Source organism: Pseudorasbora parva, chromosome 1 (genome assembly GCF_024679245.1).
Source record: "Pseudorasbora parva isolate DD20220531a chromosome 1, ASM2467924v1, whole genome shotgun sequence".
In the NCBI taxonomy this organism is placed as follows: Eukaryota; Metazoa; Chordata; class Actinopteri; order Cypriniformes; family Gobionidae; genus Pseudorasbora; species Pseudorasbora parva.
Window position 1 is genome coordinate 1,713,479 of NC_090172.1, and position 58,934 is coordinate 1,772,412.

General features: G+C 42.2%; 2 protein-coding genes across 2 annotated transcripts in view; both read left to right on the forward strand.

Annotated features, from left to right (window-relative positions):
• LOC137082398 (polyunsaturated fatty acid 5-lipoxygenase-like) overlaps positions 1 to 4,957 on the forward strand; it is an 8,256-nt gene extending 3,299 nt beyond the window's left edge. The window contains exons 7-10 of the mRNA XM_067447713.1: positions 1 to 54; positions 1,267 to 1,367; positions 1,478 to 1,648; positions 4,739 to 4,957. The exon at positions 1 to 54 is cut by the window's left edge and continues 59 nt beyond it. Coding sequence (XP_067303814.1) covers positions 1 to 54; positions 1,267 to 1,367; positions 1,478 to 1,648; positions 4,739 to 4,918 — 506 coding nt within the window. The 3' untranslated portion in view covers positions 4,919 to 4,957. The remainder of the gene's footprint in view (positions 55 to 1,266; positions 1,368 to 1,477; positions 1,649 to 4,738) is intronic.
• A 13,252-nt stretch (positions 4,958 to 18,209) lies between these two features.
• Positions 18,210 to 44,736, forward strand: LOC137082414 (polyunsaturated fatty acid 5-lipoxygenase-like). Its single transcript, XM_067447715.1, has 14 exons — positions 18,210 to 18,458; positions 22,350 to 22,542; positions 22,698 to 22,776; positions 29,091 to 29,210; positions 29,342 to 29,451; positions 29,618 to 29,790; positions 29,963 to 30,094; positions 30,222 to 30,425; positions 33,145 to 33,231; positions 33,710 to 33,879; positions 37,112 to 37,224; positions 37,372 to 37,472; positions 37,562 to 37,732; positions 44,493 to 44,736. Exons 1-14 carry the CDS (start codon positions 18,210 to 18,212, stop codon positions 44,670 to 44,672), a joined length of 2,082 nt encoding a protein of 693 aa, XP_067303816.1. The 3' UTR covers positions 44,673 to 44,736.
• The last annotated feature ends 14,198 nt before the right edge of the window (positions 44,737 to 58,934 follow it).

Here is a 58,934-nt window from a genome sequence, read left to right on the forward strand (position 1 = left end):
TGGAGATTCAAGAATTTGTTAAGGATATTTCCTTTGGCATGAATAATTATAACAGTGAGTACAGGTTTAACTTATCAAAGGCCCTGTGTTCACCTGGCATTAAGATGTGTTTTGGTCGATCCTATCACAAGTGAACAGTGCTACATACAGATGTAAATGGGGTCTAAATGTTTTGAGCTTGTCCACTTTCGACTAATTCCAGAGGTAGTCGAAAAGGCATTTGACCGGATTGCTTTTCTGGAGGTAATAAATGTTTAAAGTCATTCAAACAGCCTCTAAAAGACCACCTACTCTCCGCCTATACTGACTGAATGGAGTTAATATGGAGTTGGCTCACCCTTTGCAGCTATAACAGCTTTAACTCTTCTGGGAAGGCTTTCCATAAGGTTTAGTAGTGTGTTTTAGGGAATATTTAACCATTCTTCAAGAAGCTCATTTGTGAGGTCAGGCACTGATGTTGGACGAGAAGGCCTGGCTTGTAGTTTCCACATATGTACAGCCCATTAATCCAACCCATCTGGGGTAGCTCCGACCAAGTTAAGAGGGAGTTAATGCCGGAAGGGAAAGACATGGGCTCGCTGTCAGGGAAGCTCTAGCATTGAAGAATACACATATGAGATTAACGTAGGGATCACACCCTTTGGGCCCCTAGTCTACCACAGGGGTCAACCAGTGGGTGTACTTACGAGTGTTAGACCTGGTGTTGGACACTCAGCCATGAATGACTGCTGAAGGTGGTGGTGGAGAAACTCAAAAGTGTTCACCTAGTGGGGAACACTACTAAAGCAAAATAGGGCACAATATTGTTGCATGAACATTGACGGATATTCTTCCGGTGTTCTTCTTGTTCTACAATATTTTTCAATCAAATTAACATTTCTGCAGGCCTGGTTAATTGTGCTAAGCAAAGGCAAGCATTTCAAGACTAACCGGTCACCACCCCTTTTAAATCTACTCTTAAAAGTACCAAAAAAAAATGTGAAAGTAAAGTAAATGTACTCAAGTAAATGTACTTTGAGACTTTCACTTCTGCACACACTATCAGAGCAGAAACAAAAGCTGCTATTCTCTGTGTTTCTCCGCCACCTCTAGTCACATTCGTATGTAAATCAAGCAAGATCTGAAAAAGCTCAAACATTTACCTGCCCATAGACCCTCGCCTAAAAGAAATCATGATTGTTTGTATTCATGTATATGCATCTTTGTGTGTATCAAGTCACCTTTAAATGTGTCAACAAGGTTAATGTATACCGCCACTGTTTGCAGAGTTTCCAAAGTCTCTGAAGACTCGAGCACACTTGGCTGAGTACCTGACTGTTGTGATATTCACATCTTCAGCACAACATGCTGCAGTCAACTTTGGACAGGTGAGATTACAGACTTTCATCTGTTGGAGGGTTAAAAATTGCTAGGCAAAATTCTGGACAAAATATACATAATCTAATATTTTTGAGTAAATGTTACTTTTATGTTCCAGTTTGACTGGTATGCCTGGATCCCCAACAGTCCTTCGTTCATGCGCAAGCCACCTCCCAAACAGAAGGGCAAAGTGGATTTGGAGTACATTATGGAGAGTCTGCCTGACCGTGGATGTTCCAGCGAGGTTCTAGCAACAGCTTGGGCCCTCAGTCGGTTCCAGAAGAATGAGGTTTGATGTTTGAGTTGGATATGCTTTCCACTTGAAATAGTAGAGAACATGTTAGCAGTCTTCACTGTAAAATATAATTAGTTAGACTTACTTTAAAAAGCATGCAAACCAATTGCCTTAAAAAACCAAGAAGAAGTGAAATGGGAATAGTATGTTAATATACAAATTACAATAATTTAATGTAGTTCCAAGTGCCAAACAAATCAACATCAAATTTATGAAGTCAGCTTATGTGGTTCTTTCACATTTTGCAGATGTATTGACAATTCAACATTCAAAATGACTTTGGGATATTAATGCAACTAGAGAAAGATAACTGCAGAAGTCAAGCAAATTAGTGAAAAGTCTAGTAAGAATTGCCCTGCCTCAAAAACAAACTTTTCCTTAACAGCTTAAACCAATCAATTAATCTTAACTTGAGTTTTAAACAAGGCATAGTATGTTAATAGTATAAGATTGCTAGATTTTTTACAATTAAGTGACCATCTAGCTCCAGCCAAGATTCCACAGAATAAAACACTTTAAAAGATAATTGGGTAACGCTTTAGATTACGGCCCGGAAAGTACTGCATAATTAAAGTGAATTTACAGCATAAATTTCGGTAATTATAGTGTAACTATAAAGTAAGTATGTGTAGGTATAAGGGAACAATATGTAATATTCGGGGAATAAAGGGGTACTATCAGGAAAAATAACAAATTATTTATACTGTTAGTATTTTTTAATTAAGGGGTAATTATATTGTAAGTATTTTTTAATCAAGGGGTAATTATCTGTGTAGTTACGGGGTAAGTATGGATGTGCGGGCTGTAAATTAAAGTGGCTCTTGTTCCCCTCTTGTTTCATGTAGTTATAGGGTAAGTACAATAAAAACATACACAATCTGACATCACTCATAAACATTTATGTGAAAAACAACTTAATTCAAAACAGATTTTAATATATATATATTTGCGTGTGTGTGTGTGTGTGTGTGTGTGTTACCAGCGCGTGCATGAGACGCTTCAAGCTTTCTTGACGTTCTCATGCACGTTTCCTCCGGAACACATCGAGAACTGGCATCTCTTGTATTTTATTTTACAAGTTTGTTTCTAATTGCTATTATCATATATTATGTTATTGTTTGTATACTGTTGTGAGCATTAAAAAAAAAAAAACACCGCCTAAGACATCCACATGACCAGAGTTGTTCGGCGCGCGCACGTCAGGCTTGACGCTTCAAGTTACGTCCAGCGTGAAACCAACCCTCACGTGCACACGCAGATGACTGCTGGTCGGATGCGATATATTGTTATTTTTCTTACAAACACTTATCGTTTAACTTCAGAAGACATTGACTCATCCATTGGGATCGTATGGGTTACTGTAGTTTGATACTAACCTAGAAATCTAGACGCCCCCTAGCGGCAGCAAATCTAATCTGCCGCGTGTGTCGTCTAGCAACTCTCAATACCCTTCTGAGCTGTAATCGCCAAACTCTTGCCGGGCCAATAACATCGTGTATAGAGTCGGTGGGCGGGGCCATAACGACGACGACCAAGTTGCGTTTGCGTGCTTCTAGTAAACACAGAAACTGGCAAATGGCGGTCTTTCGAATTAGCTTTGACCGCGACTCTAGAAGACTTGGAGTTAAGCTTTTCTCTGAGAAAAGAACAAAGAACGGCACTGAAGTCATTCTTAAAAAGGGAAGATGTGTTCAGAGTTTTGCCGATTGGATATGGCAAATGTTTAATCTGTCAGCTAGCTCTGCTTCACCTTCGTTGCTCTGGTTGGTTGTAGCGCTATCCTATCGCGTGCAGAGGGAGTTTGAAAGTTTATCCCGCTCCTTGGATTGAGCTGTCAATGGTGAGTTTCCAGACCAAACATCTTGATGTGGGTCTGGCTTGTCAGGCTAGTTTGATGCCTTAACTCTTAGAAACCCAAATGAGTTTTAATTAGCAGAGATGATTTAATTTATTTTATTTTAGAACATTTATTATGTTCATCTGAGGAAATAAAATTGTATACATCTCGGATGGCATGAGGGTAAAAGATGAGTAAACGGTGAGGACATTTCTGCGCGCACTGTATTTTCAGTGTAACAGTTAAATACTAGCTAGAGACATCTGGGATCCTTCTTAAGATTCATCTGTGGCAAGTAAGAAAAAACGGACAAAAAGAGGATGAAGCCAAGCAAGAGAAATGAATGTTCTAAATCTGTTTAAAAATAAAAATAATTAAAAAAATATATGTATATATTTTATTTTTAATTTTTTTAAATAAAGGTTTCCGAGTGATATCAGATTGTATTTGTGTTTTTATTGTACTTACCCCGTTACTACATGCAACAAGAGGGGAACAAGAGCCACTTTAATTTACAGCCAGCACATTCATACTTACCCCCTAACTACACGGATAATTACCCCTTACTTAAAAAATACTTAGAGTATTATTTGTTAATTTTCCTGATAGTACCCCTTTTTTCCCTGAATATTACATATACTAACTTTATAGTTACAATATAATTATCCAACGTTATGCTGTAAATTCACTTTAATTATGCAGTACTTTCCGGGCCGTAATCTAAAGCGTTACAGATAATTGTTACTTGTTATCTCACAAATGTGAGTTTACATCTGGCAATTCTGACTTTATATCACGCAATTCTGAAACAAACAAAAAAAGTCAGAATTGTGATAAACAATTCTCTTTATTTTTTATTCTGTGGCGGAAAAATGCTTTCATAGTAAAGAGCATCAAGGTGTGTGTTACAAATAGACCAAAGATGATGTCTTGAAATCTATGTAGGCTCAAATATTATTAATAATATCCAAACATTTTCAAATAGGAAGAGTTAAGTTAACTCAGAATAATTTTATTAGCTCACTGTAACAAATTCTGTCCTACTTCACCTCTAAAATGTACATTAAAATTGGCTATAGAAGTCATATCAACACTTAAATCCCCAATTCTTTCCTGGGATGTTTTATAAGCTTGTCTGAGTAAATGACAGTAACCAAGAGGGTGGAGCTTAGAGAAGGGCCAGCTTACCTTGTAAAAAGAAAGAAAGATGTTGTTCTGCTTTCTGAAGAACTTACTTTTTTTTCCAGCTTTACTTAGGCATGTATCCAGATATGTTCTTCACAGAGCAACCAGTGAGGGAAGCCATAAAGACTTTCCGCAAGAAGCTAGATGAGGTGACCAACATCATCAAGAGCCGGAATGAAGGATTAACAATGGAGTATTGTTATTTGTCCCCAGACAAAATCCCCAACAGCGTTGCAATTTGAGAAAATACTTGTAGTGTTCCTGGCCAATGTGTGCTTGACATAGAAAGACAGAAGAACAGCTCTACTTTAAATATATAGTATTGTAAAACACAGAGCATTCTGCCTTTTGAGGCAATCATCAGAAATTATGTTTGATTAACGTATATTGTATTTGACTCTGTTGCTGGGAAAGAAGGGAAATTACGTTGTAAAGGCATTTGTGGACGTATGTGTCTTATCTGAGGGAAAGAAGAAAAAATGTTTTGGCTATGCTTTCAAAAAGTTTTCGTATATCCATACTGTGGTATTAATTTACTCATTTTTTGATTAACTTATTTATATTCTTTATTACTCATGATATATTGTTTAAGTAATAGACATACAATTTTAATTTATTGAATTTTAATTTATTTTTACCATAGTTATATTGAACTCTTACATCTATATTGATTTTGCTCTGATTATCTTGTACACACGTTTTTCTGTTGCTGTGTGACTTACAGTAGTTTAATTTCTTTTGGTATGATAGAGGGTTTTCTGATAGAGGTCAGATGATAAAGAATTGCTGTTATGGACGTGAAATATTTGTTTAATTAATGCTGTGAAGGAGTTGTTTTTAGATTGTGAACATCTCTGACTGCGGTTCAAATTGTTGATACTTTTGTTTTTGTTACATTTTGTTGTTCTTTTCTTTTTTTCTCTGAAAGAAAGCTGTAGTAAAATAGATAAATAAAGATAAATAATGTTTTCATTACATCCTAACGAGATATTGTTTTCTTTGTGATCTCATGACAACTGTTTTCTTTTTTCATCATCATAAAAGGATTTTTTCCCCTTATCTTTAACATCTTACACTGTAAATGTTTATGCGTATTGTCTGTAGCTTTAACAGTGAATCAGGCTAGGCCTTATATTAATTCTTTTTTTTTCTTTCTGTTCAGCTATACCTGCCATGTTTGAAACTGCTATAAGAACTTTTCTGTGAACAAATACAATAACTGAATTTACGGCTGAATGAGTATGTAACGTCTCGGTTACGTACAGGAAAGCGTGCCCCTGGAGGCCGCTGCGGAAGCCACACTCCCCCGAAGGACACAAGTTCAACAATGCATACGAGTGTTAGAACTGGCGTCAGCCGCTCCGCCACGTCTGACTGCCGCGGGTTGCGGAGGACTCGACAGGGTTCGCCATGCTTGGGAATTTGACTGGAGTATAGAAGCGCACGCATCCGTTCCATGAGGAAGGGAGTGGAGCAGCAAGGCGACACTAGAACGGGCGTTCCGGTGCTACCGACTATGAGAAATGAGTACACGAGAAGATACCGGTTCTACACGTAGGCTATAAAATCTAGCGAACGTGTTGAGTGTCGCCCAGCCCGCAGCTCTACAAATATTTGTCAGTGAGGCGCCACGAGCCAGCGCCCAGGAAGAGGCTACACCCCTGGTGGAGTGGGCCCTAATCCAGAGCGGGCAGGGCACTTCTTGGGATTCATACGCCAAGACAATGGCATCCACCATCCAGTGGGCCATCCTCTGCTTGGAGACAGCCTTTCCCTTCTGCTGTCCTCCGTAACAGACGAAGAGCTGCTCTGAGGTCCTTAAGCTTTGCGTTCTGTCCACATAAGTCCGAAGAGCTCGGACAGGACAGAGAAAAGCCAGGGCTGGGTCTGCCTTCACCGAAGGCAGCGCTTGCAGGCTCACCACCTGGTCCCGGAAGGGAGTGGTGGGAACCTTTGGCACGTGTCCAGGCCGGGGTCTCAGGATTACGTGAGAGTAGTCCGGCCCGAATTCCAGGCACGATTCGTCGACCGAAATGCCTTCAGGTCCCCTACCCTCTTGATAGAGGCCAATGCAGTCAGGAGTACTGTCTTTAGAGACAGAATTTTTAACTCCACTGACTGCAAAGGCTCAAAAGGAGGTCTCTGAAGTGCACTGAGCACCAGAGACAGGTCCCAAGAGGGTATAGAGGGAGCTCTAGTGGAAGTGATGGTGTCTACCACAGCCTGTGGCAGGTCACCTAGAACCTCCGCGTCCCGTCCAGGGACCAGACATTGGGTTTCCAGAGGTCTGGACGCGGGCGCCAGAGGGTGCCCCGTCTCTAAGTCAGGAGGCCCTTCCTCAGAGGAATGGGCCAAGGAGGTGCTGTCGCAAGGAGCACTAGTTCCGGGAACCACGTCCTGTTGGGCCAGTATGGCGCCACCAACAGGACCTGCTCCTCGTCCTCCCTGACCTTGCACAGTGTCTGTGCAAGAAGGCTCACTGGGGGAAATGCATACTTGCATTTACAAGCCCTTACAGGCCCTTGCGCCCGCTGTGTGCCAGCGCATCCATGCCGAGGGTCCCCTTGGTCAGGGAATAAAACAACTGGCAATGGGCCGTGTCCGGGGCGGCAAACAGGTCTACCTGTGCGGCCCCAAAGCGATCCCAATTCAGCTGGACCACCTCGGAATGGAGTCTCCACTCTCCCGGAAGCACTGGCTGTCGTGAGAGCTCGTCAGCCGCACGATTGAGCAGGTCCCGAATGTGAGTGGCACAAAGTGACCTTAGATACTTCTGACTCCATAATAGGAGGTGGCGGGCGAGTTGTGACATGCGAGGGGAGCGTAGACTACCCTGTTTGTTGATGTACGCTACGACAGCAGTGCTGTCCGTACGGACAAAAACGTGCTTGCCCTGGAGCGGCATCTTGAAGCGGCTCAGGGCAAGACGAACTGCTAACAACTCTAGGCAGTTGATGTGCCATTGCAGTTGAGGCCGCGTCCAGAGACCCCAAACTGCAAGCCGTTGGATGAGGCATCCGTGGAGACAATCACATGCCTGGATACCTATTCTAGGGGCACCCCTGCACGTAGAAACACAGGGTCCGACCACGGGCTGAAGGTTTGGTGGCACCTCGGTGTAACTAAGACACAGAGGGACCTGCTGTGCCACGTCCACCTCGGGACTTGGTCGTGTAGCCAGCTTTGGAGCGGACTCATATACGGTGAGGCGCGCTGTCAGGGCGACCCAATCCAGCTCCATACCGAGAAAAGAGATCCTCTGCATCGGGCAGAGTTTGCTCTTCGAGGTAGTTGAGGATGCAAGCACCACGCTCTCTCATGGGAGCAATGGCATGGGAAAAACGGTCTGTGTCGAGGGAGAATTGAAACATGAAAGTACGCATCCTTCAGGTTGATCGCTGCAAACCAATCTTGGGGACGGATGCACCTGAAGATGCGTTTCTGCGTTAGCATTCTGAACGGTAGCCTGTGAAGGGACCAGTTCAAGAACCGCAGATCCAAGATCGGCCGTAACCCGCCGCTTTTCTTGGTTACAATGAAGTATGGCCGTAAAAGCCGGTCTTCATATCAGCTGGAGGGACCGGCTTGATCGCGTCCTTCGCCAGTAGGACTGCGATCTCCGCCTGAAGCACCGGAGGTGCCCTCCTTCGACACAAAGGTGAAGTGAACGCCCCTGAACTTGGGGGGCGCTGGGCGAACTGAATCGCATAGCCGAGTCTGATGGTGCGGATGAGCCAGCGGGACGGGCTGGGGAGCGCTAGCCAGGCCCCCAGCGACTGCACCAGCGGGATTAAAGGCACCACAGACGTACCCGCAGCGGGGCAGCGCAGGGGCATGCAGGGACCCGACCCGGACGGCGCGGAGGCGGCCCGTGGTGGGGTCTGCATGCGCGTGGCAAAACTTACTGCTTCCGCTAAGGGGGCGTGGTACAGTGGGGAGGCCACCTGTGGGGACTGAAACTCCCCTCCGATTCAGCGATCGACATCTGCTCATCCGCAGGTGCCCCAAAGGAAACCGTCGGCCGCGCATGTGGGGGGCCGACAGGATCCTCCGGAAGCACCACCGATTGCGGCGCTTGTGAGAGATTAGGGTCCCAAGGAGGCTCACTCGACGGGATTGCCCTAGCCGTGATCCTCAGGTCACCCCGGCCATCCATCAAAGTAGGTCTATTCTGCTGTGCAGGAATAGACCAAAATCGAGCTATGGGTAGGGAGACTCCACCCTCCCGAAGGTAGGCGAGTTTTGACCTAAGCGGCAATATAGTCATGTTCCCGCAGTGAGAACACGAACTATCCAGAAACGCTGCCTCAGCGTGCTCTAAGCCCAGGCACGTGATACAGCGCTTGTGACCATCAGCGGGCGACAGGGAAGCATCCAGACAGACCGCATCCAGAAACGCATGGGTGGAAAGACATCCTGAAAAGGACGGCACGTCACCCATGTAGCTCTTTTTGTAAGGAAAATTTGCTCTTTTAGTGCTGAAGCACCCAGGGATCGACCGCGGCAGAATAACAGGTTTTGTGTGCTGCCTGTTTCTGCTCTCACCAGAAAAGGAACACGCCCACCGAACCAACTGTGTGTGGTGTGTGTGTGTGTAGTGTAGTTGCTCAGTTTCTCAGTTCGCTGTGAAAACAGCAGCTCTCTCAGCAGCAGTGAGATCGCGGTCACGCTGTCTTGTGCTGTCTGGACAACACGAGCAATTTCCCCCGGCACACGCTTTCTCTCTCTCTCTCGCAGATAGAAGGCAGTCAGATGCTTCATCAATGGCGTTCAGCTCCGAAGTGAATGACAACAGTGTGTGGCGATCGCTTCCGCTTTATACCCGCGCAGCGGGGCGCGATATGCAAAGCACGCACACTATATTGTACACTATATAATGGCCCATTTTCTAGATCTCGAAGCTGATAGGGGCTCCCAGAAGTGATCCCAATTTGTCTGTACGACGTACATCATAGTGAGTGACTGAAAGGGAACCCCCATTCCCTGAAGGAGGGAACGGAGACATAACGTTAGTGACTGACAAAATGGGGGTCAACGACGGAGATGAATCAGACACAATTATTTATTCATTATATTTAACCCCATCCCTTTCAAAGATCGTGTACGGCCTCAGATTACTATTGTTCAACATTCACTGCTCGTTCAACACCAAACTATTACTTTATCTGGACAAACTCAGTATCATCAGAAATATTAAAGACTCCAGCTTCGATATTTGAACACTGTTTATGATAAAACTGGGTTGCAGTGTGTGGTAGTTGAGGCCAAGAACAGGCGGGACAGATAGTAGAAAAGAAGTGGAAGTTTATTGCTTCCAACACAAAAATTATATACAGGGGCGGATTCCAACATAAGTCATACAAAATCAAAAAACCGTAAGATTTATGCTAACTGAAATTAACAAAAATCAAACAGGCCTAAAAATAAATCTCCCCTGTAAACAAATCAAAATCTAATTCAAAACCAAAGGTCAGAGGGCTAAGGTGGCTGGACAATACTGACTCACTCTACTTCTCCCATAATGCTATATATACCCATTTAGCCTCTACCAAACAAAAATAAGGTAAATATCAAAATAATACAATTACCAAATAAACTCAAAACAATTAACCTTTACAACACAATATCATTATCACACCTAACCTTAATACAATCATATAACAATATATATGAAAAGAAAATACTCAAATCAAACCAAGATATAACTGAATGAAACAAAAGGTGTGTTCGACATCGGCTGCGGCTGGATGGATGCGATCGGCGAGAGTAGCCGAGTGCAGGCGGGGAGGAGCTGCAAACGGAGATGTGAAGTCGGACACTTTCTGCTTCCCGTGGTGACGCTTGCACTGCGTTTGCAAACTTTATCACAGCTGAAGTTAAATAAATGCAGCATTTCTCAAATACACAGATGTTTCAAATGATATTTTCATCCAATACTTTATGTACTGTTTAATAAAGCGTCTATTTGGACAAGATTAATGTTCAACATATAAACATACACTATCAATGAAGTGTTATCAACGGTTTTTATCAGTTTTAGTTTGATAAACATGATGATATAACATCGCGGCTACATGAAAAGAGGTTTTACTGTTATAAATAAATGATTTGTGAGCATTAGCATAAAGTAAGGTTTTAGAATAAACACAAAACGCACGTGTTCGCTGTCATGCGGTGAATCGGCCAATCGTGGATCAGCTGTGTCGTCATCAGAGCTCTTGCATCCACCTGCAGCCCCCCTTGAGAATCTGCACCGGCTGCATCAGCCGGCTGCTCTCGAATCGCTCTCGCGGTACTTTGTTGACATACGTCACAGTCACGTGCTGTCGGCGCTGTCTCAAGTCGGACAACATTTCTAACCGGCATGCACTGCTTCAAGTCAGCCGCCGATCGCTCTGCGCATCGCTAGGGGAAGTCGAACAAGCCTAATGTCAAAAGATCCCCTCTAAATCAAAATGGAATGGTACAGTCCAATTTCCTCTGGAACAGCATAAGTTTGCAGGCTGATGCCCCGCCTCTTCCTTTGTCTGCTGCCACATGGAATGCGGCCGTCACTCCATGGACCAGAAGAATCTAGGGCTCAGGTATAGTCAAACAGCACAGGAAAATATAAGAAGTGTGCACCCTTCTGTATATTTAAGCTTTGAATAAACTGTTAACTCATGTTCTTGTCGTGTGGGTTTTTGTATATGAGGGGATAAATAAACATTAAATTAAACTACAAATGTTTGGTAAAAGCCAAAATATGTGAGGTAGGCTACGCACCCGTCACACAGTGACATTAATTTCTTAATTTATGTCAGGAGTACATTATAATCGTTCCGTTATGAACGATATTTTGAATAGATTATCACATGAACGTTAACTTTCTCTCATCTTGAGCAGCTCATTTGTGTTCACACAGATCGCAAAGAACAGCTTTCAGTTTAGCTCTTAATTCAAAAGTGCTCATATTTGGAGAAATACTGACATATCACATGTTTGCAAAATAATTTGTCATACAGAATACCTATTCATTTCCTCACTGAATTATTTGATCTAAAAGAACTAAAACATGCACATAGCTCTCTCTGGGTCTCTTCTTAATGATATGCATCAATTATTATCATCAGGCATTCATTTGCTTAATGAGCTGTCAATAATATGACATGCTTAACACTGTCCTCCGCATGACGCGCTCTTCTCTATGTTTACTTCCTCATTCTGTCTTTGTGAAGAACGAGCCTATTCTACATTTCTACGCGTGAACTAAGAAGCCAATAAACACACGATAACTGTGGACTAAGGTTTTTGTGTGATTTTTCATGTGATTTTGGCTATTTTATATCAATAATGGATGTTTACATTATGACTGCTAACAGGTGTAGCAATTAGCTCCATATAAAATGATAAATATAACATGTTTTAACATCATCATATGAATTAAATACCCTTTATATCACGGCAGGAAACTAATAAAAACACTTGATGGTGGTCTAAAGTGAATTTAATTTTATAGTGATTCAATTTAATAGTGATTCATGAATATAATCTAGCCACAGGAGGTCAAACGCCTGTGTACCTTCTGTGCCGGTCCCAAGCCCAGATAAAAAGAGAGGGTTGTGTCAGGAAGGGCATCCGACATACATTTTTAGCCTAATTCATTATGGGAATCACAAATATGACTTCCATACCGGATCGGTTGGGTCCCGGGTTAACAACAACCACCATCAGTGCCGTTGACCTACAGGGCACTGGTGGAAATTGGGCTACTGTTTTATAATGGTGTGGACAGGAAGAAAAATGGAGTTGGAGTGATCCTGAAGGAGGAGTTTGGGAAGAATGTTCTGGAGGTAAAGAGAGTGTCAGATAGGTTGATGAGTGAAGTTGGATATTGAAGGTGTGATGTTGAATGTTGTTAGTGCCTATGCTCCACACAAAGGTTGTAAGCAAGATGAGAAAGACAGATTCTGGAGCGATTTGGAGGAAGTGATGCAGACTGTTCCCAGAGGTGATAGGGGCAGATTTGAATAGACATGTTGGGGAAGGGAATAGTGGGGACGAGGAAGTGATAGGCATGTTTGGTCTTCAGGAAAGGAACCCAGAAGGACAGAGGTTGGTAGACTTTGCTAAAAGTTTGGAGATGGCTGTGGTGAACACATACTTTCAGAAGAGGCAGGAACACAGGGTGACATATAAGAGTGGTGGCAGGAGCACACAAGTGGACTATATCTTATGTAGACGCTGTAATCTGATGGAAATTAATGATTGTAAAGTAGTGGTAGGTGAGAGTGTAGCTAGACAGCATAGGATGGTGGTTTGTAAGATGACTCTGGTGGGGAGGAAGATGAAGAGAGTAAAGGCAGAGCATGAGACAAAGTGGTGGAAGTTGGAAAAGGAAGAGTGCTGTGGGGTTTCAGGAAGGAGTTGAGACAAGCTTTAGGTGGTCAGGATGGGCTTCCGAATGACTGGACTACTACAGCCAAAGTGAACAGGGAGACAGGTAGAAAGGTGCTAGGTGTGTCATCTGGAAGGAGGAAAGAAGACAAGGAGACTTGGTGGTGGAATGAGGAAGTCCAGGAGAGTATCCAGAGGAAGAGGTTATTTAGGAAGAAGTGGGACAGTGAGCGGACGGAGGAAAATAGACAGGAATATAGGGTAATGCAGCGTGAGGTTAAGATAGAGGTGGCAAAGGCCAAACAGAAAGCGTATGAGGACATGTATGCAAGGTTAGATAGTAAAGAAGGTGAGAGGAATGTGTATAATTTGGCGAGGCAGAGGGATAGAGATGGAAAGGATGTGCAGCAGGTTAGAGTGATTAAAGATAGAGATGGAAATGTGTTGACAGGTGACAGGAGGGTGAGGGAAAGATGGAAGGAGTACTTTGAGGAACTGATGAATGAGGAAATTGGCAGGGAGAGAAGAGTTGTAGAGGAAAATATTGTTGAGCAGGAAGTAGAAAGTATTGGCAAGGGTGAAGTTAGGCGAGCTTTGAAGAGGATGAAGAGAGGAAAGACATTTGGTCCTGATGATATACCAGTGGAGGTATGGAAGTGTCTATGAGAGATGGCAGTAGAGTTTTTAACTAGGCTGTTCAACAAGGTTTTAGAGAGTGAGAGGATGCCTGAGGAATGGAGGAGAAGTGTTTTGGTGCTGATTTTTAAGAACCAGGGAGATGTGCAGAGTTGTGGAAACTACAAAGGTATTAAGCTGATGAGCCATACAATGAAGTTGTGGGTAAGAGTAGTGGAAGCAAGGCTAAGGGGAGAAGTGGACATTTGTGAGCAGCAGTATGGTTTCATGCCAAGAAAGAACACTACAGATGCATTATTTGCTTTGAGAATGTTAATGGAGAAGTACCGAGAGGGTCAGAAAGAGCTGCATTGTGTCTTTGTAGATTTAGAGAAAGCATATGACAGAGTGCCAAGAGAGGAGCTGTGGTATTGTATGAGGAAGTCTGGAGTGGCGGAGAAGTATGTTAGAGTGGTACAGCATATGTATGAGAGCAGTAGGACGAGGGTAAGGTGTGCCGTAGGTGAGACAGAGGACTTCACGGTGAAGGTGGGACTGCATCAAGGATCGGCTCTAAACCCCTTCTTGTTTGCGGTGGTGATGGACAGGCGGACAGATGAGGTCAGACAGGAATCTCCATGGACTATGATGTTTGCTGATGAATAAAGTGGAGGAATAAAGTGGAGCGCGGCTCGACAGAAGTGTTGCATGGACAAGTGGATCTGCACCTTGAGAAGTACATATGCTAAACAAAAATGGCTTTCTACCAATCAGTGGCCAATTTCAAACTACAATAGATAGTTTTTCAACCATTTATCAACAGTCTTGCTAAACTCACAAATGCACATCCCTAAACCAAGCCCCCAGGGGATTAGAGCAAATCAGGGAAAGCGATTAAAATGCTCATTGTGGTTTGAAAACGCCCCACTGATTGGGAAAACCCATTAGGGTTCTGCAGATATACACACTTGCATGATCTTGTGCTCATCAACTAAACATCACTGTTAGTTCAATGTCACTGTCTCCACCCATGTGTGCTGTTGGCTTTCATCAAAGTTTCAATGCTGACACAATATACTTTCAATATTGAAATGTCAATCTCAACCAAAATGATGGTTTGGATCAAAACGCAACATGGTATTAACATGTTGCGTTTTTACATTAACATGTAAATTACCAGTACATAGAATACAATTATTGACAATGAAAAACATAATATTTTTCAAAATGTTTAATACAAATAAATACAGGATCGTGTTCATCAGATGTCAACACACTCCAGCATCGCGGCACTAGTAAGACGATAGGCTTGTTCGACTTCACCTAGCGATGCACAGACCGATCTGCGGCTGACTACCAAGGGTACAAAAGTGATGTTGAAAAAATATTCTGTAATGTTGAATCAATGCTATTATCATTGATTTGTGGTTGAAATCCCAACATTGTTTCAACATTATCTGAGGGTGCAAGAGTGATGTTAAAAAAATATCACTTTGTAATGTTGAATCAATATTATTACCATTGATTTGTGGTTAAAATATCAGTATTGTTTCAACATTAACTGAGGGTGCAAGAGTGATGCTAAAGCAACATCACTTTGTACTGTTAACTCAAGCTAATTAGCATTGACGCATCAACCCTGAATAAACATTGTTTCAATGGTTACATGCTATCTGGGCCTGCCACTGGTCTAACCTCATTTCCGTGTGCGTGCAGCTTCCACTGCCCCCACCCTCTCCCCGTGGTCCGGGGAACCTTTGGAGATTTCAGCGGTTGACTACTGGTTCTAGGAGACTGAACCACAGAGAGTGTGGGTTTCAGCTCATTACCATCTCCAATGAGCAGTTCAATGGAGATGTAGGATGTTGAATATAGGCTGAATCTCTTTTTTTTATTTTATTAAATCATAGGTGTGTTGTCCTCTGACTTTTGTACATGCCAAGGCATCTGATTTCCTCTCCAGTATTTCCTGTTCTATCCTATAGCAGTTCTTCCCGAGATGAGGGAAAACCCCTTACTCATTCTCTGATTAAGCTTGCGGAAGTAAGCATTCTCCACTAATGAGAAGGGTTGCATATTTTCAGTTAAGTCAAAAATCGCTGCATTCACTTTTGTGGGAGTAGTAATGGCTGCTACATCAAGTTTTGCTTGTTTTACAGAAAGACAGCTTGGTTCAATGTGGAGCGCAGCCATTTTCAGATCTCTCCATCTGTTTTTCCTGTGTCCACTGTATCTCCAGTGTTCTCCGAGTCTCAAGCTTAATGGAAGAGAACCTCAGCTTGAACCTCAGTATCTCCTGAGGTTCAGAAATTCCCCCCCAGCCTCCCTCTCCCACATCCTCAGTTGGTCCATTCCTCAGTGCTTCCTTCACTGCTGCTCTTCCGCCCCTCTGCGCCACCCACACGCCCCCTGCTCCGCCTCAGCCCGTCGACTCTTCGGCGGCCCCTCCCTCCCTCGGCTCCACCGGAAACCAGCGGTCATACGGCTTCTCCGGGCTCCCTCGTCTCTCTGGCTCTACCTTGGTCAGACGTTGACCTGCCTTCGCCTGCGGCTTTGTATGTCTCTGCCCTCCCTTCCGCTCTGCCTTTGTCCTCGGTCTCTCTGGATCAACCTCTGCCCTCTGGTTCCACCTTGGGTGCTCGTCGCTGCGGTGTCACCAAAGGTCTCCAGGAACATCTGCATTGTGGGGGCTCCTCGGGTCCATCTGAGGCTCCTTCTCCGTTAGTCATCTCCAGGGTATCATCCTCCTCCCAGTCATCTCCTCCATGGCTCCTCCCACCATCATCTCCGCCCTGGGGCCTCGTCCTGGCTGGTCTCTGTGCCATCTGGCTCCTGCTCCAGGCTTCCCATTGGCTTGTCCCATCTTTCATGCCCCCATGGACTTCCTCTTTCTGTTGGACTGATTTTCTTTTGGTTTCCACCATTTTGTTTCCACGACATCCTCCTGAGCCCCCGCCCTCCCTCCTCAGATGTTCTCATTACATTCCGTTAGGAAGCGCCTATTTGGAGGGGGCGTAATGTTACATGTATGCCCTTTCTGCTGTGTTCTTTGTGTTTGAGTTCATTCCCCTGTGACCTAGTTTCTCCCTAGTTTGTCTAATTAGTTATGCCTATCACCTGTGTCTTGTCAATTACCTCATTTGGCCCTGTGTATTTAGTTCTCAGTTTCCCCTCAGTGGTTGTCCATCGACAGTCATGGCTGGGGGTGTTTGTATGTTCCTGAGTTGACTATCCATTAAATATTCCTGTTCCAAATTCTTCTGCGCCTTCGTGAGTTTGACATTTACACCACGTTTGTAACAGCTGCATTCATTTCCCCCCTAAACCTGACCAGTCTTCCAGTTCCTGCTGCTTAAAACATCCCCACAGAATGATGCTGGCCCCACCTTGCTTCACTGCAGGGATGGTATTGGCCAGGTGATGAGCAGTGCCTGTTTTTTTCCAGACACTGACGCCAGCCATTCAGGCCAAATAGTTCAATCTTTGTTCCATCAGACCTACAAATTTTATTTCTTTCAGGTGCTTTATGGCAAACTCCAGATGGGCTGTCGTGTGCTTTTACTGAGGAGTGGCTTCCATCTGGCCATTCTACCACACAGGCATGATTGGTGGAGCGCTGCAGAGATTGTTGTTCTTCAGGAAGCCTGGTGGTTCCAAGGGAATGGAGACATACGTCCCGTCGCCACAGTTGCTGTGCCATCGCTGAACAGCCAAGTCACTAGCTCAGCTCCTCAGTGTAAAACAATGTGTACTGCATCTGCTTTCTGATTTATACTTTTATTCCACCACACACACACACACACACACACACAAAATAAATTTAAACTGATTTAACAGGTATTTGAGTTTGCACACTACTCACAGGTCCGGTATGCTGCGTATGCGGAATAGGGAAATGCTAGGGGGTGCCTCTACCATAAAAGTATGATTGACACACTGTGACAGAAGCTGAAAAATTGATTATTTCTCCAAACGTAAATGTAAAAAATGCATGGAATGAACTGTCGTAACTATCCTTTTGCAGTTCCGGTTTCCTTTGTCATGAGATTTAACATTTATAGATGCAACTAGATGAGGAGACAAACTATATCTCATGTCCCCTGAAACAGGGCTATGTTTCATGTGTCCCATTGTGTTTGGAAATGCGAGGCCTTCTGCTACTGATTTCATATCCATTTAGACATTTGAAAATTCAAAGTTTTTCACTCCGGGATCACAACAGGTATAAAACCACACAAACACTACTGTAAATATTTTCAATCTTTCATATATGTTTAACATTACAAGAAATCCTTAAAGAATCTGCTAAATATAAATTATACATGTTCTTCATTTGTTCTTGGGTAGTGCATGCTTTGACTAATTAAGTATTATTAATTAAGTTATTAGTACATGATTATTCAAAGACTGTTATTATAATAATGTTACCCGTGGGCAGGGTATTTTAACGTATTATATCTACAAAAGATGGGTCCCATAAAGATCACTTATGCAGGTGTGCACATGACATTTTTGATTAGTAGACCACACCCACACATTATAATGTCAAAGGAGGTGGAGAGTAGAGCCAGAAGTGAACTTCATATAAAGTTGCCTAAGAATAAACTGAGGAAACAGAGATTGTACATCTTTCAAGCAGGAACAATGCCGACCTACAAGGCAGTACCTGCTGGTAGACAGATGATTGCTGAGACAACGAACAGCATTTCCCTGACACTGATAGACTCAGAGAATCAAAGCAGTGGAAAAACCCTGGTGAACGACCCTGGTGATTTTGAGGGTTCTGAAAGGGTAAGAACTTTAAAGAATTAAATATGTTTATTTTGAGTTATTTTTAATGTTATTTTTATTATATATAATGGAATTGGAATGTCCAATCAATGGTTGTACATTTGAGAAAAGGTTTTTCCCAATGACTAAAAATTTGGCACGAATGTTCATCTTGACCCCAATATTTGCAGGACTTCCAGAAGTCTCTGCCCCCAAAAGGTAAAATGAGATATGTTCACTGTCTATAAACTAGGACAGTCCTAAGTTATCTCTATGGTTTACCATCCACAACTTGCGGATTTATTATAGGACAATATGTAGGATCTGTTTTACAACATATGTATGTAACTGAAAAATCCAATCACAAAGGGTAAATTAAGTTTTTCAGGGTTTTTCTCTTTCTGTTTGTGCACCCATATAAGAGAACAGAAAATAGGTGATAGTCAACTATTCAGAACCATTTTATTTCTGTAGCTCTGAACTAATTGAAAGGTGTTTAATGTGGGGAAAACAAATACCTTTTACAGATACAAATGTACTTCTATTAGGATTACATTTAATTTAAAATAAAATACATTCAAATTAAAGGTTTGGCTCAAATATCACTTACTCCACCTTTAAGTAAGCAAGACAAGGTTGTTAGAAAGTAAGCCAACAATAAAACAGTGCAACAGCATCTGTAAAGATATCAGTTAAAGATTCCCCTTTCTGTGTCATCTGCTGCAATTTTGATTCTGATGTAATACTTCCTTATGCCAGCTAGAAGCCAAACACAAGGGGTGGAGGGTGTGTTTACAGCGTTGTATGATACAGGGCAATATCAATTACAGTTGCAACTTTGCTAGGTATGAAATAAAATAAAAATGTTAGTGAGTCAAGATATCTAAGGTTTGTCTTGCAAAGCTCAGTCTCTCCTTAAAAACCCCATATGTAAATTTATTAATGAGGTTATTATAAACGTATTATGGAAAAACAAATCTCTTTATACTATATAAAGACTATATATAATGTTATATTATATTATATAAAGATACTATATAAAGATATATATTTGTTTTACTATATATATATATATATATATATATATATATATATATATATATATATATAATCCGTAATATTGATCTTTTATATATAATGGTGGTTATTGATTTTGATTCCCTAAAAAATACTTTCAAAATTAGTTGGCTCTTTGAATACTTATCAAAACCAGATTCTATATGGAATGTCTTTCCTCAACTTTGTTTTTTTCTACATATTGGTGGCATTCATTTTCTTTTAATGTATGACATATCCAAACTCCCCATGAAACATCCCAACTTTCATTGATAGACTGTCTTAACTTGAGCTCTAATTTACTAACACACTTTTCATCAGAGAAATGTTTTATTTGGAACAAAAATATTTTATTCAAGAACAAATTTTTTATTTCTGACAACTGGCTCAGTTTGGTGGGTGGAATGATAGATTACATAAACCAAGCCAAGAACAGCGGCAGAACAATAAAAAAAACTACTTTTTTAAACTTCTCCTAGACCATTGATTTTCACCATGACCGAATCAGATCATCTTCAGACCATGCTGAAAAAAAAAACCATGGGAGTTGATTACTAAAACTGTTCTCGAATAACACATGAATGAAGTTGTTGAGTATATATCTCAGTAACGATTTAGCATGTTCAGACCAAAATTAGTTTGTATCATAGCCATCATGACTTGAGGGTTAATTGCTTTTGATTACTTTTGCCTATTATCATGAGATTGCTCTTGATAGATTCCTTAGGACATGCCTAGATTAGAACAATCATACCAATGACGCCATGGTCAAAAGCCAAACGCCGAGGCCAAACTTGCTTTAATCCATTTTGAGTTTTCTTGAAAATTTTTATTTTCCCTATCATAGGAACTCGAGCTGCGTCACCGGTTTGGGAACGATGCTGCGTGATTGCGTCGTGAAGCACGTATGTAATCAGTCCAATAGGAAGACGGAATGTCATAGGCGGGTAACGTCATTGACCCGAAAACTATAAAGCCTGCCGGCTAACACACGCCCCCAGTTTCTGTAGCCTTCAGTAAGTGCTCTGTGTATTCATTGTCATTCTGTGTTTGTGTCTAAATTCAGACTTTGTTATTTTCTCCCACAAATACACACACACACTGACAGAACGAGAGAGATTATGGCGAGCGAACACTCGTTCAGAAAGTGTGTTCCTCCCTGCTCGCGCTTCATTTCGAGCGGGGATACACACTCGATGTGCGTTGTTTGTTTGGGTGAGCAGTTTATAAAAAAGGGGTGCGCCATTCATTTCAGATGTCATCCACCTTATTTCAACGGGGTTCTGCCCACGGTGGGGGGCCCCGAGCAGGCTCTGGTGATGACTCACGAAGTGCAGACTCTCCTACGGAAAGAGGCTATAGAGAGGGTTCCTCTACCTACCCTATTTGTTTTTTTTAACCATTTAACATAATTTTGCCATTGGTTTGGTGTGCCCAACCATACTTGTTTATCTTCTCATTTTGCCTCTGTTGTGATTGGGCCCTTAATCACTGTTTGCCACTATGTGTATATATATATATTAGGGCCGGGACTTTAACGCGTTAATTAAGATTAATTAATTACGTGACTTTAACGCGTTAATTAATTACGCAAAAAAAAAAAAACACTTTTTACCACACTTATTTTTGCACCGCGGAACGTTTTTCAATGAATGAGTTTCGACGGACCAATTATACTGGAACACCAACTAGCGCTCCGGAGTCACGACAACAACGAACCATGTGAACATGAACGAAGCTATGGAACGAAGAAGCTGATGAGACCGCTTTGCTTGGCCCCGTGGATGGGAAATTTTGTTTTAAAAAACGAAAGAATGGAAGCGTCGTCAAGAGCATGGTTGTGTGCAAGCTATACAACAAGGAATTCGCGTATCACAGCAGCACATCGAGCCTCAAATATCACAAAAATGCTTTTGCTAAACTGGCAAACATGCACTGGTCTGCTGGACTGAAATAAATAAACAAACAATATTTTGTTGATTAAGCTTATGTATTCAGTCATTATTCAATGGTATACTAAAAATACATGTGAAAAATTACTTCTCATTGTTCTCAGGTCAAATATTTATATGCAATTAAAATGCGATTAATTAATTACAAAGCCTCTAATTAATTAGATTTTTTTTTTTAATCGAGTCGCGGCCCTAATATATATATATAAGTATGTGGGCCATAGGCGATTAATCCTGAAGAATTATTATTAGGGCACCACCAACTGGCAGCAGAATGTGTTACTTAAATCAGACTTTGAAATAGTCTCACCCAAATTGTTTCATGCTTTGTCAGAATAATGTCAAAACATGGCTGAAGTTTTGTAAAAATTGTGGGATTTTGGATTATTGCAGGCTCTAAACTTAAAATACTCCTCCAAGGGAATTCATGCGATTCTCACCATTATCAATCAATCAATCAACTTTATTTTATACAGTGCATTTACACCGACGATTGTTTCAAAGCAGCTTCACAGTGTTAAACAGGACAATATTGCAACAACATTTTATTTGGCTGTACAGTCGTTCCAGAGGAAACAGTGATGTTATCAGCTTATTTTAATTTATCATGTAGATCAGTATTATAAGTTTATAGAATTAAATAAGTCCTATTATGCCAACACATTGAGGATGCTAAATTGCTAAATGATTTTTGATACATGGAACAGTGTTGCCATGGTGCAATCATGGTAAATTAATGACAAAAAAGGAAAAACGTTAATTTTGTTTCCTTATGGGCACCTGGGCAGCAAGGTGGTACAATTCTTAATAATCCCTCTTCACCAAAGTCTGTGGAAAGATGTTTTTTTTTTTTTTTTTTTTTTTTCCATTTTACATGCATGTCTAATAAAAGTTGTTGTTAAAGGAGATCTCCTTCGAGATTTGTGTGAAGGACCTTGAAGACATTGTCCGCGTGAAACTAGAAAAGGAGAAACCACTCAATTTCCCGTGGTTTTGTGAGAATATTACATTGAAAACACCCTCTGGAAAATGCTTTGAGTTCCCCTGTCATCGCTGGATAGAAGACGAAAATGAAGTGATTATCCGAGAAGGCACTGGTATGTGCAGAATCACTTTGTTTATTATCCAGTTATTCAACATTAATATTATTATTATAAAAATTATTTGTTCAGTTGTTACTGAATCATGTCTTAAATGCTGTCCTTTCTCTGTGTAAAATGTGTGCTGTGTATTTCTCTGTGTGTTTATTTAGCTCGATTGCCTCATGATGGCACTGAATTGTTTAAAGAGCAAAGACGAAATGAACTGGAATCTAGACGGAAAATATTCAGGTTTGAAGAAACAATTACAGTCTTGAACAGTATAATTTGTTCCATATTCCTCTCCAGATACAGTTCTTTTTGCTTGACACACTAATATTATAACTATATTGTCACAAATGTATTATATTTTTCATATACACAGGTCCATAGCAGCGAATGTAAAAGTGTGTGTTTATGTGTCTGTGTGTGTGTTATATTATAACGACATATTGAACCAGAAACATACTGTATGAAAACTTTTTGATTAGGCATTTGGACTATTTTTTTAGAGTAAAAAAAAAAAGAAACTTTTTTGTTGTTAAATCTGACAAACTGCATCGTTTTTAGTAACAAAACAAAGACAATTATCAATCAACGGCAAAACACATTTAGGTTGATGTGACGGTACTAGGATACTTGAGGCATCATGAAAACGGTGCGGCAGGTTTGCATATATTGGTTAAGCACTACATCATCCTGGTGATGATCAGGCAGTCACTGGAAGAAGAGTCCCTCGTGCAGATGAAGAGCCGAGGAAGCGATAAGACGCAGATGACCTAGGTGGCGGTAATGGAGCCGCAGCAACAGCAACGACCCCGAGAAGGAATTGAGGATCCTGAGGTCTGAGGACGAGCTGGTGTGACTGAGGGTGGATGTGACGACTGAGGAAAGGCTAAGTTCTCCAGACCTGAAGGGGTGAAGGGCAGCGGACAGTTCCGCAAGTCTACAGCGGAGGCAGGGCAAGGTCTGACCCACAATTTGGCCCTTGTCAAACTCGCTCATATCCTTACGGCCGTTTCACACCACAAACGTGAGCAGTCTGCGAGTTGCGTGTCAGTGTAACATCTTGGTTACGTATGTATCCCTCGTTCCCTGAAGGAGGGAACGGAGACACCACGTCGGAGTACCAACGAATAGGAATCTTGCTAGCGAGAGCCAGTCTACTTCGAGTGTAACTAAACGAGCCAATGCACATTGGCATGCAATGATTGCACCAGCTGCTCATGCCATGCAGCGCGGGTATAAATGAAGCACAGGTGCTTGCATCAAATTAGTCTTTTGCTGAGGAGCCGAGTAGGTGAATTGGCATCCCAGCAGGGTACAGATGACATGGCGGCAGGACATGGCGTCTCCTTTCCCTCCTTCAGGAAACGAGGGTTACATATGTAACCGAGATGTTCCCATTCAGTCAGTCACAACGCCACGTCGGAGTACTGACAAATAGGAATCCCTACCAAAGCGCCATGGCCTGTGCCCCCTTGCAGTGCCCTGTATGAGCCTCCTGAACTCTCTTACCTGATGAAACAGGGCTCAAAAAGAGAAGTCCATCACTGCTGTTCTGCATGACCCGCTCAGTGACTATTGGATAACACTGGGAAAGCGTGCCCTAATGGGGGGGGGGGGGCACTGTGGAACCACATCATACCAAGAGGAGTTATGTGGAGACAGAGCTGAGTCTTAGCCCGCCGCCGTGAGGAGGCTCCATCCCTGATAAGGGAGGGCTCTACCAAGGGAAAGACACAGGCTTCTGGGAGGAGCAACCATGGAAAAATATGTGGGATCCCCGTAGGGTCGCTCACATGGCCCAAGCCAAATACCGGTTCTCAAGGATTCAGTGGCAAGAGGCCTGATGCCGGACGCTCTGCCACGCCCGGCACCGAGGGCGGTGGAGGAGTCAGAGTTTCATCTCTGAAGAATGTAAGTGCCGAGGCGCAGCAAGCCGACAGGAGCCAGATCCTCAGTGCTTCTACCTGTTTTAGGTGAGAACACAGGAGGAGACCGGCTCCACATGTAGGCTATAGAACCTAGCGAACGTGTAGTGTCGCCCAGCCCACAGCTCTAAAGATGTCTGACAGCGAGGCGCCACGTGCAAGCGCCCAGGAGGATGCAACACTTGTAGTAGAGTGTTCTCGCACCCTGAGCGGACAGGGCACACCTTGTGTTTGGTAAACCCAGGAGATGGCATCCACTATCCAGTGGGCCATCCTCTGCTTGGAGACAGCCTTTCCCTTCTGCTGGCCTCCGTGACAGACAAAGAGCTGATCTGAGGTTGTGAAGCTTTGAGTTCTGTCCACATAGGTCCACAGAGCGGACAGGACAGAGCAAAAGCTAGGGCTGGGTCTGCCTCCTACCAGGGGCAGCGCTTGAAGTTTCACCACCTGATCCCTGAAGGGAGTGGTGGGAACCTTGGGCACGTAGCCAGGCCAGGGTCTCATTACCACGTGGGCGTCGCCTGGCCTAAATTCCTGGCACGATTCGTCCTGGCACGAAGTGCCTGCAGGTCCCCTACCCTCTTGATGGAGGCCAATGCAACCAACAGCAAAGTCTTCATGGACAGAATCTTAAGCTCTGCTGACTGCAAGGGCTCAAACAGGATAATCTGAAGTGCTCAGAGCACCAGCCAGATCCTAAGAGGGTATGGAGGGAGGTCGAGGAGGATTTAACCGTCTCGCTCCCCTAAGGAACCTGACGACCAGGTCGTGCTTCCCAAAGAATTTATCCAACATGGTCGTGACAGGCGGAAATAGCAGCTACGTAACTGAGGGAGGAGGGTGACAACCTACACTCCAACCCCTGCTACAGGAAGGAAAGCACAGACGCAAACTAACACCTTCGGGGGTCTTCTCTGGGAAGAACACCAATCGACGAACAGGTTCCACTTCAAGGTATAGGCCTGTCTTGTAAAGTGATGGTGTTAACTACCTCTTGGGGTAAGTCACCTAGAAACTCTGCTTCCCGTCCAGGGACCAGACATGAAGTTTCCAGAGGTCTGGACGCAGTTGCCAGAGGGTGCCCCATCTCTGAGTTAGAAGATCTTTCCTCAGAAGAATCGGCCAAGGAGGGACTGTCGTGAGGAACCTGAGTTCTGGGAACCAGGTCCGATGGGGCAATATACAGAGCCACCAACTGGGCCTGCTCCTCGTCCTCCCTGACCTTGCACAGTGTCTGTGCAAGTAGGCTCACTGGGGGAAAACGCATATTTGCGCAGTCCCGGGGGCCAGCTGTGCGCAAGTGCATCCGTGCCGAGTGTACCCTCGGTCAGCGAATAAAACCACTGGCAGTGGGACGTTTCTGGGGAGGCAACCAGTTTAACATGTGCCACCCGAACTGAACCCAATCAGCTGGACCACCTGGGGGTGGAGTCGCCACTCTCCCGGGAGCGCAGCTCATGACAGCTCATCGGCCACACGGTTGCGCCCACCAGGGACATGAATGGCCTGAAGTGACCTCAGACACTTCTGACTGAGGAGATGGGGGGCGAGTTGAAGACCACACCATGCCTGGACACCTTTTCCAGAGGCACTCTGGCCCACAGGAACGAGGGGTCCGACTGGGAGCTCTAGCCAGGCTCGCAGAGACCGAAAAAGTGGGATCATCAGGACCACCAGCATACCCACCGTGGGGCAGCGAGGTGGAATACAGGCACCGGCCTGGGGCGGCTGTCTTGTGGAGGTGGCCCGCAGTGGGGTGTGAATGTGCTGTGCAACACATACCTGATTCCACGCAGGGTAGAAGGTCCGCAAGGAGGCTGTGATGCATCCCTGCGTCATCCGCTGCTGCCTGCTGGCGAAAGAGGAGAAGGATGAGTGTGGTCCAGCGTTTGACAACTCTCCAAGCCCCCCTGAGGACCCAGAGATAGAGGAACTGCTCTTTTATCGAGAGTATTCACACTGGAAGCGTTTGTACAGCGTCACAGCAGCGGCTCCCACGCTAGAGTCTATACTGTATATACCTCACTGAGTATTAAATACTAAATTAAAAGAAAGTTTACTTTTTTTTCTGGCTAGTTTACTTTATTTTTTAAAATCATAACCATACTTTCACCCAAACTGAATAATTAAAACAAGTTTAAATGGGTAAATCTTCTACAGATATTTTTTTATTCTTTGTTTTCTTTTCTGACATAGTCCAGTTCTTGTTAAAACACACTACATGTGCTTCTTGTGTGCATTTTGAGCACTTTTGATATGAAATCATATTTATTTTGTCCATCAAAAGTGTGCTTTCACTTTAATTGAGCGTCAGCAGTGCAGCAAAAATAGGCTCTGTTTCACTGCTACACACTGCTCCTGCTCCTGGTTAACATGGGCACCAAAAAATATGCGTTACTCACGCACCACTCACACTTGCGGTGTGAAACTGCCATAAAAAAAAGGGTTCATTTGGGACTCTGTATAGAACCATAGGTTTCTTTACTCAACCCCAAAGAACCGTTTATGCTAAAAAGGTTCTATAATGACAAGAAAGAACCCTTTTGTCACAAAGGTTCTTTAGGCTATTATTCCTTATATTACACTATTCTGCAACATTTTGTAGTTGTAATTAAATTATTGTTTATTAGTCTGTTGAAAAACTGAAATGGCACTCTTCGTGTGATATTGATTAACTACATACAATTAGATACATATACATTTTCTAACCCCCATATCTTTTCATTTTCATTCATAAATGCATTTGAATACACTGAATAATGCAGTAAAATGTTTGTCAATAATATGAAATATTTAATCCGGAAAGGACAAAACCAATGATAATGATTCTTCTTTTGATTGAACCATTAAAAAAGGGCTCTATATAGAACCTTGTAGGGGTTCCAAATTCATAGCACCGATAAAAACTTTTAAGGTTCTATATAGACACTTTTCTTCTAAGAGTGTACACTTACCCAGTTTTCCTGCTTCTAACACATCAACTTTGAGGACACAATGTTCACTTGCTACCTAATATATCCCACCCACTAACAGGAGCCGTGATGAAGAGATCATCAGTGATATTCACTTCACCTGCAAGAGGTCATAATTTTATGAACAGTTTTAATTTCTGCAACTCCAACTGCATCAAACACATTTGCAAGATTAAAGTATGTCCTCAAACAACTTTTCCCATCACCCCCTACTGGCCCCTCTTGCCCCATCATACTCACAAGATTTCTTGAATTTTATGAGAAATGCTGTGATTCACTTTAAACAAATAGGCCATAAAATCTAATAGGTGCTTAATCCTGCTCCTTGAGTGGCAGTCAGAAATGTCCCCTTTTTTATATCAATGAAATTAATGTACTATATTTAGGCTCAATAATGTTTTTTTTGTGTGTGTTTGTTTTTTTATTTAGTAATACAATATTTAAAAAAAAAATGTTTAAAGTAACAATAAATAAATAGCACAATATCTATATGACACCTTTAATTTCCAAAACAAGTTTAACTTTAAAACTGTACAAAAATCAAAGCAATAAATCTAAAAAGTTGTGTTCCAAATTTGAGGTTGAAATCTCCAAAAATTTGCTTTCAGTAAGAATTTGTTTGGACGCAGTACTAAACGCTTCCACTAGAGGAAATTTGTCTCTCATTAATTCCCTATGCGCTCATTTTTGATCACGAGGAATATAAGAGTGACAATTTTTTTCAGGACCATTTAACCTTTTTAAATCATGTCAATGATTTTCTTTTTCACATGGCAAGTGCCAAAAACTTTTACAAAATTTCGGACCATACCGATGGAGTAAAAAAACAAAAACAAACAAACAAACAAACAAATAATTTGGTCAAAAATTAACGAGCACCAGAGGGTTAACACTATGCAACTATGCAAACATGGATTGAACAGCAGCTGGCTATGCAGAACATCCAGTCTATGATGTGCAAGGATTATTCTCATAAGTGTTAAAAGACATATTACGAGTGACTTAATATTATTATTATTTGGAGCTCAACAGTAATAGTTGTGCAGAAATGACTGAGCTTGCCTATAAAGAAAGACCTTCTTGGCATGTTTGGAGGAAGGAACTCAAACATTTCCCTCAAAATCTTCCACCGTTTAAATGAGCAGCTGTATTGTGTTTTCTGTGACTTTTGTCAAGCCATTGCAATTTTGACTCAGGTTTCAGTTAATGGTATTTGCAACTGTTTCGATAATCTGCCCCTGGCTAAATGGGTCATTAGTTCTTAAGCCACAAACTTAGACTATTATTTGAGGTAGAAAGTGATTGCATTGTTCTTCGACAAGGAGGACTTGACCTGGATGCTGTCCTGGATATTTCCTTCTTGTGCACTCGGTCCCTTTTTTAACTAGTTACATGAGCTGTAAATGCCATGTGACTAATCACTCTGGAAAAGCAACAAAATGGTTTTCTGGCAGTGCTGACAATTTTTAGAGCCCTCCTCAAAACAGGTCACTGGTAAAACATAAAACATTTTATTGATTGATTAATTCATTGCAATCCATGTTTTGTGAAGAAGAAAACAAAACAAGGCAACCAAAAACGTACTTATAATCGTTATGTTTGATAAATAAATGTTAAAGTGTAACTGTGCAAGTAAATGTTGTCAATTTTCTTGTTGAAGATGGAAGGAGTGGCGTCCTGGCTTCCCTAAGGGCATAGATGCCAAAATGAACGAACTTCCTAGTGAAGTTCAGTTTGATGAAGAAAAAAAGTCAGACTTTGCTCTGAATTCCAAGAAAGCGTAAGTTTGGGGGAATGTGTCACAGCCACAGTCCTTGCTGATTCGATTCTTAATTTTTCCTCAGTTTTCCTCAGTGAAATTCTGCAAATAGTGGTCATGTCTATAATTAAACTCTATGCATTCTGTTTCAGGAATGAGGAATTATTTATTGACAAAAATAAAGATTCCATTAATTCCTGGATAGACCTGGCAGATTTTGAAAAGATTTTGGAACATTTTAATATCAAGAACACAGTACTAGGTTTGGATTATTTCTCATTTTGTCAAGAATGTATATTTTTGTTTGTTTCTACATTATATATCCAAAAACAATTTCTGTGGAGAAACCAACAATGTAGAGACAATATTTTCATAGCTGTAAATCCTGTGATGGTTGACAAAAAATTTCCCATTTTAAATCTGAACAGAGACCGTGATGCAAGACTGGAATAAGGATTACATGTTTGGCTATCAGTTTTTGAATGGCTGCAATCCTGTCATGATCAGGAAGTGTGAGGAACTTCCAAAAACATTTCCAGTCACAAATGAGATGGTGGAGGGCTTTCTGAAGAGAGATGTCACACTACAAGTGGAATTAAAGGTCAGAAACATTTAGATATAAATCACTTGATTTGGTCAGTTATCAAATCTAAGACTTATTTGCCTGTAATGTGACATCTTTCACATAATTTAATTTATAATTTATAATCAGTGTCACTTTAACCTACACACCATTTGTTCTAAACTATACACCTGTGCACACTTGTTTATAGGCAGGAAACATCTTCATAGCGGATTATAAAATACTGAATGGAGTGGCATCCAGCCCTCAGCGCTATTTGGCTGCACCCATCTGCCTGCTGTACAAGAACAGATTGGACCAAATTGTGCCGATTGCAATTCAGGTATCTGTACCATATAGAATCAAAAGAATATAACAAAAATTATACAACAAAAATAAAAGTACTTTTTTTTGTGAATTTACTCACTGAAGTTAAAATGTTCTGCTTTGCTTTATTATGTCTGTATCAGCTCAGTCAAAACCCAGGGGAAAGGAGCCCAATCTTTCTCCCAAGTGATAATGAATATGACTGGATGCTTGCCAAGATGTGGGTGAAATCTGCCGACTTCATTGTACACCAGTTGGTCACACACCTTCTCAAAACACATCTGATATCAGAGGTTTTTGAAATGGCCATGTACAGACAGCTCTCTGAAGTCCATCCTGTATACAAGGTACCCGTCTTTCAATGCACTGTCATGATATTTAGATTTAGTGCTAAAATGAAGATTATGGTTTCATGTGTCAATTTATTAATGAAGGGTTACTTGATATCCTTCCCTTTTTTAATGATGGTTTAATATTAACCCAAAACCTCCATGGAATGACATAGAAACGTCTCGGGTTACGTATGCAACCATGTTTCCTGAGAGAGAACGAGACGCTGAAGTCAAAGCACTGCTGGAACGCCTCTGCATGATTGCGTCGTGAAGCACATGTGAAATCAGTCCATTGGCATGACGGTATGTCACAGGTGGGTGAAGTCATTTACAGGGAAACTATAAAGCCCCCCCGAACCAAACAATGTCAGCTTCTAAAATGTCGAAGCAATATGGTCACAAGCATGTTGGGATTATGGCAAAGCGACGCATCGTCTCGTTTCCTCTCAGGGAACCATCGTTACATACATAACCTGAGACGTTCCCTTTCAAGGGAACTCGCACTGCATCAAAGCACTATAACCACGCCGCCATAATACCAAGTGCATGCCTGTGTGAAATCTTAGATCCCGGAGTCGAAGCCGCATCCATGTTATAAAACTTTACAAAAGTATGCGGTGAGGACCACCCCGCCCGCATTGCACACTTCTTGAAGAGATACCCCCGAAAGAGTAAAGCTCTAGAATTATTCATACTCTGAGTTGAAAGGTCTTGAATCCTTAACTCTTTCCCCACCAAACACGGAATTCTCCATTATTTGTGAGAAAACGCTTCCCAGCCAAAAAATGAATTTTCCCGTTGTAACAAAAGTCAGTTCGGAAAGGAAGGAAGAAGACACGGTCGGCTTTCAGGAGACTCGGTTAGTGTTTATTTCTAAACAAAACAAACAAAACAACAAGACGCTTCGTAGCGTTTCTCAATACGCCAACACTTTCAATAAATCTCCAGAGCGCACTGTAGCTTCTCCCACAGCTTCCGAGTCTCCTGCCGGTCTCTCTCCCTGAATGTGCTCCTTGAGCTGATTTTATGCCATCTCCACGCCCATTACTGGAACAAGACACAGGTGATAATCATTTGAACTTGATCTACTTATGTCCACTATCCCTAATGCAGAGCGATGCCCCCGTGTGGATCATTCCAATGGTCCGATGAGGTCCATACCAATGCTCTCGAAGGGGACCTGCATTAACGGAAGGGGGCAGAAAGGTGCTTTTGGGGCGACTGGTGGATTTACCAGCTGACATTCACGACAAAACGTTCACCACCTGCGCACATTCTCGTGAATGCCCGGCCAAAAGAAACGGGCCATTAGACGATTTAGTGTGGTTCCCTGTCCTAAATAACCTACGATGGGGTTAGAATGAGCCGCCTGGAAAAGTTTTTCCTGGCAGCTTTTTGGTATTAAGAACTGGGTTGTATTTTGCTTTGATCGAGTGTCTTGGGTCACTATACAACTGATCATTTATAATAGCAAAATATGGAAAATATAGTGGCCGGTCAGGCCTGTTTTGCTTCCCAAAATCAGCGGATGTCGGAGGTATGGATTAATGGCCACCTTTAGCTTGTGCTTTTGTCCCATAAATTGAATTATCACCAACATTAGCGGATATTTCAACACGTCCCCGTGCACACACCGTACCTGGACCATGCGGCTTGTATCCAATGACTGAATCAGGTTGAATCAGGCTTTGGTGAATTGAGGTTTGGTTACAACCTGAATCCACCAACGCCTGATAGGTACCCCCCTTAATACTCACAGGTATTTGGTTCCAGCCAGCCAGACCGGGGGCAGCCTGTGGGACATCCGGAACAATCATTGTCACCACCTCCATCTTCAGACACCTGTCAATGAAATGCTCCGGGTCCTGGCAACACCAACAGGCCGGCCCAGACCTACCCGCCACCCCAGTGGTAGTAAGTGGGCTCGGTGATGGGTGTGGAGAGAGCGGGGAAGAGGGAGCGCCATTGGTCCCCTGGGGGCTAGGCTACGCCCCCCTGGGTGGACCTCACGAGCCCCCTGTAAACCTCACGAGCCCCCTGTAAACCTCACGAGCCCCCTGTAAACTCCGGGCTGGAATCTGGAGCGTTCATTGGTCCTGTGCCCACCCACTGGCTTCTGCAGTTTTTCAAAGAGGTCTAAGAATGCTTCTGGATCGTCCATGGGCCCCCTTTTATTTAGGGCCAGGAGGGTGGGCTGGCTCGTGTGTATCCCCACTCATAATGAATCAAGGGTAGAGAGGAACTCACAATCCAAATTGCTTTTTGCTCGCCATTATACTCCTGTCTATATATATATATATATATATATATATATATATATATATATATATATATATATATATATATATATATATTATGCTTGTTCTTTTTGGACAAACAACAACAGTTTCACACAGAGCGCTTGCTGAAGACAACAGAAGCTGACATTGTTTGATTCAGGGGTGCTTTATAGTTTCCTGGTCAATGACATCGCCCACCTGATTTCAGGTGATTTTGGACTGATTTTACATGTTATTACAAGAATTTGTATTTGTATAAGTGTTAATACAAGTACAAGACACAGGTCATAACACGTGCTTCACGACACAATCACGCAGAGATGTTCCCGCAGCGCTTTGATGCAGCACAAGTGCCCTTGAAAGGGAACCACTATTTTCTGTTTCAGGTTATGCTTTTAAATACATTATCATGATTTAATGCACATATTTTTAAATGCACAATTTGCTTTTTACAGTTACTGAAACCTCATGTTCGTTTCACAACTGCAATCAATGCATCGGCCCGTGAAATCCTCATCGGTGAAAACGGGGTCTTCAGCAAGGTAGCTTTAAACCTAATTTAATACATCCACACATAAACAGCATCTTGCTTAAATCTAAAGCAATTCTATTCATATTTGAATATTTTGTCCTTATTTTGATCATTTCTTTCCTTGATAGAGGTTTAAAGATTAATATTATTAAAAGATAAATATTATAAAAGATAAATATTATTAAAAGATTTTGTAAACAACTTATTTTATTCATATTAAACATAATATTTTGAGTTTCTATTTATTAAAACAATTTCCTTCATCGTATCAACTACATTTTTTTTATTTCAATTAACTCAAAATTTAAAGGCAACCAGGTTAAAATTTGTTTTACAGTGTATGCAAATGTAAAAAAAAAAAACACCAGAAGAAAACCTTACCCACAATCCCTCCTAGATGGTCACTTGAGTAGGCTAAATAAGTTTCTACAGTTAATTCTGAAAAAAAAATGTAGGCAAAAGATTAACTGAATTCTTGGTATCCAAAGTTTAGCAGCGTCAGTGGATCTGGGATAGAGGAAATTATGGAACGTGCCATGAAGACTTTAACCTACAAATCCCTTTGCTTTCCTGAGGCCATAAAAGCTAGAGGAATGGAAGATGTGCCTAAGTACTACTATAGAGATGACGGCATGAAGATCTGGGAGACAATACACTGGTATGTAGTAGGGTAGTAACAGTTCCCATTCAGTCAGTCACGTTTAATGTTATGTCAATTCTGACATATTGGGGTCTCGCCTTGGAGCCCAATCACCTCCAAGTGGTAACCAAAATGAGCCAAAGGATATTGGATATAAATCTTCAGTTGCGATGCTCTCAGCGTTCACCTCCTCAGAGCTGGATAGTTGGCACACCGGTGCCCCGCCCGGGGAGGAAGAAACCGCAGGGTGGGCTTCCAAACCTCGAGACGAGGCACTGGATCTCACAGGTGAAGGCTGAGATAAGGCTGGGCCTGTCTCAAACCCCTCTGTGAGATCCATTTGCGAACCCCACGACTGAAGCCGCCGCTCTGCCTCGGCAGCAGTGGGACCCGAGCCGTGGGGAACGCGAGCCGAGGCACCCTCCTCGAAAAGTGCCCGGCAGGAGCGCAGCGTTCTCAATGGAAGCCGCTCACTCCATGCTGCACTCCCAAACAGACAACGCACATAGAATGTGTATCCCCACCCGTGATGAGACAAGGGCAGGGATGAACACATCTAGTGAATTGCTGTTCACTCGTCATTTATTTCTTTTTTTCTTTTATGTTTAAAGGTAGAAAACTCCTGCCTAGCATTCACTAAGGACAGACAAAAAAACAAATTTTGACAGACAGATTCACACAGATCGTTTACTGAAAGCACAGAAGCTAGTTTCTGTTTGTGTTCGCGGGTGCTTTATAGTTTCCGGTCTATGACGTCACCCACCTATGACGTTCCATCTTCCGATTGGACTGATTCGACATGCGCTTCATGACGCAATCACGCAGAGGCGTTCTCACAGGGTTTCGACGCAGCTCGAGTTCCCTGATAGGGAACAAATGTTCCCTAAAAGTAAGTGAATGTTAATTACTTGTTTATTATTACTTGTTTATTACTTGTAATTTATTATTACTTGTAATTTTCAGTCATGATGGTATTCAGAAAAACAGCTTTCCCTCAAGTGTTGTGAATTCTCCTCGAGAGGCTGCACGAGCGTCAACAGCGCGCAGTTCATTATACATTATTATCCACTATCAATCGCCACTTCCACTTAATTAATGCACAATCATTCTTGCATTTTGGTGATTGACTAGTTATTTTTTTTGTTTTAATCAGGCTCTTGTCCGTCGGGTAAGTAAAATTATCTTTCACTTGTCCCTTCAAAAAATCCACTTCTCCCGGACAAGCGTTAATGTCGAGCACTGTATGAGTTATTTTAGTTAGGCTATATAAAAAAAACAACAACAACAAATAGGCAAATTACAAAAACAATAGTAAATAAAACTAAAATAAAAATTCAGTTACTAATATATATTATTCAATATGTATAAATTTATTTAACATCGTTTTTTGATTAGCTAAAATTTATGACAGACAGGTCTTTAATTGGGCTGCTGAATGCATGGACGTAATATTCTGACACATATCCAGTTATTACCCACCTGTTTACGCACAGTTAAGCCATTACCGACTGTGTTCATGCGATACTCCATGCGATGGACATTTTGCAGTTTGACATCTGTGTGAGCGTGTATTTGAATATTCCGGAGCAAGGAGAACTTACTGATAGCGCGTATGACAGAAAGCACATGAGAGAGAGAGAGAGAGAGAGAGAGAGAGAGAGAGAGAGAGAGAGAGAGAGAGAGAGAGCGCTTTTGTTGAATGTCATTCAGCGCGATTCCTCCTATCTCGCCTATAGTTAATCGATAAAGAATTGTAGTTAAATTGTAGCTAATTTTGTGATACGACGGTCTTGGCATTTCATTTGGCTGAAAATTATATTCAACCCGCCAAAGTGGCTAGTGGGAGTGGCTGCCGTACCCGCCACAGCTGAAATCTACCCGCATTTGGCGGGTTGGCGGGTGTTAATGTCAAGCCCTGACTGTAAGATATCTGATATCTTTTTTGAAATTTTGAAAAAGCGTCCTGCACGTGCTCCTCCATACAATAATGCTGGTGATTGGCTAGACGAGACCATTCTAAAACTTTACAAAAAGGATACAACAGTATCACGCAACGATACAGGGAGACGCGCGCCATATATAGAAAGTGTTCAGAGGCATACTATAAGGTTTTGCGAGAAAGAAACCGTGTTATTAAGTCGAAATACTCGGCCATTACTCTGCGCGTGTTCCTCTGAATGTGTGCGCTAGCCGTCATCGTACCGCTCACGCAATATTGTCATGACAACCAGTACAAAGCATTCGCCTCAGGAGGTACCTCATTATAGTTTGTTTCTATTGAGTCTGTGTCTCACACACGCACAATTTTGAGGATAAGCACACCATGACAGTGCGAGTTATAGTAATATGCTGACGCTCATGCGCAGCTCACAGGAGTGTGCACAGAGTAACGGCCAAGCTCAGTATTTTGACTGAATATTAGTTTCTTTCTGGCAAAACCTTATGCTGCGTTCACACGGAACATGAATAGAGCATCTGGACCGAGTGATTTTCCTCCTGAACACGTTCCATATGTGAAGCGCATCTCCCTGTATCATTGCGTGATACTGTTTTTTATTTTTTATTATCATTTTTGTAAAGTTTAAGGCTGGATTTCACTGCAATTTGCAGCCATACAGGAGCGCATACAGGACTTTTTTTTTTTTATTTCAGCTTATGATGTCCAAAAAAGACAGCAGGGTGACTTTATTTTCATTTCAGGGTAACTCAAAAAATGAATAAGGGTAAAAAATGTACAGGGTGACTCTTAATTAATTAATAATACAAATATCACAGGACTAAGTGAAATTCTTTTAAAATAAATCAGAATGTCCAAAAGGATTCTAAGAATCCAATAAGATCCTACAGGATGAAGTGAAATTCCAATAGGATTTTTTGACAAGGACTTGCAAAAAAAAAAAAAAAAATTATATTTCCTGTTGCGTCTGTCATTGCTATGCAACCATGCAGCTTTACAGGGGGTATGGCTTGTCTAAATGAGATGTAAATTAGCTCTATTGTCGCTCCCAGCTGGTGAGAGCAGGTGAGAACTGCACAATCTTTAGAGGCCATTTTCTCCAGTTTAAACTTTTTTAAATGCCTACCTTCACGTAGCCACAACTTCTCTAAATTTTATCAGATTCCCATGTGTTATACATCGTTGGAAAGCTTGGAGACTATACTTTCAGAATCTGTGAATATCTCAAAATGCCCCAGAACCAAAACTTTCCGTGATTGGTCAAAATGTGTCATCTTATTGATCTCCCTGTAGTTTTGTTTCTACTGTGGTCGAGATCTACTATGACAGCGATGAGGCAGTTAAAAAAGATGAGGAGATTCAAGAATTTGTTAAGGATTCTCACCTTGGCATGAATAATCCAAAAAGTGAGTGCCGGTTCAATTTATCAAAATGTCATTGCTAGTCCGTGTAAGCAAGCTTGATTGTTTGCATTCTTTTATATGCATCTTTGTGTCCATCAAGTCACCTTTACATGTGTGCACAAGGTTAATGTATACCGCCACTGTTTATAGAGTTTCCCAAGTCTCTGAAGACTCGAGCACACTTGGCTGAGTACCTGACTGTTGTGATATTCACAGCTTCAGCACAACATGCTGCAGTCAACTTTGGACAGGTGAGATTACACACTTTCACTGACAAGAGTGTTAAAAATTGCTAGGCAAAATTCTAGATAATATCTGTAATTAAATCTTTATGTTCCAGTTTGACTGGTATGCCTGCATCCCCAACAGTCCTTGCACAATGCGGAAGCCGCCTCCCGAACAGAAGGGTCAAGTGGATATGAAGTACATTATGGAGAGTCTGCCTGACCGTGAATGTTCCAGCAAGGTTCTAGCAACAGTTTGGACCCTCAGTCGATTCCAGAAGAACGAGGTTTGATGTTTGATTTAGATAGAGAATGTGGCAGCAGTCTAGTCTAAATCAATGCGAAAAAGAATTAACCTGTTACTTGAGTACAGAGCATCAAGGTTTGAGTAAAAATAAATAAGCCAAATATGTTTTTCTTTTGTTGTTGTTGTTGATTGTTTACTTGCTACAGTATATGAGTTCTACAGCACTGCCAACACACAAATATTGTCAATCAGGTATTGCAATCAATTAAACTGACTCTTCACTAAGTTGCAGTCATATTTGGGGAGTAACAGAATATTTTTCTATTCATTTAATGGTGTTACATATTTAAAATACTAAATATTAGGAGCTCTGTTCTGTTATAGTCCAGTATGAATTGTAGTAATAACAATTTTAGTGTGCATGTAAAGAAGATGGCAGCAAACAACAGTATGAAATCTCTACCAGTACTAGTAATATTAAGTGACACATTCACACTTTATAAATTTAAAACAGTGTTGAATAAGGAATCCAAAGTGTATAAATTATGGTGGATAGTTTTAAACTAAATTATCTAAAAGTACTAGAAGAGATCATTTATCTTAAAGAAATTCTTTAGAAATTTAGGACAACATTGTTGCTGGAGCAAGTATAACAGATTAATTAGTGCAATAAATTAAGTTTTGATTAAGGTCATAGAGGGGATCAAACGTCTCGGTTACGTATGTAACCCTAGTTTCCTGAGGGAAGGAGACGCTGCGTCGAAACGCTGTGAGAACGCCTCTGCGTGAATGCGCCGTGAAGCGCGCGTAGAACCAATCCATCGGAAGATCTATCGATCGTCGGCGTGATGACGTCATCGACCGGAAACTTAAAAAGCGTCCGCGAAAACAAACAGGAACTAGCTTCTGGAAAAGCCTGAAGTAAGTGATCACGTGCATGCCGGGAGTATGGCCGGGTGACGCAGCGTCTCGTTCCCTCAGGGAACTAGGGTTACATGCGTAACCGAGATGTTCCCTTTCTAGGAACTCGAGCTGCGTCGAAACACTGTGAGAACGCTTATACCTACATCGCCATAGGACCAAGTGCGTCGTATGTGTGCAGACGTAGCGCACACGACTACGATAGCACCTGCGCCCCAACTGTAGATGCAACATCTAACTCGTAGAATCTTACGAAGGTAAGCGCCGAAGACCAGCCTGCCACATTACAAATATCTTGGAGGGAAGCCCCCGACAAAAGTGCTTTAGAAGCAGCCATACCCCTGGTAGAATGCGCCCGGACAGCCAGAGGAGACGGCTGTCCGGCCGCCTCATAAGCAAGTGAAATGGCCTCGACCACCCACTTGCTCATTCTCTGCTTGGACACGGGAGCCCCCTTTTTCTGGGCTCCAAAACAGATGAAAAGCTGATCAGATTTCCTCCACAGGGCAGCTCTGTGGACATATGCGTCTAACGCCCTAACCGGGCACAGCAGATTTAGTCTTTCCTGGTCTGACGTCATAAATGGAGGAGGACAGAAGGCTTGAAGAGTAATGAGGCCCCGTGGGCTCGTAGGAACCTTGGGGATGTAACCTGGTCTGGGGTGAAGGAAAGCCTTTACAGAGACACTTCTCTTCCCACACTTTATCTTCCCACTGTCTCTTCCCAGAGACACTCCACCCAAAGGAGTGTGGAAGGGCAGCTAAGGCTGCCACGTACACCTTTATTGTGGAGGGGGTCAACCCTGCCGAGAACCTTGTCTGCAGGAACTCCAGCACTGTACCAACCGGGCAGTTAACTGTGTCCAACTGGCGTTCTCTGCACCATCCTGAGAATAGTCTCCATTTCAGAGCATACAGTTACCTCGTGGACGGAGCTCTGGAGTGAAGGATGGTCTCTACGACCTCGGCCGAGAGACCCTCCTCTATGAGCCTGGCCCCCTCAGAGGCCAGGCGCACAGTTTCCATAACTCTGGGCGAGGATGCAGGAATCTCCCACCCGCCTGAGAGAGGAGATCCCTCCTGGTCGGAATCTCCATCGGAGAGCCTTCCAGGAGAGATATTAGGTCCAAAAACCATATTCTGGTCGGCCAGTACGGAGCCACTAGAAGTACCTGGGCCCCGTCCCGGCGTACCCTCTCCAGAACTCCTGGAAGCAAGACAATCGGGGGAAATGCGTACAGGGGCAGCCTCGGCCACTCCTGTACCATGGCGTCCAACCCCAGTGGGGCTGGATGTGACAGAACGAACCACTGAGGACAGTGAGAATTCTCTGCCGAAGCAAACAGGTATATCTCTGTTTTCCCGAATCTTTGCCATAGGAGCTCCACCACCTCGGGGTGGAGTCTCCATTCCCCGGGCCTCGGCCCCTGCCTCGACAGGATGTCTGCTTCCTGATTTAGGACCCCTGGGATGTAAACTCCCCTGATGGAAAGCAGTTTCCCTTGGGCCCACAGGAGGATCTGACGTGACAGTTTGTATAAGGGACGGGACCTCAGACCCCCCTGATGATTTATGTAGGCGACCACTGATGTGTTGTCTGTCCTGACTTATACATGATGGCCCCTGAGGTCAGGCAGAAACTGTTTCAATGCAAGAAACACAGCGAGCATCTCTAGCCGATTTATGTGCCATAGCCGCTGGTGTTCCTGCCATAGACCCTGGGATAAACGGCCACTCATGGTCGCACCCCACCCCGTGAGGGAAGCATCTGTCGTTAGCGTTACATGACGAACATGAGCTCCCAGCACGGGTCCCTGGGATAGAAACCCGGGATCTTTCCACATGACCAGAGCACGAAGGCATCGCCGCGTGACTTTGATCGTGCGGAGTGGATTTCCCCTCGGGGAGAACCCTTTTGTTCTGAGCCACCACTGTAGCGGTCTCATGTTCAGCAGGCCAAAAGGTATCACGTTGGACGCAGCTGCCATGAGACCTAGCAGTTTCTGGAACTGTTTCACAGTGACGGCACAGTCTAGCTTCGGTTCTTTGACTGCTGCCAGGATCGATGCTATGAGTATCGGCGATAATTGCGCCCGCATAATTACAGAGTCCCAGTTCAGGCCTAAAAAAGTGGTTCTCTGAGCCGGAGAAGGCACACTCTTCTTGGCGTTCAGCCTCAACCCCAATTTCGACATGTGTGCGAGACCAGCATCTCGATGCTGAACCGCCTTCTGCTCGGTGTGAGCTAAGATCAACCAGTCGTCGATATAATTTAGTATGCGGATGCCCTGCAGACGCAACGGCGCCAGAGCTGCATCCACACATTTGGTGAATGTGCGGGGTGACAGTGCTAGACCGAAGGGAAGTACTCGATATTGGTATGCCTCTCCCCCGAAGGCAAACCTCAGAAACTTCCTGTGATGTGGAAGGATGGAGACATGGAAATACGCATCTTTGAGGTCTATGGTCACAAACCAATCCTCCAACTTGATCTGCGATACAATCTGTCTGAGTGTGAGCATGTTGAATTTTAGCTTTGCCACAGAGCGATTTAATAAGCGCAGATCTAATATTGGGCGCAACCCCCCATCCTTCTTCGGCACGATGAAGTAACGACTGTAAAACCCTGACTCCCTGCCGGGAGGAGGAACCCTTTCTATAGCCCCCTTTCGCAGGAGTGTCCCTACTTCCTGTGCCATTATCAGAGCCTGCTCCGGACCCACCTCTGTGGGTAGGACACCGCTGAAAGGAGGTTGCCACCTTTTGAATTGAATGGCGTACCCCCTTTCGACTATCTCTCGAGGCTGGCCTCTGGTGTACTTTGAACAGCAAGCACAGCGCCCTGAAGCGGCGGACCGGCAGGGAACAACTGACTTGACTGCTCGGGAGCCCCCCGATAGGGGGAGCGGACCACCCTCGGGTGGCCCGCGGGGACCGTCTGCGCCCTGGCGTTGCAGCGGGGTTGGCAGCGCGGCCCTCAGAGGGTGCCGCAGGACAAAGGGTACCGTAGGCTGAGGTAAACACTGTTTTCCTGCGGGGGGAACCACCCTCAGCGTCCTGACGCTTCTGTCGTCAGGAACGCTTTGACGAGGCCTTCTAGGCGATCAGGACTGTCTTCAAATCAGCCCTGCCCCTCGAAGGCCTCGCCTGAGAGCGCCGCCCCTCCTCCCCGTGCTGAGGGGGAGTTCGGGTAGTGACGCTCTGCTTTTGTTGTGCCCTGTAGGAGGAGCTTGTACTCGGCTTAGGCTGCTGCTTTTCTGCAGCAGCCCCAGGGACCTGGATCTGGAGAGGGAGAAACTGTTTAAGCGCCACTGCCTGTTTCTTAGACTCCTGGAACCTCTCGGTGACGGATTGGACCGCGTCACCGAAGAGGCCCGCAGGGGACAGCGGCGGATCGAGCAAAAAGCTCTTCTCCTTCTTCTCGATTTCGGTGGGGTTTAACCAAAGGTGCCTCTCCGTGGCCACCAGGCTCAGTTCATTAATTATACCACCCCCCACCTCATCACGACCATCCAGGTCCCTAAGCAGGTCAGCTTGATATGCCTGCATGATGGCCATAGTATGCAGGCACGCAGCGGCCTGACCTGCCGCCGAGTACGCTTTGCCCACCAACGCCGATGTTGTCTTTAATGGCTTGGTGGGCAAAGTCGGGGCCTTTAGGGACAATGCCGAGGAAGGCGAGAGATGGCTCGCGAGCATCTCTTCAACCTTTGGCATTGCCCCATAACCATAGTGCTTCAGCCCAATGATATTACTATAGGTCGACGTTTGCGGGCTGAAAACACGGTATGATGCCGGTCTCTTCCACGATCTAGCCACCTCGGTGTGCAGATCGTGAAAGAACGGCAGGCCCCGACGTTGAGGCTCCGCTGCACGAAAGGGCAGGAATCTTTCATCGAGCTTACTCTGCCTCTTTCTGCCGGCTTCAGCTCTCTCGGTGGGCCACTTGATATTTAATCTGGCCACCGCTCTCGTGAGCACCTCAACTAGCTCCTCACTAGCAGGGGACTGAAGTGGCGAGTCTTCAGTCGCGATGCTCTCAACGTCCACCTCCTCAGAGCTGGATAGTTGGAGCACCGGCGCCTCGCTCAGGGGGGAAGAAACCGCAGGGCGGTCTTCCAAGCCCCGAGACGAGGTGCTGGACAGTGCAGGTGAGGGCTAAGATAAGGCAGAGCCCGTCTCAAACCCCTCTGCAAGGTCCAATTGTGAACCCCACGACTGAAGCCTCCGCTCTGCCTTGGCAGCAGCGGGACCCGAGCCGCGGGGAACACGAGCCAAGGCACCCTCCTCGAAGAGTGCCCAGCGGGAGCGCAGCGTTCTCAGGGGAAGCTTTTCACAGTGCTCGCAAGCAGCCCCCTCGAGGGCTGCCTGGGCATGCTGCGCTCCCAAGCAGATCACACATAGATTGTGTGTATCCCCACCCGTGATGTAGCGTGGGCAGGGATGAACACACCTCTTAAACTGCTTATTTTCACTCGCCATGATCTTCTATTTTCTCTTTTTTTGTAAATATATTGATTATATTTAACAAAAGGGTGGAAAATTCTCTCTAATGACAGACAAAAACACCAAATAGACAGACAGGTTCACACAGATCGCTTACTGAAGGCACAGAAGCTAGTTCCTGTTTGTGTTCGCGGACGCTTTATAGTTTCTGGTCGATGATGTCATCACGCCGACGATCGATCGATCTTCCGATGGATTGGTTCTACACGCGCTTCACGACGCATTCACGCAGAGGCGTTCTCACAGCGTTTCGATGCAGCTTGAGTTCCCAAAAAAAAGGGAACAAATGTTATCAGCTCACTGTTACAAACTGCCACCTTAAAAACAAGTCATTTCAACTCATTATTTAAAATCTTGACTTAAATTGAGTTGGATCTTGTACAACTTATAAAATTAAGCTGAATTTAAATTATTTCGATTAATTAAAGTAATGGAAAAATATGACTATTATTTTTTACAGTGCTGTAATTGCTTAGCCTAGAAATCTAGACGCATCCTAGCGGCAGCAAATCTAATCTGCCGCGAGTGTCGTCTAGCAACTCTCAATACCCTTCTGAGCTGTAATCCCCCCAATCCCCAAACGCTTGCCGGGCCAAACACATCGTGTATAGAGTCGGTGGGCGGGGCCATAATGACGACGGGCAAGTTGCGTTTGCGTGCTTCTAGTAAACATAAACTGGCGAACAGTGGTCTTTCGAATCAGCTTTGACCACGACTCTGCTGAAAAGTTCAGCTTTTCTCTGAGAAAAGTTCAAAGAACGGCACTGAGGTCATTCTTAAAAAGGGAAGATGTGTTCGGAGTTTAGCCGACCGGATACGGCGAATGTTTAATCTACCAACAAGCTCTGTTTCACCTTCGTTGCTCTGGTTGGTGTAGCGCTATCCTATCGCGTGCTATCCTATCGGGAGTTTGAAAGACAACCATTTATCCGCCCCTCGGATTGAGCCGTCAATGGTGAGTTTCCAGACCAAACATCTTGATGTGGGTCTGGCTTTTAGGCTAGTAATCGCTATCATGTGAGGCTATTCTTTGTTCAGCTGACTGTAAAAAGCACTTGCACTGATTCTGATTTGTAGTATCTGCTGATCTACAGGCCTTAATCATGTTAATGCCTATTTTACAAGTTCTTTAAAGAAACACTGCAAATAAAAATGCTTTGCAATGTCACACGTAAATCCGAGATTAATACCGATTCATTTTTTTCCCCACATCAAGAGCATATTTCTCTGAAAATCCCCAAATCTGTCCTGGGATGTTTTATAAGCTTGTCTGAGTGAATGACATTAACCAAGGGGACAGAACTTAAAGAAGGGTCAGTTTACCATGTTAACAGAAAGATGTAATTTTCTCTGAAAAACTTTTTTCTTTCCCAGCTTTACTTAGGCATGTATCCAGATATGTTCTTCACAGAGCAACCAGTGAAGGAAGCCATAAAGACGTTCCTCAAGAAACTAGATGAGGTGACCAACATCATCAAGAGCCGGAATGAGGGATTAACAATGGAGTATTGTTATTTGTCCCCAGACAAAATCCCCAACAGCGCTGCAATTTGAGAAAATACTTGTAGTGTTCATGGCCAATGTGTGCTTGACATAGAACAACAGAAGAACAGCTCTTCTTAAAAGATGAAGTATGGTAAAACACAGAGCATTCTGCCTTTTGAGGCAATTTTTATTAAAGCATGTTTGATTAACGTATATTGTATTTGACTCTGTTGCTGGGAAATAAGAGATATTACTTTGTAAAGCCATCTGTGCACGTATGTGTCTTATCTGAGGGAAAGAAGAACAGTTTATGTGGCTACGTCTTTATTCATATAAACATGCATATTTATATATCCATACTGTGGTATTCTTTTACTCACCTTTTGATTAATTGATTTATATTCTTTATTACTCATGATATATTGTTTAAGTAATATTTTATTCTATTTTATACCTTGCAGTTATATTGATATCTCACAACTATATTGATATTGTGCTGATAATATTTGCTGTTGCTGTGTGACTTACAGTAGATTAATGTTTTTTGATATGAGGGAGGTTTTCTGATAGAGGTCAGCTGTGGACATTAAATATTTATTTTTGAGATTTTGAGACATAAAGAAGTTATTTTGCGATTTTGAACATAACTTACTGCACTTCAAATTGTATTTACTTCAGTTTTTTTCTCTCATAATAAATAAGCTTTAAAAAAATGTTTTCTATTACATCTCATTGTCCACATTGGTTGCAGCAGAGATGAAACAGGATCTAAATACAGCAGGTTTATTCAAAAACAAACTCAAATCTTCACATAATACTCAGGGATAACGATAACATGAACATGAACATACCAGAATAACCAACCTAGTATGGATGTAGAACTGACAATGAACAGACAGAAACACAACAACAGGGACTGATAAGACTATAACTAGACACACCTGAACTAAAACTCAAATCAAATTGGTTACCTTGTAAACAAAACAGGCAAAGGACAGAACTAATTAACAGAACAAGAAAACCACCCTGGAAACAGATATGAACACACTCAAAACATGACAGTACCCCGTCCTTCCGGAAGGCATGTCCTCGCACCGCATTATATCCACAGAGGTGGAAGGGTGGGCCATGTCAGCAGTCCAGGAAGTCTTTGGCCCAGATGCCTGGCTTGGCCACTTTGGCTAGTGTTGTATACACAAATCCGGCGAAACACGGAAGTAAAGCAGCGCAAGCATTACTGCGTGCCTTGCTGCTAAGGACTTAGAACAGCGCGTATACTAAAACACTTCTAAAATTATGTTAATAGCTAAACGATGACTGGATTCTCCCCTCATGTCATGCTATAATAGCCTTCTGGTGCGTATGAATCACAGCTGTCGTGAGGTTTTCACAGGCAGTGAACTCGTACCATAATATGTCAGTAACAATAGAGAAAACTACAAAGTTAAATTTGTGTAATTGTGACTTAAAGTCCCTTTGTAACGGGCACGTATGTTTTAATTCTTTTCTGTCTTTAAGTGGTTTTATTTACGTTCATTTGATCCTTTGTCATTTACAGCGTGTCGTGCATTACTGCCGCATGCTGCTCTAAGTGCAGCATAAGTCCTCATAACTGTTTGTTGCTTCAGGAACATTATTTATTGTTTCATGTTCTTAAAACGTGTTTGTGTAAAACAATTCCATGATCACGGAAATCAGGGCACTAATATTAGCAACACAGCTAGTAATGACAGTGTTCAGTTTTATTGCTGTCTTAAATACATTACCTTATATTTGGCTGACGCATTTTTACATTAATACATCCTGTTGTCAAAAAATTACCTTTATCTGTAAGATTTAGCCACTGCCTGACATCATCTACCCAAAAATCCCTTTCACCAGCCATTTTTTTTAATGTGCAGGATCCGCTTTCATTGAAATGTTATTAAAGGACACAGGCAAGTGTCACACCGTCACGCACTTCGCAGGCATGCAGTAATGTCGGCAGGCAAGATGGCGGCGCCCATCAAGTTAGCGGCAGATTTGTGTATAGAGGGAATGCATCAACGTCACTTTCCCACCGGAACACGCCCCCTCAGCCGGGGCTGAGTGGCAGAAGAGCTGCTGCGTGACTGGAGTTAATAGAGGAAAACACAAGTATAGAGCAAACAATCATCAGTTTAAACTAAAGGTTGGGCGCGATAGTGTTCCTTGCAAATTTACAAAGATTCACTGATCCATGAATAATGACATGCAGCCAGGAATCGTGTTTTCCTTACATTTTTATGAGCCTGATTTCAACTGATTTATAACTCATTCATCAGTTACATTACAAGTGAATCCCGCATGTCACGTTATATGCGAAAGGGTCAGTGACTGTACTGAAGCATGTATGTGGTAATAATATACTTTATAATCACTAAAAGCTGTCACTCATTCAATAAACGCAATCTCACAGTTATATCAATCAGTGAAGCTGGTATACAATGAATTTTATTTTCACAATGTCTGCACTTACAGAGGATTGACAGAAAGATTCACAGTCTTTGCAGTGTTTTAGCAATACAAACATTTATAATGTTAGATTTTTTTTTTTTTTTAATTGCCTTTACAGGGTCTTTAACTGAACTCAGCACCTGGACAAACACTCGAGCAGTGAGTGCGTTTCACATTCAACTCTTGTGATTGGCCATCTGCGTTGTAGAAATCTAAAAACATGTCTGTGATTGGCTACATTACTCACCGAAGCAAAAACACATTGGAAATGTAATCATTTGACGAGTGCAAAAATACAGATACACACTGGATCTTTTGCTAGCTCCATTTTGTTAATAATATGCTAATGTGACGGGTGTAATATTTATTTAATTTCACTCAAAATCTCTCTGTCAATTATTTTATATTTATATTATTGTTTTGTATTCTGAAAAGTATTCTTTTAATATTTCATTTCATTTATTCTTTTAATATTGGATTATTTTGAATGGGATGTCATGTTTCTATTGTTATATGTCCATTTTTCAGTGATTTGGTGTTTTGTTAAATAAGGCGCGTGGCCCCTTTAAGACTCTTGTTCCGGTTCCGCCCGCTCTCATTCAGTTCGCGGTAAATGCGACTGAAGAGAGGTGAGTTGTACTGAAGCTCCGTATAAAAAGTTTTATATGAGCTTTGTTAACTAAAATAAAATATGCAGTTTAGTTCTTAAATGCACTTTAATATTATTCAGATGTGTATGAAGTTTGTGTGAGTGATGTAAAGCAAGTACTTTTGGTGAGTATTCATTAAGCACAAGCAGGCTAATTATGTGGCTAAAATAATGCCTTTCACTAACAGGCAAACTTGTGAAAGAAGGCCACAGAACTCTCCAGCTTGATAAAATTTCATTTTATTCATGCAGGTATGTTTTCACTCATGTTATTGTTAAATTCATGTCAAATGTTTTTTTTATGAAATATGTGAGCACTATTAATTTCATTATATGAGAGAAGTTAAGTGTTAAATGTAGTTCAGTTCGCGGTAAATGCGACTGAAGAGAGGCAAACTTGTGAAAGAAGGCCACAGAACGCTCCAGCTTGATAAAATTTCATTTTATTCATGCAGGCGAAATAAAATATGCCATGAGTGATTCCTGATGCCAAGTCTCATTCATTTACCACCCTACACAACGCAGAGCGAAGACCGGTTACACTAATATTATGAATTCTTACAGAGGATTAGATATCCTAGACAAGCAGTTATGGGCAGCATTTCCCTCTAAAAGAAGAAGCACCAACAGGTGTCAGTGGTTTGAGTGATAAAATTACACGCTATTATCAAGCTTGCAACATCGATGTCCTTGGTTTTGTGTGTTTTAGCTGCATTCCCTGTGTAAACCAGTGCTGCCTGTCAGTCTTTTTGGCAGAATATCATTGTTTTTAGGAATTCCAAATTGCCCTTCTGATAAGAGAGATGGGGTGGAAAACAGTACACCAAATGTCTTTGTTCAATTTCAATTATCAAATATCTTTGATTCTTTTCAATTCGACATAATCATGTTTTTTGCAACTTTGGCCTTCCAGAGGATATAGTATCGGACCATGGCCCACAGTTATATTCCTGTTTGGAAATCATTCCTCTCCCTTCTCCATCAGTGTCTCCTCTGGATATCATGCCCAGACCAATGGGCAGATAGAAAGGAAGATTCAAGAGATCAGTCGTGTCCTTAGAACCTTCCGTCACAGCCACCAGAACTCCTGGAGCCGGTTCCTCGTCTAGGTCGAGTACACTCAGAAGTCCCTCAAACAACCTGCCACTGAGACATCCATCCCTGAAGCAAGCTTCCACTGCCCCCTACCATCTTCCCGTGGTTCGAGGACCTTCGGACATTCCAGCAGTTGACTACTGGTTCTAGGAAAGAGAATCAGAGAGAGTCTAGGTTACAGCTCATTACCAGCTCCACCAAGCATTTTTATGGAGATTTTGAATATAGGGTAAATTTAATTTTTTTTCTGCAATAAATCATAGGTGTGTCAGAGTGTGAAACAAGAGGATCCAAAAGCAAAGGTATTTCAATGCAAAGTCTTTAATGATGAACAAACAGTAAATATGTAGACAGCTCAGTCCTGGAACTAAAGGGCTCTTCCAGAAGACAGCTTCACAGTGGCATCTTGAAGGACAAGATAATGATGATCAAAAAGCTCTCAGAGAGGGTAGGCCTTGAAGAAGGCGGCTGAGCAGTGAAATCTACAGGAAACAGGGCACAATCTGGCGATAACTGCTACACAAGACAAGAACGTGGTAAGAACTCAAACTGGTACAGAGAGAGAGAGAATTTTTATTTTTTATTTTTTTAAAAACATCTTTATTCCACACAATTAATCATACAAAATCATTAACATTAAATCTTTAAACGATGCACCTCAATGCAAGAATAGAGAAAAAGATAAATTCCCCTCCATGACAGCACAGAAAATACTCTTATAACACCACTGCATTTCAAAAGATGTCATATCATTCATTAAATTATAATACTTAAAATCAACAACAATTCTTGACTTCACATAGGCTTTAAAAAGACACATAATATCTTGGCCAGACCTATTTTCTATTCTATTTTTCCTACTCACATGAATTGCAAGTTTTGCTTGACCAACAACAAAGTTGATCAGCTGCCATTTTACTCTTTGCTTTTGACTATATCCTGTCCCACAAATGAAAACATAATGTGTGAATTTTTCCCCAAACTTTAAAAACACTTGACCCAGCACATCAAAAAGTGATTTCAGTCTTTCACATTCTAAAAAGCAATGAAAAACAGTTTCCCTTATACCACAAAACACACACTGATCACCAACACTCGGATTAATAACAAATGAATGCATTAACTGCCACAGCACCGTGTAAAATTCTCCATTGTAAGTCTCCAGATTTCTTAATCAATGGTGGTTTATAAAACACTCCAAAACGGTTTTGCTTTTTCACCCATCCCTAATTTTTCCTTCCACACAGTATCAACTCTCCCATTTAAAACAGCTCTATTAAAAACTTTAACACAACACTGATAAAAAACCTTCCCCTTCACTTCACCCAAATTCAAGTCTTGTAGTTCGTAAAGGTGCAACAGAGGACCTGACATGCCCTTCAAGTCTGGAGTAATCCTGATATTTGGAACAGGGTCTTTTATTGCAGGAACCTCAGAACCTCCATCACAGTCCAAAAGCAGTGTGATTTCTCCATCTGTGAGCCTCTTCTTCCACATCTCTATTATTTTTCCTGCATGGCGAACCGACCTGTACCCCAGCATATGGGCTACTGCTGTACCGTCACTTAAGTTAGGCCCAGCCACGCTGACAATTTGCCTGAGCTTCACAGTTCCAGAGGCACATAATGTCTGAGTGAGGCCTGGCACCTCATCGGCCAAGTCCAGACGAGCACCTTTGACAAGAGGCTCCTCCAAAATCCAAAAAAGTGATTCAGAACTGCCATTTTTCTCAAAAGTGAAGAGTCCCCACGCTTTAAAAAGTCCACAGTAAAAAGGAGATACACCATTCAGGTTCAACTTCCTGTAATCCACAAAGAAGAGTCCTACATCAAGTCCCTCCACTCTGCAAAATGACTTTGGTCACATTCCTCCATACCAAGTCAACAGGTCCTGTTAGAAATCTCTGGATGAATTGTAAACGAAATGCTGCCATTCTGCTTGGTAAATGCACCAAACCTTGTCCACCTTCATCCTTAGGTAGAAACAAAACACCTTGTGGAATCCAGTGCAACCGGTCCCAAAAAAAGTCCACAAAAATTCTTTGCAGCCGAGATACTAACCCTATGGGTGGATCTACACAAAACAACTTATGCCAGAGTGTTGAAGCTACCAAATTGTTCACTATCAACACTCTTCCCTAAAGGATAATTGTGAATGAATCCACCTCTACCACCTCTCTACTATGCCATCCCAATTATTTTGCTGCGTAACTGTATCCCCAAGGAAAACTCCTAAATACTTGAAACCTCCCCTTTTCCAGGTTAATTTATTAGGTAAAATTGGTAGACCCTGGTCCCATTTTCCTAAAACCAATGCCTCACTCTTTTCCCAATTTACTTTCGCCGCTGAGATGGCTCCAAAATCTTTTATAGTACCCTCCATGTAGTTAATATCTCACTGTCCGTTAACCATGATTACAATATCATCAGCATACGCTGAGACTTGATGGTGTACATTACCATTTTGCAAAGAAAAGCCTTCAATCTTTTAACGCAACTTATTTAAAAGAGGTTCAATAGCCAAGGAATACAACATTCCCGATATCGCACAGCCCTGTCTTATGCCCCAAAAAACCTTAAAAGGGGCACTCAAACCACCATTGATTTTCAAAACACTTTCAATATCCTGGTACATAACTTTGATCATATTAATAAAATCCAATCCAAAATTAAAAGCTTCTAAAGTTTTCCAGAGATATCTGTGCTCTACTCTGTCAAATACCTTCTCCTGATCCATAGCAACAAGACCCAAATCAGCATTGGAAAGACAGCAAACATTTAAAATATCCTGAATAAGGCAAACGTTATCTAAAATGAAAAAATCAACATGGATGATTTCCCCCATCACTTTTTTCAACCTATTAGCCAAAGTTTTTGAAAATAGTTTCAGGTCAGAGCATAGCAAACTCACTGGTCTCCAGTTCTTTATTTCTTGTAGATTGCCTTTTTTAGGCAGCAAGGTAATCACTGCTCTTCTGCAGCTTAGAGGCAACAGCCCCTCAGTTAGGCTCTCATTGAGAACACCCAACAGGTCATTGCCCAACCCAGAACTCCCTGTAAAACTCCACAGGGAGTCAATCTATACCAGGGGCTCTGCCCCCCTCCATCTCTTTCAGAGCCGTGAACATCTCCTGCTCAATAAGCGGCATCTTCAGACCCGCTTTTGAGCTCTCTGAAACACTGGGTAGACCTTCGTAGAACTGAGCAGACAAACCATCATTCTCAGCATATTCACTGCTGTACAGTCCAGCATAGAACCGTACTGCTCTTCCTCTTATTTCAGAGGGTTCTGTTAGCTCCTGGCCATCTTTGGAGTACAAGCAGTGAATGGAACGACTCTGACCATTCTTTCGCTCAAGACTGAAAAAGAACTTAGATGGGGCATCCATTTGTGAGAGATTTAAAAACCGAGATCGAACCAATGCTCCTTGTGCCCTGATTCCTAATAGATCTATGAGAATAGATTTTTTGGATTTAAGAGTTTCTAAATGTCTCTGATCTTTAGTAACGTCAGCCAAATCCTGTAATTCAACTATTTAAGTTTCTAACTTTTTCATAGATCGTGTTATGTCCCTGGTAACATTGAAAGTGTATTGTTTACAAAGCATCATTATTTTAACCTTACCAACATCCCACCACTGCCGCAAATTTTCAAACTCTTGTTTTCTCATCTTAAAATTATCCCCCAAAAAAACAAAAAACATCCCTAAAATGTTTCTCATTTAGCAAAGATATGTTGAAATGCCAATATGCACTTCTGGCCTTTACGTTTTCTATAAACACTTGACAAGTAACTAAAAAATGGTCTAAAAAACCTACTGGAGCAATTACACACTTTTTCATAATATTAAAATGGTGCTTATAACAATAGAATCTATCAATTCTGGCTAGGGATATAAGATTTGCTCTTGCGTGTGCCCAAGTGTATTGTCTGACATCATTATTAAGATTCCACCATATATCACATAAACCATGAGTCTCAAACAGCTCACATATCGCACGAGCTGAAGCAGCATGTGGTTCTGCATGATTGCGATCCAATACATAATTTTCTGTGAAGTTAAAATCTCCCCCGAAAAACAAATAATCATCACAATCACAATTCTGCAAAATGTTATTAACACTGTTAAAAAAAATTACTCTTTCAGCCCCACTCGGTGGAGCATATATATTCCAAAAAAACAAAAGTAATTGTTTCAAATTTTGCCTTTAAAAGCATTAGTCTTCCTGGTATTACTTGCTTTAATTCATATGAAACAGGCAGGGATTGTTTTGCAAGAAGAACAGCCACCCCTCCTCGAACTGAACTCATATGAGTAAACACAACTTCCCCTTCCCACTCTTTTTTCCAATCGGTTTCATTTAGACTGTCACTATGAGTTTCTTGGACAAATATAACATCCAAGTTTTTCTGTCTAATTAACCCCAAAAAATAATGCCCTCTTCTTTATATCCCTTGCACCATTCAGATTCAGAGTGCCCATCCTTATCGCACTCATTAGAATATATATTATAAAAAGATATGATGCAACAATTATCTTAAAAAAGCTAAAGATCTTATGTGGTTTCAAAACCATCATCATTTTTTTGTTTCAGTTTCAATTTAGAAACAAACTTCTTCAACCTAAAAACTTCCTGAGTAGTGAAATTATCCTCACTGCCCCCCTCATCATTTTTGCAACTGAGTCTATGAACATTTTCCGATCAGGAAAATATTCCTCCACCTGGACATTTTTCATATTCTTTGTTTTTATTAGGAATAATCTTATTTTTCCAAATGTGTAACCACCTTTGCATTCTAGTCTACTCCTGCTAACTGTTGCCTCATCATCAGAGTCCTCGACCGTGCCGCATTCAGTGTCATCATTTTTATTTCCTGAGTCTACTGTCACCTGACTCGCTCCATTTGGGCTTTTCTTTGCTCTTTTTCTTTTAGTACGGGGAGTTTTAAAAAAAGCCTCCTCCCTCACCATCCCAGTATCCAAACTGTCTTCAGCCTCAATATCTTCTGCCACAGCAGATACATCCTCCTGAGACACAACAGTTTCATTTTCCACATTACTTTCCGTCATCATTGTACCGCCATTGTGTTCCCCTACACTCTCCGAAGCATCCTCATTCTCAACACTTCTCCCACCTTCCACATGCAGAACTTCCCTAACAAGAAGCAGCACTAGTTCCAGCTTCAGCACTCCCACCCATCCTTTCATTATCCATCATTTCTTCATCATTAACATTCTCAGTACAAGTATTCCTAATGTGGCCCTCTTTTCCACATCGAAAACATTTCAAAATATCAGAGGTGGCAAAAACCACGTAATCATATCCATCAAATCTAAATTTGAATACCACATTCAATTCCTCTGCATCATTCTTTAAAACCATTTACATTACACAACAAACAACATGCTTTAGTAACGGTGATTTACAGCCAAGCGGGATCTTTTTCATTTGGGACACTACTTTACCATACCTTGAGAGCTCAGCAAGCAAAAGTTCATCTTTAATGAACAGGGGAACGTTGGACAAGATAACTTTTTTTGCCGGTTGAAGCAGCGGCGTAAAAGAAACGAGAGTGTCTTGTATAACGACGCCATTCTGAACAACTCTGTTTACCTTTTCGGTAGTGTCCAGAAAAACAACAACAGCGCTGTTCATTCGCGACGCAGATAATATACCGTCAAAACCAACTACTTCACCCACAGACAAAGCACATTGTTCCACCGAAACATTAAACACAGGCGCAAGCTTTATACCGTGTCTACGCGACAACCGGTCCAAACCCACGTGCTCTGAAGATGCCATTGCCATCCAGCAAACGCAGGAAAACAGCGACCCTCCTTTCACCCCCAAATAACTTTTACCTATTCTACACAATCTCACACTTGAAAACTTTCAAACAAAACATTATGAAAGAGAAAAGCACAGAAACAACACGCTCACCACGCACTCAGCTCAACAATCGTCTGCACATGCGCACAGAGAGAGAGAGAGAGAGAGAGAGAGAGAGAGAGAGAGAGAGAGAGAGAGAGAGAGAGAGAGAGAGAGAGAGAGAACTCACACAATACTCCGACACTGAACAGAGGGGACAAACACTAGAAGTAGGCTGAGCCCGGCACAGGTGTGGGTGCTGAGCCGCTGATGGTGATGATAATCAGGTGAAGCCAGAGTGTGACACAAGACAGTATGGGTGCGTCTCAATCAGCTCCCTAGTTCAGTTGTCAGGGCACTGATCAGGGAGTCAGCCCATAGACTTATGTCCTGATCAGTGCCCTGACTAGTGAACTAGGGAGCTGATTGAGACGCAGGGCATGTGTGCGCACTGGGGAGTGAGAGAGATGGGTGTGTCAATGAGTGTGTGTGTGTGTGTGTGTGTGTGTGTGTGTGTGTGTGTGTGTGTGTGTGTGTGTGTGTGTGTGTGTGTGTGTGTGTGTGTGTGAGAAATGAAATGAGAAGTGGAGAGACCAGAGAAGCAGCCCAGATCCTGATAAGGTGTTACATCCTTTGACTTTTGTACATGCCAATTTAGCTGATTTCCTCTCCAGTATTTCCTGTTCTATCATATGGCATGACATCCGAAAGATAGGGGTTTTCCCTCTACTCATTCTTTGATTAAGCTTGCGGAAGAAAGCATTCTCCACTAATGAGAAGAGTTGCATATTTTCAGTTATCTCAAAAATCACTGCATTCACTTTTGTGTGAGTAGTAATGGCTGCTATATCAAGTTTTACTCGTTTTACAGGAAGACCGCTTGGCGTGTTCACAGTAGAACTGCATTCACCACCATCTGATGCTGACATCCTTTTTCTTGATGTAGTGCATCTAGAAACTATTCACAGCATGATTTTTAAATTAACAAATTTCGGGAGGAGGACATTCAGATAATTTAACCTAATTAAACAATGGAGCACATCAGACACCGTAACCTATTTAAACAAGTGGAGCACATTAAGCTAATCAATCTATCAAGAGATAAGAGGTATACATATAACAGATTTACCTTCTTTCATTGACCATTTTTATTTTAGAATCCCTCCACCACCTCATCTCCTCACTTTAATTTTAATAAACTCTTATCAGATATCAACACAATCCATAATACATTACATTCTAGTTCTAGAGTATCTCTATCGGGTTGGTGTGCTGTCTGGGGGAGGAAATACGCATAATCTTTACTCTATTTCATCTGATGTAAGTGTGAACTCGTGAAACATAATTTTCTCAGCCTTGTTACAGCCTTGAAAGATTCTGAAATCCACTGCTGCTTCAATTTACCAGTATAAATATCCCAATTTAAATCATAATAAAAGCCTTAATCAATATTTATCTTTCTATATTATTATGATTTTTCTTTATGTTTCTTGTTTTCTAAAGTGTGTGTTTGGTCTTTAAGGAGTGACTATGGGTCTGTCCTAGAGATGTGTGATGTGTCACTAAACACTTGCAACAAGGTCATGTGTTTGGATTTTGGAGGTATCACACACCCCTAACATGTCCGGAGTGCAGTAACAGTGTTTGCTCACTTAGCCCGGCTTCCAGATATGAAAAATGGATTTGTCTTTAATTTTATTTATTATATTTTATTCCTTTTATATTTCCTTTTACCGAAACATCAGATTAACTGACATGTGTGAAAAGTTAGCATGACTGTGCATTTTCTCTGAGCCATTCAGAAGCATCCACATTGCAGAATGATGTGGATATACCTTGAAAACAGTATAACTGTTGGGACAATTGTATGTATGATAGGGCGGGACAACGAGACGGTGAGAGAGGGAGCGCGGCCTACGAACTCCTTGTGAGATTTGAAGATGGCTTCTGCTGTTAAAACTGCGAACTATTCTTAAGTTATTTTTTCTTTAATTAATTGCAATCCTAAATCTTGGTCTTCATTTTTTACTACTGGTCTTGGGTCATAAACTGTTAACCCCTAACAGCCTTATTCCAAAAATGTATTCAATTATTTTTTTCCTCAATTCTATTAACAGTACCCCATAATAACAACATGAAAGAAGTTTGTTTGAAATCTTTGCAAATTTATAAATAAATAAAAAAAATACAAGAAAGAAAGAAAGAAAGAAAGAAAGAAAGAAAGAAAGAAAGAAAAGAAAGAAAGAAATCACATGTCCATAAGTATTCACAGTCTTTGCTCAGTACTTTGTTGAAGCACTGTTGGCACCAATTACAACCTCAACTTTTTTTTTTTAGTATGATGCTACAAACTTGGCACACCTATTTTCGTGCAGTTTCTCCCATTCTTCTTTGCAGGACCTCTCAAGGTCAGCAGGTTTGATGGGGAGCATCGGTGTACAGCCATTTTCAGATTTCTCCAGAGTTGTTCAATCGGGTTCAGATCTGGGCTCTGTCTGAGCTACTCAAGGACATTCACAGAGTTGTCCCGTTGTCCTGTTGGAAGATGAACCTTCGCCCCAGTCTGAGGTCCAGAGTGTGCTGGAGCAGTTTTTGTTATTGTTGATAGTTTCTCAAAAGCATGCATTGCATGAATTGCAGAACTGATGTGTAATCATGTTTTTCATAACTTTGGCCTTCCAGAAGATATAGTATCGGACTGTGGCCCACAGTTAATTTACTGTGTCTGGAAATCATTCCTCTCCCTCCTCCGTCAGTCTCTCCTCTGGATATCATCCCCAGACCAATGGACAGATGGAAAGGAAGATTTAAGAGATCAGTCGTGTCCTTAGAACCTTCTGTCTTGGCCACCAGAACTCCTGGAGCCGGTTCCTTGTCTAGGTCGAGTACAATCAGAAGTCCCTCAAACAACCCGCCACTGTTCTACCACCGTTTTAATGTGTACCCAGCTTCCACCGCCCTCTACCCTCTCCTCATGGTCCGAGGAAACTTTGGACGTTCCAGCGGTTGACTACTGGTCCTAGGAGATTGAGAGAGTTTGGGTTTCAGATCATTACCATCTACAACGAGCAATTCAATGGAGATGTTAAATTCAGGGTGAATCTCACTTATTTTTTTCTGCAATTAAATCATAAGTGTGATATCCTCTGACTCGTGTGCATGCCAAGGTAGATGATTTCCTGTACTGTATTTCCTGTTCTATCATATGGCAGGACATCCCAAGATAACTTCTATTATGCGAATTAACTGCTTTTGATGCCCTGAAGCTTTTCAACAAGTGATTCCTTCAACCTTTGAAATGATTTCTCAATCCACTGCAAAGATTTTTTTCTGCACAAAGGGGTTTTTCCTTCACTTATTTCCTGATTGTTTAAGCTTTCGAAAGGAAGCATTCTACATTAATGAGAAGGGTTGCATATGTTCAGTTATGTCAAAAATCACTGCATTCACTTTCGTGGGAGTAGTAATGACTGATAAATCAAGTTTTGCTAGTTTTTCAGGAAGACCACTTGGCATGTTCACGGTAGAACTGCATTCGCCACCATCATCATCTGATGTTGACATCCTTTTTCTTGATGTACAGTGCTTCAGGAAAATATTCACATCACTTAATTGTTTCCACATTTTGTTGTTACAGCCTTATTCCAAAAATGATTCTTAATCATTCTTAATTCTATAAACAACATCCCATAATAACAACATGAAAGAAGTTTGTTTGAAATCTTTGCAAATTTATTTTAAAAAAAAAGAAACTAAATAAATCACATTTCTGCAGCATTGAAGGTCCCAATAATGAGCACAGTGGCCTCCATCATCTGTAAATGGAAGACATTTGGAACCTTATTGAACCTTATATTAGCCTTATTAACCTTATTTAAGATTCAAAATTTGTCACTCAAAGTCATTGACTTCACTTTATAAATCTTTATTTAACGCATGATTCATGTGGATCTGTTAATTGGATGTTAAATGAGGATTTTGCTTCATTTTTCAAAGACCTACTTCAAATTCTTAGAAAAATTAAACCTAAAGATAACCATACAACACCTAATCTAATATGATTTCTGACCTGTAAGGTTGCCAGAATAATAATCATACACTGTGTGTTAATAGGCCAGAGGAGAACTGGCACGCCGACTGAGTCTGGTTTCTCCCAAGGTTTATTTTTCTCCATCACGCCCTGATGGAGTTTTGGTTCCTTGCCACTGTTGCCTTTGGCTTGGCTTGCTCAGTTGGGGACAC

Coding starts and splice junctions, on each gene's coding strand:
- LOC137082414 (XM_067447715.1), top strand. CDS start 18,210: ATGTCAAAGGAGGTGGAGAGTAGAGCCAGAAGTGAACTTCATATAAAG. Junction 33,880..37,111: donor ATCTGGGAGACAATACACTG/GTATGTAGTAGG, acceptor ATCTCCCTGTAG/TTTTGTTTCTACTGTGGTCG. Junction 37,473..37,561: donor CTGCAGTCAACTTTGGACAG/GTGAGATTACAC, acceptor TTTATGTTCCAG/TTTGACTGGTATGCCTGCAT.